Raw genomic sequence first — 72,089 nt, 5'->3', positions numbered from 1 at the left:
CTTTCTACCTATTGTAAAAATAATTTTAAAAAAAAGAAGAAGAAAAAAAAAGGTTATGTTCACACTTAATATCATCCTTGCTTGTGCACGTTATAATTCTGGACTTATAATGGTGTATTTGGTTTGTGTTTTGAGATAAATTTTCAAAAAAAAAAAAAAAAAAAAAATTGGGGAGAGAGTTTAGGGTAGTGTTTGGCTGAGTTTTAAAATTATGATTTGAGAATAGAGTTGTAATTTGAAATCGTGCGTTTTGAAATTATGATTTGAAAAAAGAAAATTTGTTTGGTTATGAATTTTGAAAAGAGTTTTGGAATTTAGTTTTGCATTGAGTTTTAAATTTTTGATATGACATATGAAATGAGAAAAGTTGTTTGGTTATGAGTTTTGAAAAGAGTTTTTAAAATTTAATTTAAAAATTTATAACTCATAACCAAACACACAACTCAAAACTCTATTGACAATTCTATTCAAAACTCATAACCAAAATCTTTTTAAAATTTAATTCAAAAAAATAATGTCATTTTGGTCTAAAAAAATAATTTGCATATTTAAAAATATCAAAAACAAATATAATTTTTTTTTTCTCCAAATAACAGGCGGCAATTGACAATTGCAAAAAAAAAAAAAATGTACTGTTCCGGTCAACCGGCTGAACATCCGAGAGGATGTCCGGGTGGATGACCGGGTAAACAAAAAATTCAAAAATTGTCTAGTTTACCAAAATGTTTTCAAAATGTGTTTTGAAATTGATTTGGAATCATAATTTGATAACTCTTACCAAACATAGCATTCAAATATAAAGGTGGAAATTTGATTTCAAAATCACACCAAACACTGTTGGGATCTGGGATCCCGCCCAAGACCTTATAGAAATCATTGCAAGCAGAAAAACACACCCACACATAAGGAGACACAATATTTTACGTGGTTCGGCCCAATGCCTACGTCCACGGGAGAGTAACCGGTTATCACTATACCAATGAGGAGATTACAGAAAGATTACAATAGAGGAGGAGCTCACACTCTCCTCACTCAGCCACTCACCCGTCTCCCTCGCTCACACCGAGGGTGACGGTCTCTCCGCCTCACATCTCTCGCACTCTTTGTTGTCTCACGGTTTGCTCACACTTTGCTCTCTCCTCTCAACCTCCATTTATAGGTGAGGGAGTAGGTGGGAGAGCCTTTGGGCAGCCTCCATGCTTGACTTCGGCAGCCTCCTTCTTTGACATGGTTGGTAGCCTCCTTCCTTGACCTTTGTGTGTGTTCCCATGGAAGAGAGACACCTCCTTTACATGGGGTGAATTCAACAAATCACCCCCTCAACCCATGTGAGGTGATCCACTGCACATACTGCTGCTAATCTTGTCACGCCCAAATTCAACATAGTTTGCATCTCCTCACTGAGACGCTGCATCCCCTGAAGCTAGAGATAAAACACCAGAGATACAAGAGGAGGAGGGAATCCGACATCCTCAACTCAACTCACACCACTCTCTGATTTGGAGAGAACCGCTGCTCCTATCTCCTACAGATCTCTTCCACACTTTCTGTCTCGGATGTCTTCAGCATAGTCTGCATCTCCTCACTGAGATGCTTGCACCCCCTGAAGCTAGAGATAATACACCAGAGATATAAGAGGAGGAGGGAATCCTACATCCTCAACTCAACTCACACCACTCTCTGATTTGGAGAGAGCCACTGCTCCTATCTCTCACAGATCTCTTCCATGCTTCTGTCTCGGATGTCTATACCTGCTATGCTTGAACTTGCGCAACCAAGATATCCGACACCCCCTGATTGGATGTCCTGCACCCCCTGCTTGGATGCCCTTGACTATCATGCAACTCCTTGCATGATGAACACTGGAGCAACTAGAAAACTTCAGAGTTTGACACATCAACATCCTCAAGTTTCCTTGCTCGGAGCTTATTTCTGAACAACCAGCCTTTGCCCTTCTGCACTTCTGAACAACCTCCTGGCGTTTCCACATACGCTTGTTGTCTGTGCCTTTGCAATCCCTGATTTGCTGTCCAGTAGATTGATGGTTGACAGTAGCTCCATCTGTCAAAGCATCGTCAGCTATGCAATTCCTTGCATAGTGCCCGTACCCATGGCTTCTGGTCTCCTTGCGTCGAGCTCGCCTGAGAGATCCGCATCAACTCTATCCTCCGCTGCCATGGAACTAAAGAAACCACCATAGAGAAATAAGACTTGCCACTCCTTGGCACGCACTCTTGCGTTTTACCTGTCTCAATTTCTCTGTCTGGAAATTCCTGTGAACTGTCAACAACCCGCTGCTGCACACTCTTCTCGCGCCTCTGTACGACACTCTAGCGTACCCTTGCACTGTTGCACGTCTGCAATTGTACTTCTGCGCTTAGTATGCTCCTCTGCAACTATTGTTCTACATGTCCACATACCATTAGTACCTTCTCGTATACAGTAGCTCCAACAGCCACAGTATTTCCCTGAGCCTGTACTGGTTGCCAAATCATCTATCCGTCGATGAATGGTCTTCTCTTTTGATTGAACCAGATCCTCCGATCACCTCAACAACCAGGAAAGTTCCCAGGAAAGACTGGTGGGGTCACAACCGGTCCCACTTAAGAACCAGTCTCCTTAGACAGTGTCTTTTTGACAGAACTTTCCTAGACCTTTGAGATAATCATGTCTGCAATCCTCTGATCGCCCCTGACCAATCCTGATCTCCCTCGATCTGCCATTTGATCAAGCCTGATCTCCTCTGGTCTTCAATGATCTATCTCAATCTGTATCTGGTTGTCCAATCTGGTCAGAATCTGCCCATTCTAACCTCTTCAGTGAATCCGCAGCGTTCCACAATATCCGGCAACCTTCCTTCGAGTATTGAAGATGGCAAACACCCATGTTTTGACAATCTTTCCAAACCGTTCAGAATTTCACTATTCTGTCCTCGCGGTTGCGTCCGGAGCGGTCCGTTTAGCTAGGACCAACCTTCGCTGCATTTCCAGGGACCTCACTGAAAAACTTTCCCCGAAAACTGGGCCACACCACAATTTTCTGAAAATTCTGGGCCAAATTGCAATTTTCAGAAGTTCAGGGAATATTCCGTGTACCAACAGAATATTCCGTCCACTGCCCTGACGCCGTCTGCCACTTTTAAAAAAAAAAACTTCTTTTTACAGAAACTCCATTTCCAAAATCTGACCGTACAGATGTGTCCGGAATACTCCAAATAGTCGGAAACGACTATTGGATCACCAAAAACGGACTCCAAATGGCTTCGATCTAGCCAAAACATTTTGTACGCCTCAGATCTGCGGCTGCACCGTAGCCGCGAAACACAGGATTCTTCCTCCTGCGGATGACGTGGCAGCTGACGTGGCTGCTGACGTGGCACGCGCGTGCCACACACGCGCCTCCCCCACTCGTCTTCTTCCTTCATCCGCGCGTGGGGCGCGTGCCTGAGACTGGGACGACGCGCCGGCTGCCTTCACGGCGCGTGGCGGCGCGTGGAGAGACTGGGCCTCACGCGCCTTCTTCAGGCGGCGCGTGGGGGCGCGTGCCAACTCCTCTGGGTGTCTGCTTTATATGGTTGGACTCCTCTTCTCGAGCCCTTGCTCCTGGTATGCTAAAAACCTGATTTCGAGCAACTTGATTTCTGGGCAGTTTCGGACAACACGCTGTTTTTGTTCCGAAACGCCACCGACGAGGCTCTGATACCACTTGTTGGGATCTGGGATCCCGCCCAAGACCTTATAGAAATCATTGCAAGCAGAAAAACACACCCACACATAAGGAGACACAATATTTTACGTGGTTCGGCCCAATGCCTACGTCCACGGGAGAGTAACCGGTTATCACTATACCAATGAGGAGATTACAGAAAGATTACAATAGAGGAGGAGCTCACACTCTCCTCACTCAGCCACTCACCCGTCTCCCTCGCTCACACCGAGGGTGACGGTCTCTCCGCCTCACATCTCTCGCACTCTTTGTTGTCTCACGGTTTGCTCACACTTTGCTCTCTCCTCTCAACCTCCATTTATAGGTGAGGGAGTAGGTGGGAGAGCCTTTGGGCAGCCTCCATGCTTGACTTCGGCAGCCTCCTTCTTTGACATGGTTGGTAGCCTCCTTCCTTGACCTTTGTGTGTGTTCCCATGGAAGAGAGACACCTCCTTTACATGGGGTGAATTCAACAAACACAACTTAGAAATTTTTTTTGTTTGTTTGGGTGTATATTTTGAAAATAGTTTTGAAGTTTGGGATGACTTGATATTTTATTGTAGTTGAGTAGATATGTGTGAGAAAAAAATGATTGAGTAGGAGAGAGGAGAGAGAAAGTGATTTTGAAAAAAAAATTCAAAAAATTTGAACCAAACAAAATTTTGAAATTTTTTCTCAAAAATAATTATATCTTGAGATACAAACCAAACAAATCCAAAGATTTTTGAAATTCTTGTGTTTGTGGCCTTATTTTTTAAAGCTAAAAGTCATTTGAGATGCATGATTGAACAACATTGATTATCAAATGGGTTAAATTTATCCAGTATGCTCTAATTAAGCATATAACATTAATTATCACTTTCTCATCCTTTTTTTTTTTTTTTTTAATAATTATTTTTATAAATTTTTTATTTATCACTTTCATACTTTTTGTTTCTATCAGCCTGTAGATCTGCATATGACATTTTTCGAAGATAAAAATGGCATATGGTAAAATGCAAGAAATTTAAGACAGTTGTAAAAACTTGGGTAAATTACACATGCACCTCTTGAAGTTTGGATTTAATACATGTTAGTTCCTAACATTTGGAAAATTACACTAATCTCCTATCATTGTAAATATTTAGGCGGAATAAAGATATTGATTTCATGCACTCTCTCTTTTCTTGCTTTATTTTATTTTACTTTTTTTTTTTTTTTTTCCTTTGCTTTACTTTTTTTTTTTTTCAATGTAATTTCCGTTGTTTAATAGATGTTGTTGCCTTTATATAAGTAAGGGGTCTTGTGAAATGAGACTATTAACACAGGGATGAGAATGTAATTTTCAGAACGTCAAGGGGTGAATGTAATTGGACCAAATCCCAGGGGTGTTAGTGTAATTTACCCTAAAAACTTCCCATGGATGAGAGAGAAGGAACAGATCAATTCCACAATCAATTTCCCTCCAAAACACATGGAACCTCAGTTTCATAAGCGCACTCACATTGCTCACATGAGAATTTAAATCAACAACTTTTATTAGACAATGTTGCAAACATGTAAAATGCTTAATTGAGTCGAACAGTGATGATGATTTCAGGCATTTCTGTGCCAACAATGGTAGAGAAGTTTATTCTACTCTTTACTAGAAGAAGAACACTCCACTCAACTAAACCTTTGTCCCAATTATTTGAAGTTGGTGACAGGAATCCATTTCTTTAGAACTATAAATGCTCTTTACCTAAGCTTTTATTGATATTTTAATTGTGGTTGGTTGACGCTGAATTTCTAAAACCTTTTCATTCTGTTTCTTTTCTTATCTTTGAATAATTTATGACTTTTGTTTGATAAAGAACTTTCAATCCTCATTTTTACACTCAGCATACTGTTTACTTTTAAGATTCCATCCTTGGACCTTGCAGGCAAAAATCAAATAGATGGAAGCTCATTGTAGGTATACCCTCATTCTTGTGGAAACCTGGCAAAGTAAGAAATTCAACTTAACCCAAAGCATCTCATAATGCTACAATGTTGTTTCACGCCAATTTCTCTGGCAATGCAGCAAGAATTCACCATCTTGTGATGAGCAATGAATAATTCATTTCTGCAACAACAGACCAACATTCTATTGGAAGTAATCAATCATTCTTGACAAACCCAAGCTCCCATTACTAACCTAGGCAACTGAATTTCAATTAGGCATTATATCAACATTGAACTTGATTTACGAGATTGAGGCACATCATGTCAAAAATTGATTTTGGGGCTATTTGGTGCAGCTTATTGCAGTTTCTTATAGCTTTTGCTATTTTAGGAATTTGCTAGTATTTGACAAAGTTTTTGTTTACAACTTTACAAAGCGAAAATAACTTAAATAAGCTGGGAAAAAAAACTGATTATTGAGAAATTAGTGGGAATATAATTTTGGCTTCTACTTTTTGATTATCGGGTTTTTAGCTTACAATAAATTGCACCAAATGGGCGATTAATTCATTATTTATTCTTTGCACTTTTTGTAGGTATTGCAACTGGAAGCATTTGTGCTCTGCTTGCTGTAGTCTTATTGCTCATGTTCAAGTACAAAAGGAGAATCGCTAGAATCTTCAAGCCATCATATTTTGGAAAGAATCAAACGACAGGAGATGAAAGAAAAGCAAAGGAATTCATTAAGAATTACCAATCAACTTTACTGACAAACTACTCATACAATGATATAAAGAAGATGACCAACAACTTCAAAGAAAAATTAGGGGAAGGTGGATATGGAAATGTCTTCAAGGGAAAGTTGCCACCAGATGGCCGGTTCATTGCTGTCAAAATGCTCATGGATTATAGAGACAACAGCCAAAATTTCCTTAGCGAAATCACCTCCATTGGTAGGATTCATCATGTTAATGTTATCCTTTAGTAGGCTTCTGTTGGGATGGCTCAAGACAGGCTCTTGTTTACGAGTACATGCCTAACAAATCGCTAGGGGATTTGTTACATAAAGGGGAGGTAAGTGTTTCATTGGAACTTACACGATTACATGAAATTTCCATAGGAGTTGCACATGGACTAGAGTATTTGCACAATGGTTGCGACTCACGAATCTTGCACCTTGATATAAAGCCTCAGAATGTGTTGTTGGACCAGAATTTTGATCCCAAAATTTCTGACTTTGGATTGGCAAAAGTATACTCTCGAAATCAAAGTGCAGTCACGATGACAAAAGCAGGAGGAACCATTGGTTATATTGCTCCCGAGATCTTGTTCAGAAATCTTGGCAAACCTTCTCATAAATCAGATCACTACAGCAAAAAGCAGTTTTGGCGACCAAAAATGTAAATTTCGTCGCTGAAAGAAGGACAATTGGCAACTAAAATTGAATTAGTAGCCAAAAGTCTTCACTTTTGGCGACTAAAAATCAGATTAGTCGCTGATTACATGGGTTTTAGAGACTAAAACAATTTTAGTAGCCAAAGGTGAAGGTTTTTGGCGACTAAAAAAGATTAGTAGCCAAAAGTATAGGCTTTGGTGACTAAAAAATAGTTTGGTCGCCGATTGTAGGTGTTTTACCGACAAAAAAAAATGTTGTAGCCAAATGTGAAGGTTTTTGGCTACTAAAAAGTTTTTAGTAGCTAAAAGTGGACAATTGGCGACTAAAATTGAGTTTAGTCGGCAAAAGTGGTGGTTTTGGCGACTAAAAATTAGTTTAGTCGCCGAAAGTGATTATTTTTAGACGGAAATTAATTTTTTTAGCGACTAAATTATTGGTAGTAGCCAAAACTAAGGTTTTTGGCGACTAAAAAAAACTTTAGTCGCCAAAAGTGGCTCCCTTTTTTTTTTAATAATTAATTTATTTTTTACATAAATTAATATTGAATAAAAATAATTATATTTATATACATAGTTTTAAATTAATACGGGTCAATATACTATATAAATAATATATATTGCATATATATTCATGTGGTCTTATGGTGGCATAGTGGAGGGAGTGTGTTGGTAAAGGTGTACAAAGTAGAAGGTCCGTGGTTCGAATCTCAGAAAAAGCAAAAAAGTTGGTCATTTTTAGTCGCCAAAGGTGCTTCTTCTTGTAGTGGATGTTTATAGCTTTGGAATGTTGTTACTAGAAATGGTTGGTGCAAAGACGCATGCCCAGCCAGAGGCGAACACTTCAAGTGAAGCACAGTTTTCGGGTTGGATTTATGACAAGCTCATGATTGGTGAAGAAAGGGACAATATGGAGCTTGAAGATTTTGCTGTTGGAGAGGAAGTTTATATAGCGAGGAAGATGCTCAAGGTTGGGCTATGGTGCATCCAAATAAATCCGAAAGATCGTCCCTCCATGACAAGAGTGGTGGAAATGTTGTGTGGCAATGCGGAAGCCATTGAAATGCCTCCAAAGCCCATCTTCTTCTCACCTCCTCGCAAGCAACTTGAGCAGGAGACTATTATTAGCTCCAATGAAAGCGAAAGTAGTGTCTTAGCTCTCACTAGCTCTCGCAAGTGGGAGCCCTGAAATGTAAAAAAATAGAACCCAAATGACCAAAAAAAGAAAGAAGAGTTGCCTAGGGTTGTTTTGAGGATGATGAGAATCATCTTCATGTGGTGGTGAAGATGATTGGAAGATGATGAGCCATGGTCTTCTTTCAAATCATTCAGTTACTCAACTCAGTTGAACAAGCATTGATGTTTCCCACTTCATCTTCTCATTCAGTGACAATATCTCGCAAAATTTGACAAGGGGGTAATTTTATTTCCATATATTAATTATTTTCAGTTCTCAATCAAATTTATCTTAATATAATTTTGTCTTAGAATAAAAATATTATAATACTCTTATCTTTTTTGATCCAAACTCTAATTCTAAAATACTATAACCATTCTCTATCGCCAGTGCCACCTCTCTCCTCCGCCATCCCCTCCCATCATCTCTTTCTCCCTCCGCTTGTGACCATCTTCTGTCATGAATTATACACTCTCACAAGCCGTGAACCATCCACTTTCTAGGTTACTGTGGAGATCTAGGATGGAACTTGGAAGGGGATAAGTTAGGAGTAGTGGTGATGATGGAGAGCTAAAAGTGGCGGCAAGGAAGAGTAGGTGGATGGAAGAAAAATTAAGGTTTTGAAATTGAAAATGATATTATTATTGAAATAAAGAGATGTGCACTGAGAAATTTTAGTTTTTTGATGTGTACTGAGAAAGTGTTCATTAAGTATGTGTATGGAGATGAGAGAAATTTGGGTGTGTTTGATTGGACGGACTGGATAAGTGGGGATTAGAATCCATCGGACTTGAATCCTGGGATTGTGAATCCCCCGAACTATTTTGTTGGATTGGATATGTATTTTGTGTTTATTTTCTCATGGGATTAGATGTCTAGAAATGACTATTTTTAGTAAACCCAATGTTTGGTTAGACCGATTGGATATGATAAATGAACAAAAAACTATTTTACCCCTTTTCAATTATTTACTAAGTAATTGTAATATTAAACATATCTTTAATGTTTTAATTATTTTTAGCTAGATTAAATAAAAATTTATTTTATGTTATTTTTTACACAGTTTAATAAATTTATTTTTTAAAAATTAAATAAATAAAATATCAATAAAAATATATGCTATTTTTTAATTAAAATTTTAAATAAATTTGTTTTTAAAAATAATAATAATTAAACAATGAAATTAAATAAAACATATACTAAAATTTAAATAATAAAATTAAATAAAATATAAACAAAATTTTAAAATAAAACATCAATAAAAAGTTAAAAAAAATTATTTTATTTTTAAATTGAGGCATTTAAATTTTATTGAATTTTACTAAATATAATGTATAATTAAATAGTAGAGGGTCAAAATGGTCATTTTACCACCTAATCCCAACAGTAAATAATCCTTCCAAAATTGTCCCATACCCCCCAAGATAGTATAATCTCCCATATGGAGGATAAAGAGTCCGGCCGGACTCCATGTCCGTCGAATTAAAAAAAAAACGTCGAATAAAGAGTTTCCTCCGGATTACAATCACAATAGTGAATAATCCTCCCCTTATCCCTCAATCAAACACACCCTTTGTGTAGTTATAAAATTACTCTTGACAAAGGCAGAAGCAGTTGAATGAAGTTACAAATCAGCCCATGATTAAAGAGAAAAGAGGGACCACCATGATTGGCTAATGTAAGTAGTCAAAAGAAAGGGGACTATAAAAGGAGTAAAAAAAGTTTAGAGATCTTTTGGCCAAATTAAAAAATGTTTTAGATGATAGAGTAGGAGTCATCTTTAATTTACAAATGTATCTTACAAATAGAATAGGAAGTCGCTATTCTCACTCAATTTTTCTCTAAATACACTTTTTTCTTTGTCATTATAATACATAGTTGCGTAATACCTTTTTACACAAAATACACTCTTGAAAAAATCAAAATTTCAAATATATTAATATAACTATGTATAATAAAGATAAAGAATGAAATGTTTGGAATAAAGTGTAATGAGAATAAAGGCTTCCATAAAATAAGATGTAAATTAGAAGTATTGCAACAAAGTTAAATTTTTAGTCTAATTGCTTGAAGTTCGCTTGAATTTCTTTCACTTGGTTCTTATTTATTTGTTTAAAAAAAAGTCTTTAAATCTGTCAAAGCATTAGAACCTTAACATATAACCTGATTCTTGCTTAGAGAATTTGTGGTAAGGAGGCACTGTCAATTCACAATCTAACAATAAATCTACTAATCGTTATATAAGGAGTATGCCCCATTTTTGAGCTCTATATACGTATATTTATTTGAGAAATATTATACAAATTAAATTTTTATGTGACACATGCATATTATATTATTTAAGTTATCTTACATATTTCAGAAGTTTGATTCATTATTTTTTTACATGACAAATAATTAGTAAAAAAATTATAAAATTTGTTACTGTTTATATCATTTTTTTCTCAATTACACTACAAACACATGACAAATCACACACTAAACCACGAGTAATTATCATGTTCTCTCATAACATTATGTGGTGTATTCATTCAATAACATAGAGCTATGGCTAACATGGCTTGAAAAACAAAAATAATGTGACTAAATGAGGAAACATCACTGGTCGGATACACGATCAAGGTCATGTGACAATTGCTTTTTTATTTTTATTTTTTTTATGTTATTTTTTAGTTTGAGTTATTGATTACTGTCAGTTAGGGGTGTCCGCGGTTCGGTTTGGGGCGGCTTGCGGTTCGATTTGGACTCGTCCGCATCTATGCAGTTTGGAAAAAAAGTCAACCCGCAACCGTCCGCAATGCGGTTTGCGGTTTGTGAGGATAGGGTTCGTGGATATGCGGGCGGTTGCGGACGGTTTGCGGATTGAACTTTTTTTCAAAAATTTATTTTTAAACCTTTTTTTTCCTCCCATTTTGTCAATCTTTATTTTAGACCTTTTTCCTCATATTTTTTAAAATGCTCCAACATTAATAATTAATGAATTAAAACTTATAAAATAAAAAACGCAACAAATTCAATTCGTAACCTAAACAAATCATTCAAAATCTACATTCATCATTAACTTGCATTCATCTTACATTTATCATTCATAACCCAAATAAAAAAATCCTACATTGAAAATTCTACATTCATCATTCCTAACCCAAATACAAAAAAAGAAAAAAGAAAAAAGAAAGAAAGAAGTAATTCTTCATTAACTTACATTCATCCAAAATGCAAAAAAATAAAAATAAAATTTCATTAACTTACATTCATCCAAAACCAAAATGCAATTAAAAAAAAAAATTATTGTCAAACTTCATTCAATACAAACCCATGAAATAAAATAAAAACATTTCTAAGATATCAAATTTCATCATGAATCACATCCAATCCAACTTTCACAAATTCCAATTCCAATTCCATGCATTTGGTTGATGAACCCTACACAAAAACAAATTGAAAAAATATATAATTTAATCTTCAATTATAGTAAGAAATGAAAAGATAAACAAATGTCTATATATTGCATCTCAATATAGTAAGAAAATGTGTTAAGTATATGAAAAAATTACTAATGAGCAAATGGATATTAGAGATCAATTATAGCATCAACATTATAGGTTGAACTTGAAGATGAGTTTGACTCCAAAGTACCCAATTAGGAGTCAACAAGAGAAGATTAATAAAACTTACATTAAAAAATAAACAATACAAATAAAAGTGAAGATAAATAAATTCTCATTTACCCGAGTCATATTGCTCAAATTCCTCCACATCATCTATCGCCTTTCGAAGAGAAATTGGAAGGTTGCTTCGAAGCCAATTTTCAGTACATATAAGAGCTTCAACCATAGAAGGCGAGAGTGAACTACGAAATGGGTCAAGAATACGCCCTTCCGTACTAAAGCCGACTCCGATGCAACAGTAGAAATAGGCATGGCCAACACATCCCTTGCAAGTTGTGATAACACCCTATATTTGGTTGCATTCACCTTCCAATAATCCAAAATCTCAAATGTTTGATTCTTTGCAAAATGTTCAACCTTGGATAAATATTGTTCCAATTCCGACTTAGATCCACTAGTGCATCGCCCCTCCAAATAGGAATTAAATTGGGAGTCAACTAAAGAATAAGGATCATCATTATCATCATCTTCCACCATATTCACAACTTCACTCACACTTGGAAGTTTCTCATTTAAAGGATAAAGTGTGACATAATGGCTATATAAACGACTCAAACAACTCTTAACCTTGTCTACCATATCTTTCACCTTCCTATTATCTCTAAGAAATAAATTGGAAAAACAAAACTCTAAGTATGTCATTTTTTTGGTAGGATGAAGAACTACCGCAACATACAACAACAAATTGATCTTACTTCCATCCGCCCAATACTTGCTAAACTTTAGTTTCATAGTCTTTGCCATTGTGCTCAAAGTATCATCCTCCTCCAAAATTAATTGGTTAATTTTGCTTTCAATAACAAATATTTCTTTGTAAAAAGCATTGGAAGTAACAAATAGAGACCCCGAAAATTTCTTAGTTGCAACATAAAATAATTTTAGAAACGTCAAAAAAATTCTATATTTTTTCCAATCTAACTCATTCGGACTTCTTCTTATGCCACCATCAACATCCTTGAAATAAGGTTCAAAGTTGGAATCCACAAACTTCAATCGGTTAAAAGCCTTCTCATACTTTTCGGCGGCCTCTAACATCAAATAGGTAGAGTTCCACCTAGTTGGTACATCTAGGCATACAGGAGCTTTTGAATCAAGTTTGAGTGTGGCCGCACACTTCTTAAAAACATCATGCCTATGAAGAGAAGACCTCACATATCTCACCGCAAGTCTAATGTTGGCAATAGAATCATCCATTTCTTTCAACCCATCACTCACAACGAGATTAAGAATATGTGCACAACAACGCATATGAATAAACTCATGTTGCAAAATAGTCCCCTTCCAATCTTTGGTTATCGTTTTCAAATATTGAATGGTAAAATTATTAGAACTAGCATTATCAACTGTTAAGGTGAATATGCTATCAATGTTCCACTCAATCAAACACGACTCAATTTTTCGACCCAATGTTTCTCCTTTGTGATCCTCAACTTGTTGAAAATTTATGATTCTTTTTTTAAGTTTTCAGTTATCATCAATGAAATGAGCAGTCAAACACATGTAACACAAATTCTGAATAGATGTCCAAGTATCCGTAGTAAAGCAAATTCTACGACCCTTCATGGCCTTTTTTAACTTATCCCTTTCATTCTTGAATATGTTGAGCACTTCTCTAAATATGGTTTGACGAGAGGGAATTGGTGTGAATTTGGGTTGCATGACATTACAAAATCTTCTAGACCCAACACCCTCCACAAATCTAAATGGCAACTCATCGATGACCACCATCTCTGCAAGAGCTCTTTTACAAGTATCAAAATTAAAAATTATTGCTACAACCTCAACACCCTCTTCATTTTGTTTCGGTTTAAAATTTAATGTTTGTTGACCATCTGTATCCCTATTTGGATATTCTTTACAATTGGGTATATAACTCCTCAAATTGCTAGTCCCATGAAGTCTAGAGTCAACCATATACTCTTTCTTGCAATATTTACATACAGCTCAACGCTTCCCATCGGTCCCTACATCCTTGTCAAAATGATCCCAAACTGTGAATGGTGCTCTCCCTCCTCCACCCTCACTCTTTCTCTTTGGAGGTCTAGGAGGCTTAGGTTCAGGTTCGGATTCGAGTAAGTGGGGATTCATTTGAGAATTAGAGGATTTCGAAGGTATAAGATTGATTGCAAAAGATTGAATACTATCCTCCATTTAAACTGGATTACAAAATTTACAAATTCAATTTCAATAACAGATTCAATAGTATTATAACAGATTTAATAGTGTTATATGAATTATAATGGTTCAATAACAGATTCTATACAGATTCAATAGTATTTCAATAACAGATTCAATACAGATTCAATAATATGATTCAATACAGATCCAATTTCAATATAGATCCAATTATATGAATTCTATACAGATCCAATTTCAATACAGATTTAAAAAAAAAACAGATTTAATTCCAAAAATTAAATAAAAAATTTCAAAAATTATACAGACACAGACAGATTTATGAACTGATACTCCATTTAATTCAACAGATTTAATTCCAAAAATTATACAGACACAGACAGATTTATGGACTGATACTCCATTTAATTCAATAGATTTAATTCCAAAAATTAACACATACATTAAATCAAAAATTAAATAAAAAAAGCACATACATTCCAAACAAACATAGACAGATCTGTTGCTACCAAAAAAAATTAACAGATATGATATGTTGCAAAATAAATCAAAGATCAGGGCGAGAGAGAGAGAGAGAGAGAGAGAGAGAGAGAGAGAGAGAGAGAGAGAGAGGCTTACCTGTGAGGTCGATCGGTGCGATGAGAGAGTTGGTTGATTGGTCGATTTTGCAATGAGAAAGAGTTGATCGGTGTAGATGCAAAACTAGAGAGTGAGAGACTATGAGATGAGAGAGTGAAGGAGATGTAGACACCCCATTTTTGACCATCTTTAAGACTTGGGCGCCACTAATTGATCATTTGATGGTGCAGGCTATGCTATGCAAATGTCTGATTTCTTTGGCAAGGAGAGCGTCAAATCCCAACCTCACACCCCATTTTTTGATCAAAATAATTTTGACCAAAATGATTTTAAACCTTAAAACCCTCTCTTTCAAAATATTTTTGAAACAAAGTTCCTACGATGCTCCGAGGCTTGTATTTTGTTAAATGTTACGCTTTTCGGTAAACTGAGCAAGGACAAAGTGGAAATGAATGAAAGAGAGGTGGAGTCTTTGAAAAAAATATTTAAAACATCTTATTTACGGGTTTGGAGTTGAAGAAAAGAGGAGATGAGAGAAGAAACCAGGTTAGGGAAGAAGTTGGGCATGAACCGTAAAGAGAGAGTCGAGCAACCCTCGCTAAAATAGGCCTATCCATTTGTACAATTGGATTTCAGCTATGAGGCCACCACCATTGGAAATTGGACTTCCGGGGCTTCATTTTTCACTCAAGAATCTCCTAAAGCCGAGTCCGGATGAGGGAGATATGGTTGGTTGAAGTTGGGCATGAATCCGTGAGGACCAAAACTGAGCAGTCTTCACTAAAAGAGGCATATCTCTTAGAACACTTGTAATTTTGATGTAAAGCTTCCACCATTGGAAAGACGACTTCCGGGGCTTCAATTTAGGCACAATAATGACCTGCAAAGGAGTCTAGATAAAGGAGATATGCCCGTTTAAAGTTGGACCTAGAGAGTAGAATTTGTTGTCGGCCACTGGTAGTGGCTAGTCAGCCACGGGAGTGGCTGGTTGGCCACAGATGTGTACGATCGGCCACCAATGATGGCCGGTCGGCCACTAATGTTCAAAACTTAGATTTTTTACAGATATTTCTCCTCCAGCTGTCCTACACTACTCCAGCTGTCTCCAAATCAGATATTTCGACCAAGGCTCTTCTTTTTGCTATATATGGCCATGTCTCTCATTTTGGAAGGTTAGCAAATGTTGGGAGCCTCTCTCTCTTAAAATCTCTCTCTCTAGATTTCTCTCTCTCTAGACTTCTTTCTCTCTTGCCCTTTTATGCATAGATGTAGAGATACACCTTTCCTTTGCCTAGACATCCTTAACCAAAGTTGCATATCTTTGGGCTGAGGTCCCTTAGAACTTATTTTGGGCTGTTGCAAGGTCATTTGAGCCTAGAAAGTGGCTGTTTAAGTGTTGTGCTTCAAAGGTATAAATCTTACCTCTTTTAAGCTCTTTGTACATAGTTGTTTTGTCATCTTTTTGTGTTGTTTTGAGCCTAGTTTTCAACTACAAAAAGTTCTGAATTTTGGGCCTAAACATGTTGGTTTGAAGCCATTTTGGTGCTAAGGGGTTGTATCCACCTTTTTGTTGCCTATTTGTATATGCCTTTGCATCATCTCTTAGCATGTAAAAATCAAAATTTTTGGGCTTTTAAACCACTAAAATTCAGAGTTATTTCAGTGGTAAAAAGTATGTTTTGAAGTCCAAAAATGGAGGGGTTAGCCTCCCCCCTTGTATCTCTCTTCCATGCCTAGTTAGCCTTACAAAGTGGCATGTTTTTGTGGCTTGTGTTAGCTTATTTCAAGCATGTTTTAGGCCTTATTTTGACATGTCTCAACTTTGTTTTTGGTTGGTTGCAGCACTTGTTGCTTGCTTCTTGCACTTGTAGTGCAATCATGCTTACTGGTCTAGCATGCCTAATGATTTAGTCTATTATTCTAACTTGTGTTAGCTTGATTCCGGCACATTTTAGCTACTGTTTTGACATGCTTTAAATCTTTTTTGGGTCGGTTAAGTCCTTCGAGGCTTGGTTTGCATGGCTATAGTGTAACGGTCTTCACTAGTCCATTGCTTTGAGGCCTTGAGCATGAAGTGTTTGAGTTATTTGCATGTTATAGCCTCATTTTGCATGTAATTCCAGCATCATAACCTCTGTCATGTGCGCATGTATTTCACTCTTTCATTGCTTTTGAGAGTTGTGCTTTGAGCCTTGCTTGCGAGCTAACAAATGAGCATGTTTTTCTTGCCTTCTACGCTTCGATCTCAGCATGTTTTAGCCACTGTTTTGGCAAGTTTTAGCTCTATCCAGAGCTGGTTTGGTCAATTGAGCTTGATTTTTCATGCCTCTAGTGTAGTGCTCTTCACTAGCTTTGATGTTTTTGGCTTTTAACATGTTGTGCATGTGTTACTTGCATGTTGTTGCACTATTTTTCATGCCATTTCAGTATTGAAAAATCTGCAACCTCCCACCATTCTTCACTTTTTAATTTGTTTTGAAAGTGGCCTTGAGCCCCTTGTTGGCTTGAGTGTGGAATTGAGGCTCTCATGCCTAATGGTTTTAATCCTCTCTTGAGGGTTTCTACGAACCAACAGCATGAGGCCTCTTTCATGCTCAAGGTACTAGTGGCTTAGGCCATATTTCCAATTAGAGGACTTCCACATTGGACTTAATCAGTTAAAGAATGGCTTGGTAATGTAAAATGTGTAAACAAAATGAACCAAGTAAAGCATGACCAAGATAAGCATGTTGTGTTTGCATTGCATTGTGTTCAATCGGACGTTATATTGAACACAAGGTAGATTGGTCCATTTCATACTCAAAGTGATGAAATGAGCCAATCTCCTTTGTCTCCATCACCCTTGATCATGCATGATAGGGTGGAGGTCCTTTGAGTCTTATTTGTGCATTCATTGACTTTGTACAAACTTGACTCTTTGGCCATCATACATTGAAAATGCTTGATTGATGGCTTGAGAGCCAAGAATTACACTCCTTTGAGCTTGAGAAATGATAAGGAGGGTAATGGTACATATATTGTGTGAGAATACACTGCTTTGCCTCTGTTTGCTCTCCATTGCAGCAAAAAAAAGAATTCCAGGGAAAGGGCGGCCGACCGGCCACTAATGGTGGTCGACAGCCACAAACAGTGGCCGACCGACCAGTAGTAGTGGCCGACAGCCACCTATGGTAGCCGACCGGCCATCAGTGGAAAAGTTGCTCAAAGTGTTCCTAAAGTGAAGCAGAAACAGTCTGTTATTTGGTGTATTGTTTAGAGATCAAAGCAAAGTGCAAACAGAGGCATCCAAAGGCAAGGTGGTGGATTTTCAGAACGAAACCAACCGAGCATGCATGCGTCCCTCGCCCGCGAGGCCATTTAATTGTTTAGAATTGTAGCTAATTCATACATGTGTTGTAAATTATTTAGCTTAATTCATTTTGTATCTTAATTAGCTTAGCATAGCTAGTTATTCAATTGTGTTGTAATAATTAATTAGTTAGAATAGTTAATTAGTTTCAATTGTGTTGTAATAATTAGCTTTGCTTAGTATAACTTAGCTTATTCATTCGGACCCTCCTTCGAGAGGGCGCAATATTGTAATAAGCGTGCGTGTGTGTGTGCATGTCTTCCAACTCCACTTCTTTTTCCCTTTTATTTAACTGCTTTCGATGGTTAGTTTTAGGACACGTTTTGATTAGCATACCTTGTGCTTTGCATGTTTGCATCATTCATTTGTCTTACATGCACGGGGCTCGGCGCATCATTCAAACTGCATCGTATTTCAATACCTATTTGAATACATGTATCAAATTGTTGCATTCATATGCCATCTTAGATAGCCAAGCTTATTTAGTTGCATTATTGCATGTGTTGCATTAGGCATTTTTGCATAGTTAGGAATCATACATATTTCTAACTAGCTTTTGTTTTGGCTCGGAGTACACTGTAAGTGTTATGCTTTAGCATACTTGCATGAGTGTGAGTGATGCCATGATCGCATGCTTTCCATGAGGCTATTTGCTTAAATGCTAAACCGCATGAATGCCTGTGGATGAAGGCTTTGTTGCTTGAATTGGGACAATTCGCTGATTGTGAGTTTTTTTAAGCCCACTTTGTGAAGTGGCAAATCATGTTTTAAAGCCCACTTGAGGGTAGCAAATCCGCGTTTTAGCCCACTTGAGAGTGACACTTTCAAACAATTTTTGAAAACAAACATGAATTGATTTGTTCCAAGTCTTGCGACTTAGTCTATACTTATTTGTGTGCGTCACATAGTAAAGTTAGATTAATAACCGGATAAAAACACATGAGGTTTATAAAATAACATATCATGGTAGTAGAGGCCGATCCTTTGATCGGGCGAGCGAAGGTGCTCATGTCATGACCTTCCCTTCTCGTACCTAAGTTCCCGAGTTGAGGCAACTTTGGTGATAACGGACATGTGGCCTTTGGCACGAGTCAGGGTTTCCTAAATTTTCCAAAAATAAAACATTTAGGTGGCGACTCTGTAATCTGGCAAAGTAGTCCAATTTTGGCATTATTTGATTCAAAATCGATTTTCTAAAATGATTTGTCGGATTGGACTCTTTGGTGTTTATCAGTCTCACATTGCATTTTGTGAGATTAGATTCAGAACCGTGACAAGAGTCCGACCTGTAGGAGACCAATTCACGCCTCTCCGAAAGGGGGGCGCGCGAAGAAAGTCGAGTCTACAAGAGACAGATCAAAGACAGAGAGATTTGATATGTTGGAAAAAAAACCAAAGATCGGGGAGAGAGAGACATAATAAGAGACTGAGATTCAGAAAGGGGCTTTACCTGTGAGGTGTGCGATGAGGTCGATCGGTCGATCAGTCAATCTTGCGACAAGAGAGAGAGTCGATTAGTGGATGTATGTAGTGCAGATGAAAATCGCGAGAGTGAGAGTGAGAGACAGACTGAGATAGAGTGAGTGAGTTTGATTAGGGTTTTTGTTTTTTGAACGGTCAGATTTGAAGGGAAAAAAAAGGATCGTTTTTTTTTGAACAGTCAGATTTAAAAAAAAGAAAAAGAAAAAAATTTATGAGGACGGGTTGGGCGGGTACGGGTTGAACCCGCAACCCGCCCATAACCTGAAAATTAGATAAAATCCAAACCGCACCCTACTCTAATGTGTTTACGAAACCGCCCATACGTGCGTGGTTCGGATCGGGTAGGGCGGTTTGGGTGGATCGGATAACCCTACGCCCAGCCCTACTGTCAGTTGACCATTTTGTTGGGCTAAACTCAATTCACTGGAGGGGAAAATAACTGGGCTTTTTATTAATACAAGCGAGGGACTAACATGAGCCAGGGATAAATAGGGGAATTCTATTTACACTAAAAAATTATTTAAATGAACCCAATTTTTCAGTATATCTTATTAAATTATTTAGGATTACAATTTATTCTTAGTACACTTCATTTTTTTTTTCTAAATTATCCATTTGAGGTACACCTAAATAAAATAAATTAAAAAATTCAAATTACTTTTAAAAAATCCTTTGGAAAACATTTCTTTTGAACATAGAATAAACAAACAGTATCTGTTTAGTGACTTGTTTTGTTATTAATCACATTGTTTTTTTCAAATAATCAAGAATATTGTTCTTGTTATATAATGGTTTCCTAAATAAAAGTGGTGGTTGTCAGATTTAATTCAAAACTGCTCGATGTGGCTGAGTTGTTCTTGTTTTCGGAAAAACGGTGGTCCTACATGTACTAATTAGTGTACCAACATTAATTATGATATTATTATTGACCCCACTCATTATACAAATTACAAATATCAAAAATCTCATAAATTATGTCACATCATCAATTGATACATTAGTTAGTACACTAATTGATACATATAACATTATTCATGAAAACATGCTATGCAATAAAGACAATAAATCAGATTATTTCAACCATTGGTTGTAATGTGCCTTCCATGTTTTTTTTTTCTTCTTTGAACTGATAAACTAAGAACACCAAACAAAGCAATTACAAAGACATAGCCCTCACTAAACCAGAAAGAGGAGAAGACACCCACAAAACTGGTAAATCACCCATCAAAAAGGATTGGGCTATCCAATGAGCTGCCTTGTTTGTCGATAAAGGACCCTATCTGAAGATAAAATTCACTCTCCCAGCCATGCTTCTGATATCTAGGAAGCTAGCATTGCATTCCCAAGGGGGAACTATCTCAAACACACAAAAGTGGATGATTGACTTCTTATCGCCCTCAATCTCAATGTTCAAAAGGTTATGCACTTGTGCCAAATGACAAGCCATTCAAATAGCAAAAGCTTCACCTTGTAGAATAAATGAAATAGTCACAAAATTGGCTATTCCATCAATGAGATTTCCATGAGAATTTCCCAATAGAACAACGATTGCACCATGTAGAATTTTTCCTGACAGTCACATCACAACTGATTTTCAAACCAAACCCCAGAGGAGGAACCCAGGTAAACAGATTCCACGGCCCAGCAGCAACACCAACAGGGCTATCCGAAACTGACTTTAATTCCTCTATTGCTTGATTGGCTCGAAGAAAAATAGACATAGGGTCAACTGGGTTCGCATTGAAAATAAAATCATTTCGCCCCCTCCAATAAACCATCCCATCTAAGCTACAGAGCTAATGAAGTCCTCCTACATTGATTTGTTGCTGAACTGATCTAGAAGATAATGTAGCCATTGAACCACAGATGAAATAGAGATTGGGTCAACCTTGAGGCTCAAGTTGCTACCAAACCAAACGGCTCTCACCCAGCTACACCCAAAAAGTAAATGTTCCACTGTTTCAGCAGCTACTTGACAAATTGGGCAAATAGGATGGAGGGCACACCGCATTCGATGATGATTCTCTTTAGTTGCAAATGCATTTTTACACACTTTCCATAAGAAGTGACGTATCGTAGAGGGAACCTTGACATCCAAATGAGCTTCCAAAACTATTTTGAAAGTTAAAAAGAGAAGGATGGTTGTTATGGACCCTTGTTTGACTGGGGTTAACGAAACCCATTTGTTATCCCAAAACCTTACAGAAATCCCATTATGAACTTACCATCAGACCCTCTCTTCAAGCAACTTCTTGCCTTGAATAACACTAGCCCATGCTGGAGAAACTCTATGCCCTTGAGTAGCCTGTATGAATTCAGTATGTGGAAAGTAAATAACTTTCATTATTTGAGTACAAAAAGATCCTGGGTTTTTCAACAAAAGCCAACCTTGACACGCTAGAAAGGCCATATTGAAAGCATGAAAATCATGAAAGCCCAGCCCTCCTTCTGATTTGGGTAAATGTGATACCCATGTCCCGTAGTATGCTAATTGGTCTATAGTTTGAGTATGATTATGTGTTTAATATAATTTTATGTGCCATTGTGTGAAAATATGTGATTTTGAATTTCTATCTGTTCACCGTAGGAATATCTGTTTGACTATTTGCTTTGGAAATTAAATTGAAGGCCTCGTCGGCCACAGAACCCGAAATTGATTGCGCCATTGTGATTGGCATAATTTTTAGAGCTTACTGTGAAATTTAATTGAAAAGTTGATTCGGACCAGATTAAGTTGATTAAATTGGTGAATTAGTGCCCAATTATTCTTATTATTAAATTATGGCTAATGGGAATTTATGGAAAAAAGCACTACACACTCAAATCCCTCTTTCATTTTCATTTTGGCTGGTTTTGACTCCAAGAGATAGAGAGAACCAAACTAGAGAGAGGGAGAGTGTAGAAGAATCAAAGTTTGCTCTTGAGGCTTGGGAGCTTTGAAGTCTAACTCAAGAATTAACCTTAATTTGGGAGGACTAAGGCTCCTATGTGAGTGAATTTGCGCATCTTAGTTTGTAATCTTTGTGAATTCAAGTTGAATGTTGATAAGGAACATAAAATAAATTGTTCATGATGAAATCAAGTTGGTTTTGTTGATTTGGTAGTCTATATGCACATGCATGTGAGGAAGTACTTTGAAATTGCATGTTTGAGCATAAAAATGTATAATCCATGTGCAATTTTAAATGAAACTCATGTTTTGATCACCTCTTCACCAATTAAGTTGTGAATGATGAGCATCTCCCACATGCATGTACAAATAATGGGGGTGTAAGGCTTGATTGTTTGAATTTGAGCATGTTGGTGTTGAGTTTTAGTTAGTTTGAGCCATGTATGTGATTAATTTGTGAAATTGAGCTCCATTGTGATGTAATTTGGTGTTTGTACCATGTTAGTACATAAATATATGAAGTTTGAGCCAAAAATCATGAATTGAGACCTTTGAACATCGAATTTGAACTCCAAGAACAGTTCTGGAATTTCCAGAAAGTTTGATTACCGCTTGAGCGGGGAAACCGCTGCTCGAGCGTGAATTTCGTGCTCCCAGCACTTTTTGCTGACATGGTGTCCGCTCGAGCGGAGGAGTTCACGCTCGAGCGTGGAGCCATGTAGAGAGGCCTTCCGCTCAAGCGCCAGAGTTTGCGATCGAGCGTAATTTTGATGCATCCAATACTTTTGCAGGCCTTAAGGGTCCGCTCGAGCGGGGAAGTCCACGCTCGAGCGGGGACCCTGTTTTCTGAAATTTTGAAAATGCATTCTGTGTTCTGTGTTATGTTTTCCGTTCCCTTTCACTTCTAAACACTCTTAGGCATACATTGAGCATTGCAATTGAATTAAAGAGATAAGAATGAAGCCTAAAGAGGAAAATGTGAATTTTGAATGGATTGAATTGTTAGTGACCCTTTTATGTTCATGGCATGTGTAGGGTCGAGTTCCAGGGCGAATTAATCAACCGATCACTGTGAGTAATATCTGACATATGTTATTGTCCAATTGCTACTTCTATGTAAGTTTTGTAAAGTTCATTATTTGAATGGTGGACATAGTTTGATATAAAGGTTTGAAAGGCCTATAAGCCAGTTTGATCTGAACGTCTGAAAGGCCTATGTGCCAGTTTGATATGAAAGTTTGAAAGACCTATGAGCCAGTTTGATCTGAACGTCTGAAAGGCCTATGTGCCAGTTTGATATGAAAGTTTGAAAGGCCTAAGAGCCAGTCTGATATACAGGCCTAAGAGCCAGTTTGATATGAAAGTTTGAAAAGGCCAAAGGCCAGTTGACATGAATGAAATGGGGCCTAAGGCCGTCTGTGGTATAATGTATCAATGCAATTGCCTTACTTGGTATTATTCACTGGGCTTTCGCTCACGCTCATTCATGTGTTTGTAGGTGAGCCAAGAGAGGTCCAGACCCAGCCCCAGTAAAGCCTAAGCGGATCAACATAGGTTTTGGAAAGTCAGCCCTCGTGTCTCACGCACGAGATCCATCTTCGCCCTTTTGTTATGTACTTATATTTTGTCATGTTGGCGAAGTTTTGTATATGTCTGTATATAGTTCCATGGGTTGACTTAGTTTTGGATGATCTTGTCTGAACAAAATTTTACAGCACTGTATTTCAGTTGTGAGTTATTAATATATATATATATATATATATATGTATGGTTTGTTTTGATGTGCCATGTAAGTACAACTCTATGGACAAAGTTTTGAATTGCTTCTGTTTGGCCCCCATTAACTCTGTTAAAATACGTTTGGTTTGGTTTGAGGCCGTAGGTAATCTCATGATTACTGGCCGGTTATGTCCTTAACCTACGGGGGCAGGTTCGGGCCATGACAGTAAAGATAACTTAGTCCAATCTACCCAATGGATCCCTTTCCTTCCTAGGTCTTCGGCCCACTAAAATTTTCTAATACAAGAGTTGAGTTTATTACAAAACTTTTGCAGGAAAGCAAATGTAACAACCCCGACCTGAGATTAATTATTAATCCATGATTAAGGATGCCTAATAAGTAATTATTATGAAATCCTGAATTAATTGTATGTGTGTTGCATTATTTGTGTTTTTATCTGTTTATCGTATAAATATTTGTTTGTGTTTCCATTTCGTTCTGTGAATTGAAGGCCTTATCGGTGTTCAATCAAGAAATTGACTTTGGTTATGTGTTATTTATGGATTTTAGAAATTTATGGTAGGTTCGATTTAAATTTGATTCAGAACTGAATAATTAGATTAAAGTAGCTTAAAGAAGTTGGCATGGCTTAACTTAATCCAACTTTATTAACTTAAATTAAGTGGGCCTATATAAGGCCAATTTAGCCTCTAGAATACATGGGATCATCTTGTCTTCATCAAAGACATGTGAGAGAAGAGGGAGTGTGGAACACATTGAACCTGAGAGAGGATAGGAAGTATTTGGGAGGAACCTTGGACATTTGGCCTCCTAGCTCAAAGAATTTAGCATTCTAGAGCATAATTGAACAACTAAGGTAAGAATTCAACCCTTAAGCTTGAGTGTACGTTATTCAATACATGAATTAAAGGGAATTAAGATGATTATAACATGAATTAAGCTAGAATGTATAGAAGAAGAACAAGTCACGCATGCATGCATAATTCTCATAATTTTGAAGTTAGATTCAAAGAATTACCTCTTGCATGTCCTTATTTTGGCTTAGTTCTAAGAATTCAACAAGTTTTTGAGTTAAACATCTCATTTGATCATGATTTGGAAGTTTTGAACTCAATCCATTATTTGCATGTTGTGCTTTCAAAGTTTCTAGTTTGATTGTAAACAATTGGCATGCTTTTGGGCCTTGGTTTTGTGAAATGGTTTTGAATTCATGATGTTTTGCAAGTTTCCAAGTGATGTCTTAAGTTTTTGGTCCAAAAGAACTTGATTTGTAGCTTTGAATTCGAGTTTTGAAGCTTGGAAGCAAATCTGGAAATCCCAAAATTCTATTTCTCCACTCGAGCGACAAAATCAGCACTCGAGCAACCACCTTTTGTTTTGCACTTCCGCTCGAGCGACTAAAAGTTGGCTCGAGCGTAAAATGCATGCTCCCAAAAGTTTTCATGTTTGTAGACCGCTCGAGCGACCAGAGTTGTGCTCGAGCAAATACCTCAGTCTCACGCTCGAGCGACCGTCGAGCGGAGAAATCAAGCAACCAGTATTTTTGCAAAGTTTACAAAGCGCTTGTGTGAAGGAGTTGTGCTCGAGCGAAGGCCCTGTTTTCAACAAATTTTGTTAAGTGTTTCAAAGTGCTTTGGCATCCTCGTTGCATCCTAGACATTCCTAGACTACAGTTAAGACATAATAATGGGGATAAAGGTTAGAAACACACCAAGATAAGAAAGAACGAAGTTAATGATTCCGGGTGTGTGATTCAATACGTATTCGTTCTATGTTTGTGTAGGTTACGTGCCATAGACGGTTTGGTTTATTTGCTTAATCTGTTTTGCAAGTGGAGCCCTCTATGACTATTAACTTAGTAAAGCTATGTTCAACTTTATTTATTTTTTGTATGATGAAATAAGATATGTTTTATGAAATGATATATTATGTATAATGAATGTTTGTCTAATTTCTGACAAGTACTTATAGCATCCTTAGCACAAGGCCCTAGTCTGGGGGTAACAATACCGTGGTCTAAGAGCATAAGGCCCTTGCCTAGGGGTAATAATATCGTGGTCTCATGGCCCTCACCCAGGGGTAACAATACCGTGGCCTAAGCATGTTATCTATTCTTGGTACCGGAGGTTCCTTTATGGAACTAGTCAAGTATGACCCGTAATACTCTGTATCTGATCTGTTAGCGCTAATGGATGTACCATGTATGACTAAGCATGAATTTTGATTTCTGTATATGATTTTGGAGAAGAATAAGAATTATGACTTTGTTTCTGCTTTCTAAATCTGTTATGAGACATCATTCATTTAACCCTTTACTTTGTTATTATTCACTAGGCTTTTGCTTACTACTTATATTATGTATGTAGGTAAGCATGAGCGTGACCAGGCCTAAGCTGCTGTCTAGAGAGTTTTGGTTTTGTCAGCCAGCCACCGTGCCTATCGAGGAGGTTCCCATTTGAAGAAGTCAAGTTTTGTGGCTTGTGTTAAGGATGTTTTAGATTTTATTCTGTTTTTGGGTATATACACACTGGGCTAAGCCCCTTTTGTTAGTATCTGTGTGACGAAACTTTGACGTCATTTGTGTATATTCAAGTTTAAATTTTTTGTCCCATGTACGTCAGCACAGCTTTATGGACAATGTATTTTATATATTTCCTTTCGCAGCCCCTTACATTTTATGATATTCAGGTCAGAGGCCTTTGGTACTTTGAAGATTACTGACCGGTTACGATGTTAAACCTATAGGGGCAAGTTTAGGTCGTGGCAGCAAAACAGGCCATGGTGTAAGTGGAGATAGCTTGGGCCATCGCTTTGATTAAAATTTCGCGGCCAACCTGTGAAAGCAATTTTTGTTTCCACCCTGGGAGTATAGAGAGGACTTTTCCAATGATGAAGCCATATGCATCAACCTTTGACCTTCCCCAAAATGAAGGCAGTCCCAAATATTTGGCATCATTCTACATTAACCAAAATCCAGAGGTAGAACAAATCTGGTGCTGTGTAAACAATGGTACATTAGCCAAAAAGACAATGCTAGATTTGTCGAAGTTAACAAGTTGGCCTGAGGCTACACAATATACCCTAATCACCTTGATCATCTTTTGAGATTTAGAAGGATTGGTTTTAATTAAGGAAGAAGAGGACGCCATCTACGAACAAAAGATGAGAGAGTATAGGGCAATGTCTTGTAATCTTGATGCCTGATGTCTGATGAGAGAGTATAGAACAAAAGATGAGAGACTATAGGGCAATGTCCTGTAATCTCTATGCCTGATGTCTGATGGTTCCTCACACTTCTAGAAATCAGCCTAGAGAGCATATCTGAAACTAGAAGAAAGAGATAAGGAGAAAGGGGATCTCCTTGTCTTAACCCCATGGTTGGGATTAAGGCAGCCTTACGTTCCCTATTAACAAAAACTAAGAATAAAATCGTTGTCACGCACTCCATCACCCATTGAATCTAGGTAGGATGGAAACCCATCTTCCTTAACACTGCCCCCAAGAAATCACATTGCACATGATAATAGGCTTTATTGATGTCCATCTTAATTGCCATGTTTCCAGATTTTCCTTTACGCTTCAACTTCAGGGAGTGAAAAGCCTCAAGAGCTAACAAAATGTTGTCTTCAATTAGTTTAGCTGGCACAAAGGCGGACTGGCAGACTGGTGTGGAGAAATCAACTTGTTCATAATCACTTTTAGTCGATTGGCTAAAATCTTGGTGATAACCTTAACGCTAAAATTGCAAAGACTGATTGGGCAGAATTGTGACAGTTTCACTGGGTTGGGAACTTTTGCGATTAGCACCAGATTCGTGTGATTGATTTCTTTCAGAAGATATTGAAGAAATCCTTCACTACTTGACACACTTTTGGGCCTACCTCAGCTCATTAAGTTTGATAAAAAAATCTCGGGAAGCATCGGGACCGGGGGCTTTGGTCGTACCAAGGCTAAAAATTGCTTCCTTAATTTCCTCATCACAAGCTGGTTTTACCAACATGCGGTTCATATCTGCCGAGATTGAGTGCTCAACCACTTCTAGAGCTTCATCCATATGGCTATTACCACCGTAAGTAAACAAATTGGAATAGAAGTTCAGTAAGGTAATGATTAATATCATTGTTAGAACAGAGCCACCTCCACTATTCTGTCTGAAGCTTTAAAATCTGATTCCTTTGCCTCCTTTGAATCATTGAAGCATGAAAAAACCCTGTGTTACGATCCCCGTACTTAAGCCACCTAATACATTTCTTCTCGGGATAAGACTTCTTCCATCTCATTTTGAACTCTGAGTTGATCAAACAAATTGTCCTTAGTGGGAGGGAGGGCCTAAATTTGAATTAGTTGGTCCTTTAGAGACCAACTAATCTAATTTTGTTATTCCCAAAAACTGCTTTGCTCTATGGTTAAAGACCTCCACTACAAGCCTTCTGTTTGTGCACCAGTTGAAATATAGAGGAGCCATTAATAATTGATTACAATTTGGATTTAATAACCTCTATGCATTCAGGGCTAGAGGACCACATGGTCTCGAATTTGAAAATTCGAGGAACCTTTTTCAGCGATGTACCTTCCATGTTTATAACTCTGAGGAATGTTGATTTGTGGTCATTGAAAGCTGTAGGTTTTCCAAGTGCAAGTAATAATATAATAAAAATAATGATATTGATAATAATGGTGAGTTTTGGTAGGGTGAAGTGAAATTTTGGAGTAAGAAAAGAAGAATAACAGAAAATAATTCAAATACACCATTACATAGTGTTCTAAATTCATGTGATAATTTATGACATGTCATTCCTTAGGTGTGAAATTATTGTGAGATTTTACACTATGCCAACATGACATAAAATCCAATAAAATTTTACACCTCAGCAAGGTGTGATTTGGAATGTGAGAGACTATATTGTTGTTTATTAATTTTGAATTGTTGATTACTCTGAATTGACCACTTTGTTGGGCTAAACTCAGTCTGGGGTAAGCTAAAATAGCTGGGCTATATTACTCATACGAGCCGACGGATAAACAACCCATATAATGAGTCAAGAAGGCCCAATAATGGGCCTACACCCACAAAATAATTAACCGGGTCTTCACCCTTGGGCTGTTACAATTATAGGCTTGGGTTCGTTCTTGACCAAACCACCCACCTCATGGGTCAAAGTCAACCCACCCTAGAACAAAAAAATTGACTCGGTCCATTTTGTAGCAACCACACCCAGACTAGTTCCCCTTTACAAGTTTGATGGTTCATTTCATTTATTTTTTATAATCAAGTTTCGGGTTAATTTATATCCATCTCGATTAATTTTTAGATCTTAAAATTACTAATCAAACAAACATCTAGTAACTCATTTGGATGATTCGAACTTGAGACAACTAAAGTTTAAAAGCTCTACCATTACCAAACTCAGTAATCCCCACTAGCTCAAAATTAAGAAATAAATAAACACCATAAATGATATCATACTCGTTTTTATAGAAATTGAACTCTTAATCTCAGCTTACAAAATGGTACTACATACTATTAGGTCAAAGGAAGCTTGGTTCACATTTTCAAAACTTACCACCTTAAAAAAATAAAAATGTTCATTGAAGCTAAATTGGATAAATTACACTGACCTCCGTTGAGATTTAAAATAAATATACAAATTTCATAATTTAATTATAATTAGACAGACCTCTTTTTTAGTAAGATTAAAGAGATCAAAATTAATACAGATGGTATAAAGGCACAATATAAAATGTACATTTCAATGTAAATAAGATGACAATATCATTTTTTTTATTCATATTATTAACGAATTCTGATAAAAATGAGGCTAAGTATTCTATAAATTAAAACTTTAAGAGAGTTTAATATAATTATATCAAATTTGTGAGACTTACTTCATTTTTACTTCAGAAGAGTTTTTACCCAACTAATTTTAGCTATATTTATAATATTAGACTACTTTCACGTATTTATATATAGGAAAATGATATACAAACTCACTTTCTACGCCCATTTTGTAAATTCAATGATAGCCCCGTTTGGTAGAGCTGTGAAAAAGTGATTATAGATTATAATTTAACAGATTATAGCTTATAGGTGTGAACGTAAGTTGTTACCTGTTTGGTGTAGCTGTGCGACTATGGATTTAAGCAGCTAAATAGTGTTTGGTTAATAAACTATAAAATAACTCTTTATTGTGTAATTGTCCTTTTTGCCCTTATATGATATAAAATGATTATTTTTTCATTTTTTAAAGTTTTAATTTAAAAAAATTATTTCATTAATAAAAGTTAATATAATTAGTATTACAAAAATTATCATTTCATTAATAGTATCAATTAGTATAAAATTGTTTCACTTTTTCATTATAAATTAATTAGTATTAATTAAGGGCTTAATTAGCATCAATTAATACTAAAATTATTAATAGTATCAATTAATATAAATTTTTTTCATTTTTTCATTATAAATTAATTAGTGTCAATTAATGACTTAATAAGTATCAATTAATACTAAAATTATTAATAGTACCAATTAGTATAAATTGTTTTCTTTTTTTCATTATAAATTAATTAGTGTTAATTAATGGTTTAATTAGCATCAATTAATACTAAAATTATTAATAGTATCAATTAGTATAATTTTTTTTTTTCATTTTTTCATTATAAATTAATTACTGTCAATTAATGGCTTAATAAGCATTAATTAATACTAAAATTATTAATAGTACCAATTAGTATAAAATTATTTCATTTTTTCATTATAAATTAATTAGTGTCAATTAATGGCTTAATTAGCATCAATTAATACTAAAATTATTAATAGTATCAATTAGTATAATTTGTTTTTCATTTTTTCATTATAGATTAAGAATAATGCTATATGTACTAATTAATGTACACATTAGTGTACTAACAGATGATGCGGCATCATTTGTATGGTTTTGAGTATTTATAACTTGTATAATAAATGTAGTCAATAATAATATTATAACACTAGTTGGTACACTAATGTGTACACTAATTGGTGCATGTAGCACCACAGATAAATTAATTAGTGTCAATTAATAGCTTAATTAACATCAATTAATACTAAAATTATTAATAGTATCAATTAGTATAAATTTTTTTCACTTTTCATGATAAATTAATTAGTATCAATGAATGGCTTAATAAGCATCAATTAATACTAAAATTATTAATAGTACCAATTAGTATAAATTTTTGAATAATGCTATATGTACCAATAAGTGTATTAACTAATGTATCAATTGATGATGTGACATAATTTAAAAGGTTTTTGGTACTTGTAATGTGATTAATGAGTGGGGTCAATAATAATGTCATAACTAGTGTACCAACACTAGTTAAATTAGTACAAATCACATTACAAGTGTTGGTACACTAATCATGACATTATTATTGACCACACTCATTAATCACATTACAAGTACCAAAAACCTTTTAAATTATGTCACATCATCAATTGGTATACTAGTTAATACACTAGTTGGTACATATAGCATTATTCAATGTCATAACTAGTGTTGGTACACTAGTTGGTGCATGTAGCACCACCGTAATTTTTTTTCATTTTTTCATTATAAATTAATTAGTGTCAATTAATGACTTAATTAGCATCAATTAATATTAAAATTATTAATAGTATCAATTAGCATAATTTTTTTTTTCATTTTTCATTATAAATTAATTAGTGTGAATTAAAGGCTTAATAAGCATCAATTAATACTAAAATTATTAATAGTACCAATTAGTATAAAATTATTTCATTTTTTCATTATAAATTAATTAGTGTCAATTAATGGCTTAATTAGCATTAATTAATACTAAAATTATTAATAGTATCAATTAGTGTAATTTTTTTTCATTTTTTCATTATAAATTAAGAATAATGCTATATGTATTAATTGATATACTAACTAATGTACCAATTAATGATGTGGCATAATTTAAGAGGTTTTTGAAATTTGTAATGTGATTAATGAGTGAGGTCAATAATAATGTCATAACTAGTATTGGTACACTAGTTATTTTACTAATTAGTGCATGTAGTGTCACCAATAAATTAATTAATATCAATTAATGGCTTAATTAGCATCAATTAATACTAAAATTATTAATAGTATCAATTAGTATAAATTTTTTTTCATTTTTTCATTATAAATTAATTAGTGTCAAATATTGGCTTAATAAGCATCAATTAATACTAAAATCATTAATAGTGCCAATTAGTATAATTTTTTTTCCTTTTTTTCATTATAAATTAATGACTTAATTAGCATCAATTAATACTAAAATTATTAATAGTATCAATTAGTATAAAATTTTTTTTCATTTTTTCATTATAAATTAATTACTGTCAATTAATGGCTTAATAAGCATCAATTAATACTAAAATTATTAATAGTACCAATTAGTATAAAAAATTTTCATTATAAAATAATTGGTGTCAAGTAATGGCTAGTATCAATTAATACTAAAATTATTAATAGTACCAACTAGTATTTTTTTTTTCATTTTTTCATTATAAATTAATTAGTGTTAATTAATGGCTTAATTAGTATCAATTAATACTAAAATTATTAATAGTATGAATTAGTATAATTTTGTTTTCATTTTTTTATTATAAATTAATTAGTGTCAATTAATGGCTTAATTAGCAGCAATTATTATTTTTTATTCATTAATTATTATTATTATTTATTAAAAAAAAACTGAAAACCTCTACACCAAAAAACAAAAAAAAAAACTGTAAACCCTATCTCCGGCGGGCATAGCAGCGACAAACCGGCGTTAGGGTTTGAGATTGATCCACAGAAAGAGAAAGAGAGCCGTTGAGAGAGCGTAGAGAGAGAGCCATTGAGAGAGCAACACCGAAGAGAGAGAGCTAGGGTTTTGTCACGCCGGTAGCCCATTCTTCTTCTCCTTCTCCTTCTCATCTCACCGTCTACATCGATCGCGAAGAGGGAGAGAGAGCTAGGGTTTGTCACGTTGCCGATTGCGATGATTCAAATCGTGTTGGTTCAGATCGCGATGGTTCAAATCGAGATAGAGAGTGATCGGAGAACACTGGAAAGAGAGAGAGAGAAGAGACAGAGCTTTGGTCGCCGAAAATCGCCCTGGTTCGCTAGAAATCACCTCTCCTATTTGTATGAGAGAGAAAGAATGAGTGTTCTTGGTTTATATACGGCACACTTGTAATAACTAAAAATTGTAAAGGGCATTTAAGTTATTTTACGCCCCCCATTTCAGCTTGCCGCATAAGCTTAAATCAAGAAGCACACTCGGAGCTGCTTACAAATTTAAGTTGAAAGTAACTTAATTAAAGCTATAATCTATCCCTTTAAATTTTACCAAACACACCAAAATAATTTAATTTAAGCTAAAAGTTGATTTAAACTGTTTTTAAATGCTACCAAACAGGCACGATGTGTAAGTATGATTAATGGATAATTAGGAAAAATATGAGAAAGAATGATATCCTAATTGATTGCAATATCATTAGATTTAAAAAGTGGATCTAATTTTTGAACTTGAATAGCAATGTATCTTAACACTAATTTTATTTTATAACATTAAATTAGATTAGTAACAACAATTTTAATAAAAATAATATGGTTGTTTATTGTAGGTAGGAATCCCATAATATATTATATGATATACCATTACGTTTTATTGTAGAATTAATCATTATATTGTGATAATTAAGAACATCATCTAATCTCTCTCTCTCTCTCTCTTTCTCTAAACAATGAAGAAGAATCAACACCAAAAACCACCAGCCTCAGCTGCTAATCTCCTTTCTTATTTCATCTTCTTTGCCTGTGGCATAACCTCTGGGATTTTACTAACCTGCTATCTCAAGGACTTGTCACTGAATCTACTAATCTCTCATTCACCATTAATTCTTCCACCACCACCAGCTACCCAACCACCACCACCTACTCCTCCCCCATCAGCCACCAAAACTTCCAAAACCAATATTAGATCATCAGAATATCAAAAGCCCACACATGTCACGCACGATATGAGCGACGAAGAATTGCTATGGAGGGCCTCAATGACTCCCAAAATTCATAAATTCCCATTCAAAAGGGTTCCAAAGGTTGCCTTCATGTTCTTGACAAGAGGGCCAGTTTTGTTAGCACCTCTTTGGGAGTTGTTCTTCAAAGGCCATGAAGGATTCTACTCAATTTACGTGCACTCCGATCCATCTTTCAACCAATCCGAGCCTGAAAATTCAGTTTTCCATGGCCGAAGAATTCCCAGTAAGGTCAGTTTTTTTAAGTCTAATTTTTCATATTAAACTTGTGCGTTTTTTTTTTTTTTTTTTTTTCTCTTTTACTTTAATTTTATATAGGTGGATTATTAAAAAAAATTATTTGCTTGTTTATTCATTATTTGGGGCTTTCATTGATGTTTTAATTTAAAAAATATAGATGGTGAAAGCTAGGTTGAAGCTAGGGAAGACTATCCGCGGGGGGGGGGGGGGGGGGGAATATTTCGTTGCTCTTGAATATAATTTTCTTTCAAAACAAACACAGTATAACATGTACGGGAGTATGATTTCACCTACACCTTTTACTCTATGAACTTGATATACAATGCATCTAAATAGGGTTAAACTGCCCTAATGGCACTTCTTCTTTTTTTATTAACGAGAATGGAAATTTTATTGATAAAAATCAATGTACAAAGAATACTGAAATAAATTATCAATCATCTAGTAATACTACACCAAAAATTGACGAGAAATAAGTACAAACAAAAATGCAAAATCACAACAACCTAAATAAAGATTAACCAACGCAAACAAAAACAAAATCACAACAACCCAAATAACTACAAAACAACACTTAAGGCATTATGAAATTCCAAACATGCGCTAGTTAATTGAGATTAAATTTATAAATTTAGGTAAAAATTCTTAACATATAACATGTTGCTTTTATAATTTTTGTAAAATGATAATTTTATCTCCAATTTTATGGGATTAGATTGTGAATCCCCATGTTATTTGAGATTAGCAGTCCACTTGGATAAAAAAACAGGGGGAGGGGGGGAATAAATATAATTTTGAGAATAAATCATTCATTGGTAATTTTTTTTACCAATAATCTTCTGAAATGTAAGAATTTATGTATTATTGATTGATTGATATATTGTTGTGTTTACATTGATTCCTATATATAGGAGATGTGAAGTGGAGATGGAGTGGTGGAGTAGGTGAAGTGGAGGTGGTAGTGGTGTAGTGGGTTAGGTTTAGTGGAGTAGGTGAGGTGGTAGTGGTGGTAGGTGATGGTAAATTTTAACAGCCCCCCGCAAACTCAAGGAGGATAGAAACTAACCAACTTGAGTTTGGAGAGAGGAACAAAACAAGAAAATACATAAAAATAAAAAAAAAAGATAGGAGACACTGTATGGTCGTGTCAGACCGTTGGTGAAGACACTGAATGGTGGTGTCATAACGTTGTAGAGGACACTGGATGGTGGTGTCATAACGTTGTAGAGGACACTGTATGGTGGTGTCATAACGGTGTAGAGGACACTGTATGGTGGTGTCATAACGGTGTAGAGGACACTGTATGGTGGTGTCATAACGTTGTAGAGGACACTGTATGGTGACCGGAATTAATGTCGGGACAGTTTATGGGGTCTTGTCGGACCGTTGAAAAAGCTAACCGGAATCAAATGTCGGGACAGTTTATAGGGTCATGTCGGACCGTTGGAGATGCTAACCGGAATCAAATGTCGGGACAGTTTATAGGGTCATGTCGGACCGTTGAAAAAGCTAACCGGAATCAAATGTCGGGACAGTTTATGGGGTCATGTCGGACCGTTGTAAAAGTGGCACCCTCAAAAGGTGTGCCCAATTTTGTCAAAAGGCGTGCCATCAAAAGGCGTGCCCAAATTATCAAAAGGTGTGCCGGACATGATGGCAAGGCACGTGAGCGCCTTGGCTGGCGCGCCCGTTTTGTCGTCTGGCGTCAAGAGGCGCGCGATGCTCGTGTCTGCCTCGGCTATTTAACCAAGACGGAGGCTGAGGCTGAGGCTGAGGCTGAGACAAAAAAACTGCTAAAATCCTCTGAAAAAAACCCTTCCTTGTCTGAGAGAGATACCTTGTAACATTCTGTAGCCCAGAAAATGGCTTCGTCTTCCCGTGGTCTGCTCACTCTCTTTCCCGATCTCAATGAGTCAACAAGAGAGAGAACTGGTGCGGTGGCCAGTGAAACGCAACCAAACACCTCTGTGTTTGCTCCGTTGAACTTTCCGATGCGGTCGGTGGAGCAAAAAATGGCGGTGCAAACTGATATTGAGGCCAATCAGTATACTTTAAAGTCATGTGTGGAGACCATGACGGCGGTCACTAACTTGTCGCACCGGCTGCAGAGTAGGACAAATGAGGTGCAGCATTTAAACGCCCAACTGGCTCTGCTCCAGCGCATGTATAAGGATGCGCGAGCAGAGATAAGTGTGCTAAAGGCGGAAAACAAGGAGCTGAAGCGGAAGGCTACCGTGATGTTCCGATTTGGAGGGCCGCCATATGCTGCAGTGGAGGAGCAGGGGGGAGTGAATGTGCTTGGTGGATTAGGAAGCACAGAGGCAGCACCGTCAAGGACCGCCCAGGACGGAGGCAAGAAGAAGAGACCGGCGGCAGAGTAGAGAAGAAAAATCCCACTGTGCCAATTTGTGTTGGTTTGGTTTTGTTTTGGTTGCTGTTGTTGTTTTTTTTTTTTTTTTTTTTTGGTGTAAAATGGTGATCGGGGTGAGACTCGACATGAATAAAATAAGTTGGTGTGCAGTTCGTCTTCTTCCTCTGTTTGTTTGTTTGTTTGTTTGTTTGTTTTTTTTTTTTTTTTTGGTGCAAAGAAATAACAATGAAAAAAAGATGAAAAATAAAGTGAAAGAGAAATAAAAAAAGAAAAAAAGAATTAGAAGAGATGTGAAATCAAAACGAGAGAGTGAGGGAAAAAAGAGAGGGGTTCACGTGGGTGCTTGGCCCACAGTTGTGTGAAAATCTGTAATGATTTGTTTTTTTTTTTTTGTTTTTTTTTAATAAAAAAAATAAATAAATAAAATAAAAGAAAGAAAGTGGAGTGCAAAAGGGGGACACTGCCAGTGAAAAACAGGAGGGGATTGATTAAAGGGACCAGTCGGTGGCTCACATGCCGTGTGTAATGTGTGGATGTATTGAGTGGTGTCTGCCATGTGCATACGTGTGATGAGTGTTTGGGAATATAGTATAATAAAGAGATATAGATATATATATATATATAAAAGATAAAGAGGGTTTGAAAGTGGCAGAGAGAGAGAAAAGAAATATACATGGGCAAATCAATGTGTGTGTCGGTGAGTGGTCTGGAAAGTAAAAGAAGAAAAAAAAAAATAATAAAGAAATGGAGTGGGCTTTGCATACGGCATGGTGGAGGGAAAAAAGTGTAAGGTCGAAGGCTGCACTCGTAGTGCTGAGGGGCAGATTGGCTTGTGCATCTCTCATGGAGGTGGGCGTCGTTGCCAGTGCATAGGTTAGGCCAAGGGTGCTCAAGGAAGCACCATGTATTGCAAGGCTCATGGCGGTGGAAAACGTTGCAGATTTGCTGGGTGCACGAAAGGGGCCGAAGGAAGCACACCGCTGTGCAAAGGGCACGGTGGTGGGAAGCGATGTCTCCATGATGGCGGTGGGATTTGCCCAAAGAGTGTACACGGAGGCACGAATTTTTTGCGTTGCTCATGGCGGTGGAAAGAAGTGTGTAGTTTCAGGGTGCACGAAGAGTGCTCGTGGCCGTACCGATTGTTGTGTCAAGCGTGAGAGTCTGGGATGGGACGAGAACAGAGGAAGCTTCAAAGAAGAAAATTGGTGGTGATGGATTGACTGGGTGAGTCAAGGACAGCAACGGTGGACTCGAAGAAATTTCAAGGTATGTGTAGAAAATTCTAGCGGACTAGGTTGAGATCCGGCGGGCAGCTAAGGTGAGGTTGCCGCCCGCCGGGGAAACGAAAATATTAGGTTCTAAACCTGCTCTGATACCATGTAAGAATTTATGTATTATTGATTGATTGATATATTGTTGTGTTTACATTGATTCCTATATATAGGAGATGTGAAGTGGAGATGGAGTGGTGGAGTAGGTGAAGTGGAGGTGGTAGTGGTGTAGTGGGTTAGGTTTAGTGGAGTAGGTGACGTGGTAGTGGTGATAGGTGATGGTAAATTTTAACATGAAAAGACTTTGCAAAATAAATGTTCTAACTCGATCCCTGATAATTACACAGTATTCAATTGAACCACTAGAGACAATCTTGATTTTATAAGATTTTAACTCTTTGAACAGATCTACCATGTTTACCGATACATCACATGCTTCTATTAACTACATGACAATTACCATTTGTAAAATTTTTTGACCTTTCATTATATAATTATATGGTTTAAATAACATGAAAAATTTATCTAAAATTTTATGCTAAAAGTAAATATGTAATATAGATTTGTTTTTTCTAAATTATTTTCTGAATAATTTTTTTCTAAATTTATAATATTGTTGTATAGTTTACCAGAAGAGATTATAAAATGGAATAATTGAAAATGTATACAATTGGAACACCATCTATCTAACAACGAAAAGTCCACGCGAAGGGCATTGGCTTCTTAATAACCACCACGTCGCTCATAAAATATTCAACTCAAGCCTATCCTTTTTCTTTTTTTTTTTTTGGAAATAGGAGTTACATTGGGCAAATTACAATTTTATTTCTCATTTTGAGTCATTTTAATTCTAAATATTTTTATTTGTTCAATTTAGTAATTTTTTATATTTTTTTCGCGAACTTTTTTTTATTTTTTAAAGTTCTACTCGATTAGACCAACCACAAAAGTCAAAAAATAAAAAATAAAAAAATTTGAAAAAAAGTCCACTACAGATAAAAAGTGCCAAGCAGTTGGTTTTTTGGCCCTTTTTTTTCTTTATTTTTTTGTCTTGGATAAAAAAAATTTGATTTTGATTTTTTTTTTTTTCATATTCATCTACACCAACCAGAAAATAAAAATAAAAAAAATTGACACAAAATTTTTAAAAATATTAAAGAACAAATTAAAAAAAAAAATATGAAACTTTTTTATCTGTATGCGAAACGACTCCTTACAATGGTCTCCCTGTTTGACACCATCAACATTCATTGTCAAAGTTAGGAGTATTTTTGAAAAAAATACACCTAGATTCTGTTAAAAAAATTATCTTTTCATAAATTGACACAATTGAAATATTACTTACAAAAATGATCCAAGGTTCCTACGCTGAGTAAAGTGTAATTAAACTTTATTTTATTTTATTTTTAAGATGCAATTTTTAATTATAAAATACTCAAGATTCGAACAATGAATAATGATAGGCCGAGGCATGATGACCACTTTAACATACATTTAATACTTTGTAGATAAAATTAACATGATTAATATGTTGGAGATCAAAATGACGAAAAGTGCCAATAAAGCATGGAGACAAGTACTGATATTGGTACAAGTGTTAGAAATCCGTAACATCTAATTAAGATTGGTGAAACACGAAATATAAAAAAGAACAAACACACAAGAAAAATAAATTACACACATGACAAACACAAAATTTACGTAATTTATCCAAAATTATAATTATGTCTACAACTGCTATGGTTTTTACTATGATAAAAAATGTTACAAAAGATTACAGAGATAGCTGTCTCCCTTCAATTATAAATACATAAAAATTATGACAACTTGTTACAAGTATGAAAATACTAGAATGCCTTCACTCCAAATCCGCATTTATTAGGATGTACACTATCCTCCTAATAACGAATTTACTATGGTACAATAATATGACAACACTTCAAATAAGATAAGGATAAAAAAAAATATTTTTATAATTCGTTAAAGTAAGGTACAAATTTAATACTAACAATTATGTCTATACAGATGGTGTAATGCTATTATAGAGAACCCTAAGTTTTTTGAGGCTTAAAAATTTCTAGAAATGCCTTTCATTTGTTTTATTTGATAATAGACACAACCTAAATTTATTTTGGTGTCTTACATTTTTAAAAGGGTCATGCTAATAATCTGTTAATGGATATTCATTAAAGATCAAATAATGTTAAAAAAAATAACAGTGATATATTTTCTCTTTATTTATATTTATATAGGCAGGAGGGTGTGTAGGTAATAACGTTGACATATAAATTCATCACTCATGTGCTTGACTGTGTTTGGGAAGAAAAAAAAATAGCCAAATTTAGGCTAACAATCACAAAAAGACAAAATAGGCTAAAATAGCTAATAAGACAAAATATCACATCAAACCCATAATCATTTCACTTTTTCTCTCACAAACATCATATCCAACCACAAAAAAATCCAATCATTTTCCCAAACACAAAAATTTTAGCCTACTTAAAATAGTCAAAAACTAAAATAACCTACTAAAATAGCCACTTCCCAAACGAGGCCTATATAGTTTATATATATCACATCTTATAGAATTCTCGTGTATAATGCAGAAAGTGCAATGGGGAAGTGTTAGCATGGTGGAAGCAGAGCGTCGCTTACTAGCCAATGCTCTTCTTGACTTCTCCAACCAACGATTTGTTCTCTTCTCTGAATCATGCATCCCTCTCTTCAACTTCTCTACTATTTACTCTTATCTAATAAACTCTTCCAAAAACTTTGTAGAATCCTTTGATTTACCCGGCCCGACTGGCTGTGGCCGGTATCGCCATCAAATGAGTCCCACCATCACAATCCAACAATGGAAAAAAGGATCTCAATGGTTCGAAATGGACCGAGATATAGCTATGGAGGTTGTCTCAGACACAAAATATTTTCCACTATTTCAAAAGCATTGCAAAAGTTCATGTTGTGCCGATGAGCATTACTTGCCAACGTTTGTGAGTATAAGATTTTCGGAGAGGAATTCAAATAGAAGTTTGACTTGGGTTGACTGGTCAAAGGGAGGTATACACCCAGCTAAGTTTGTGAGAACAGATGTGACTATTGAGGTTTTGGAGAAAATGAGGAGTGGGAGGAAATGTGAGTACAATGGGAATATCACCAATGTTTGTTTCTTATTTGCAAGGAAAGTCACACCTACTGCTTTGGGTAGGTTGATGAGGTTTGCACCAAAGGTTATGCAATTCAACCCATAAGATTAGAAATGTCATGACGTTAGAGACTAAAGAATATAAAAAGATTAAAAAAGTAATGAGTGGTTTAAATGAACTTTTGTATAGTATAGAGCCCATACTCACAGACTACTTTCTTTTAGTATTTTTTTATGTCTGATTTCTTAGTCGGTATCATTTATTTGTAATGATCATAGGGTGAAACAAAAAATGGTTGCAAATAATTTCATTTTGTTTTTTTAAATTTGACAGATAAAATGACCTAGTATATGCATGTAAAGAAAAACAACAAAAAGAATTTTTTATTTGTTTGGTTTTGGTTGGTTCTTGACTATGCATGTTTCCTACAATAAATTAAAATCAATAGCCATTGAAATATTTTGCTCATTCTCCTCTCAGGAAAAAAAAAAAAAAAAAAAAAAAGATATGTTCAAGGGGAATTGTGCTCTCAGATTAATGGGTGTTGTGGGGAATATTTTTTTATTAATTTTTTCCCCATAATCAGCTTTAGCTGTTTTGATGAGAAATTGTTCTCTTCGCCAAATGCCACCTCTACATAAGATTAATAGCTATCAAAGTTTACAATGATTGTATAATACTTGAGAAAATCAGGCATTAATCCCCTCACCTTTTATGTAGAAGCTTCAAGATTATGATAAGAAATGTATTAGGTAACATCTCTCAATGTTTGGAATGTAGTTGTTTAAATCCTTTTTGCTTCCCTTTTTTTTGGGTTCTATTTTTTCCCTTCATTCAAAATTGCTCAAAGAAATTTTAAATTGCTTATTTTCTCCCAGAAAAATTTCAAAATTGCTTAGAGAAATTTTAGAATTGTTTATTTTCTCTCACATAAATTTTACAATTGCTTATTTTCTTTTAGATAAATTTTAAAATTGCTTATTTTCTCTTAGAGAAATTTCAAAAAATTTACTAACTGAAGATAGCTAACTCAATGAAATTTTGTCAAATTTTTTTCCCCTAAAATTTCATATTCATCATGAATCTTATTTGATAGATCTTGAAGGAACAATCTAAAAATAAAAATTTTATTGAAAATGGATATCTAAATCAAAAGTTCCTGAATTTTTAAATTTTTAAATTTTTTAAAAAGTGAAAGACGTTGAGCAGTATTGCTTATGAGCAACTTTAAAATAAAAAACCCATAATACTTATGTCACATATTTTTATAAAGAATGCAGTAGTGAAAATGGGTGCCCATTACAAATTGTATAAAATTAAATTTATTTGTGAGATTTGAAATCACTGAATGGTTTTGTAGGGTTTTTTTTTAAAAAAAAAAAAGAAAAAAAGAGAAGAAAAAATTGACTACAAGGAGCCAAAGAAAACAAAAAACCATAAAAAAAAAATACATGTTGGTACATATTCAACTTTTGTTAGATTATTATTTTTTAATTTATATTTACATGGTCTTTTAAACTTCAAAATTTAGGAATAGAAAGTATCAGCTACGACTTTTTCTTTTTCTTTTTTTTTTTTTAAAAAAAAAACCTATTCAAATGGTTGATTTTTCAAAATCGAAGGTGATACAACTCAATTAAAAAAATTATCTTACCTATTAAAACTCTATTTGAAATCTAAAGTTTAACTTAAATTTTTTCAATTTAAAGAAAAATCAACTGTTTATCTCTTTTGATTCTTTATTCATATGCCATAATACAAATTAAAAATGGTTATGATATTATTTAACCGCAATATAAATTTACAACTGCTAAGTTAATATTTGAAGATTTATCTGGATTATTATTAAAACAAACACATAATTTGGTGGCATAATTTATTTGTACTATTATTAAAAATAAACCGTTGTGAACCTTCAACTAAGGCCTCGTTTGGCAAGCGGTGATTTTAGCTAAAAAGTCAAAAAGTCACTAAAAAAATCAAAAAGCCAACAACTTATATTAAAAAATCAAAAATTCTCTTTTCTCTTTACTTTTTGCACATCTTTTCATAAAAAACTAAAAAATCATCTCAAACATATTAGTTTTTCTTACATTATATTTTAGCTAAAAAGTCAAAAAGTTGCTAAAAAGTTTGTTTCTAAACGAGACCTAAGCCTAATTCAAGTTTAATGTTGAACAATATCAATAAATTATCCTTTTGGTCATCTCCAACGGTGCATTAGATTAAGCATCAAATTCAAATTTGATGAAAAAAGTCTCTTTTTTCCTCTCCAATGATTTCACCAAATTGATATCAAACTAAGAACGGAACAAAACTTTCATCAAACTGAGGACAAGCGAAAGATTTCACCATTTCACTATGCTGTAACGTTGGGGGTGGGCCAACTGGTCAACCAACCGGATGTCCGGCTGGTTGACCCATCGGTTGACCGGCTCCCTCATTCTGCGAACTGGTTTATTTTCTAGAACAGGTGCGAACTGGTTTATTTTCTAGAACAAGTTCAAATAGGTAGGTTATTTTGTGGACTAGGAATAAATTGATGGGTGATATAAATTTAAATTCTCATAAAAATGCAAATGAAAAAGTCACATCCTATATACATATTTTGAGTTGAGAACTAGTCGTTCTGTATTAGCAATTCCAATAATTTACCGTTGGGTTGACAAATTATTTTGAAAACTTACCGTTGTTGATGTGCTCTATAAAATATATCTGTTTAATAATAGCATGCTATGAATTTCAGTTAGGTTGGCAGAGTATTTCAGTTTGATAATAACATTACATTTTGTTACAGACATGCTGTGAATTTTTTTAGTTCTGTTACTATAAATTTTTTTTTTCCAGTGAGCTTTAGTTTATATGTCAGCTTGATAAATTTTTTTTAGTTTTGTGTCATTTTGTTGTAGACATGCTGTGAATTTTGATAAGTTTACTGGTCGACCGGCCAGTCGACCCACCGGACATCCCCTTCTCTTTTGATGCACACCGTTTGAGCTACCCATATCAAATTGAGAAAATCAACTATTTTTTACTCAGATTTAGTGAAAATTATAATAAACCGTTGGAGATGCTCTTAAAGCTTATTTTAAAAATAACTCTTAATGTCGAACAATTTGGACTATAGTTTTAGGTTACTAAACTTTGAATTTAAGGGACAATAATATAAATGGACAAAATTCATTTCACCTCTTGTGATTTGAGGCCATATCATTTTGTCCCTTATTGTTCAAATATAACTAAACAGTTTTCATGTGATTTTAGACCAAAGTGCAACTGTTAATTCCATTAACTACAGATGTGAAATCACTGTATTACCTTCAAACCCTAATAATTTTATTTTATTTTTTTGTTATTTTTTCTTTCTTATATATATAATTTATAATTTCTAACAGTTAACTTAATTCATCATAGTTAATCATAAGGTTCGGGTCTTTGACAAATTTTTTTTTTTTGTTAAGTTCCTTGAGAGCCTCAAACAACAGTCTAAGTAGCTTAATAGTCGAATCACAGTAGCAACCCAAGGTTTTTGGAAGCCTTAAACTAAATATCAAAATGAGACCATATCTAATTAAGCCTTTGAAAAGTTGGGCCTTCGACAATAATTTCTTTTAAAAGAAATATCCTTGTGGGCTTAGGCAACCATTTAAGTTCTAATAGTTTAGTCACATCTACAAACCATTAAGAATTTAGTTAAAAGACAAAATAACAATTCTAATTATCGTGCTAAATGCTTCTTGTGCATCAACTCTATTATCTACAACAAATGTTAAATCAGGAGTGTGTATCTGCAGCTCAAAATAAGCCTTAAATGCATTGCTTGGTAAGGGAAAGTATGCCCCTATGAAAAATAAATAAATAAATAAATAAAATAAAAAATCACTAGCAGCAGCTATGTAAATGTAAATAAATATGTTGGAGATGTTTATATATGTTGGAGATAAAATTCCCTCTCCTAGCCATGCTTCTGATATCTAGGAAGATAGCATTGCATTCCCAAGGGGGAACTATCTCAAACACACAAAGGTGGTGATTGACTTCTTGTCGCCCTCAATCTCAATGTTCGAAAGGTTATGTACTTGTGCCAAATGACAAGCCATTCTTTTTTTTTTTTTTTTTTGGTTACAACGGAAATAAAACAAGGGACTAAGCCCTTTCCATTGATCGTCATAGCATATTATCAACAAGCAAACTTCTATCTCAACTAGGGGTTCTTTCACCACCGGCATGCCCTCCGGTTGAGCTGCTCCAAGCTTGGCAAGAGCATCAGCACACAGATTTGCTTCCTTCCAAACATGTTGGACAGTGCAATTGCATCCTTTAAGTAAGATTTTTGAATCCTCCACTAGATGCCTGAAAGGGCATTTGTCTTCTACCTCTTCCTGTAGCAGTTGCACCACCTGAGCTGCATCTGTCTCTATGATCACTCCATTTAAACCTTGTTGTAGAACCACTGTCAAACCCTTGTAGACTGCCCACAACTCCGCCTCCAGACTGGTTCCTGGTTGAAGTCTGCCATAATATCCACAAACCCATGCTCCTCTTTCATCTCTAATCAGGCCTCTATCTCCTCTTGATTTTCTGCTGCCATCAGTGTTAAGCTTCAGTTGTCTTGCAGGTGGTAATAACCATGAAACAAATTGATAAGCTAGTCTTGGAACAGGTAAAGAATTAAGGAAAGCAAGATGGATCTCTCTAGCGTAATCCAAAATGTAAATGACACTCTCTTGGTAACTTGTGGGTTTTCTATCAAACACATACAAATTCCTGTTTTTCCAGATTTTTCCCAAGGGTACAGTAAAAACTAGATACCAAGGGAGATCAGTATTAAAGTGATTTTTATTTGAAACATTACTCATGAACCAATCCATTCAGTTTTTCCTTCGCATTTCAAGGAACCAAGGTCTGGGAAAAAGAGCACCAAATTTCTTTGGCCTTATAGCATCCTCTAAAAAGATGTTGGCACTCCTCAATCATATTACAACTGGGGCAGTGGTCATCTTGAGTTAAGCCCCTGTGCAGCCTCATTTGGTTAGTAAGTAATTTGCCATGCCTTATAATCCACAAAAATAGCAAAAGCTTCACCTTGTAGAATAGATGAAATAGTCACAAACTTGGCTATTCCATCAATGAGATTTCCATGAGAATTTCGCAATAGAACAACGATTGCACCATGAGTAGAATTTTTCTTGACAGTCACATCACAATTGATTTTCAAACCAATCCCCAGAGGAGGAACCCAGGTAGACAGATTCCATGGCCCAGCAACAACATCGACAGGGCTATCTGAAGCTGACTTTAATTCCTCTATTGCTTGATTGGCTCGAAGAAAAATGGACATAGGGTCAACTGGGTTCGCATTGAAAATAAAATCATTTCGCCCCTTTCAAAAAAACCATCCCATCCAAGCTATAGAGCTAATGAAGTCCTCCTACATTGATTTGTTGCTGAACTAATCCAGAAGACGATGTAGCCATTGAACCATAGATGAAATAGACATTGGGTCAACCTTGAAACTCAAGTTGCTAACAAACCAAACGGCTCTCACCCAACTACACCCAAAAAGTAAATGTTCCACTGTTTCAGCAGCTACTTGACAAATTGGGCAAATAGGATGGAGGGCACACCGCCTTCGATGGATATTCTCTTTAGTTGCCAATGCATTTTTACACACTCTCCATAAGAAGTGGCGTATCGTAGAGGGAACCTTGAGACCTAAATGAGCTTCCAAAACTATTTTGAAGGTTGAAAAGAGAAGGATGGTTGTTATGGACCCTTGTTTGATTGTCCCAAAATGGCTGTACGATACCCCAATTTAACAGAATAAACCCCCTTTTATCAAAATGCCAAATAAGAGAATCCTCCATATTCTCTGTAGATATCGGAATATACAAGATTGGTTGTGCTTCTTCCACCGAAACTAGCTTCTTAATCTCGTTCTCTTTCCACACTCCATGCGCTTGATCAATAACTTCCTTCACTTTTTGAATTTGGCAGTTCGAAGGTTTAGGAGCAGTCACTCTGAAGCCAGGGTTTAACAAAACCCACTTGTCATTCCAAAACCTTACAGAAATCCCATTATGAACTTGTCATCGGACCCCCTCTTCAAGCAACTTCTTGCCTTGAATAATACTAGCCCATGCCCAAGAAACTCTATGCCCTTGAGTAGCTTGCATGAATTCGGTATGTGGAAAGTAAATACCTTTCATTATTTGAGCACAAAAAGATACTGCGTTTTTCAACAAGCGCCAACCTTGACACACTAGAAAGGCTATAAAGAACGCATGAAAATTACGAAAGCCCGGCCCTCCTTCTGATTTGGGTAAAAATAATTTAGTCCAATTTACCCAATGGATCCCTTTCCTTCCTCGGCCTTTGGCCCACCAAAATTTTCTGATACAAGAGTTGAGTTTATTACAAAACTTTTGCAGGAAAGCAAAGCACGCCATGGCGTAAGTGAGGATAGCATGGGCCATAGCTTTGATTAAAATTTCACGGCCAACCTGTGAAAGCGACTTTAGTTTCCATCCTTAGAGTATAAAGAGGACTTTTCCAATGATGAAGCCATATGCATCAACCTTTGACCTTCCCCAAAACGAAGGCAGTCCCAAATATTTGGCATCATTCTACATTAACCGCAATCCAGAGGTAGAACAAATCTGGTGCTGGGTAAGTGTAATAACCCTCACCCCCGTTTACCGATAAACTACTGATTACTGCTAAAACGAGACCGATTACGATAAGTAATTGAATCAACTGAAATACTGAACAGACAGACTGAAATTTGAAACTGATTGATTGACTGTATCTGTTTAAATGCATTATCTATCTGTTGCCTGTTTGATTATCTGTTCACATTCTATGTTTTAAACTACTAATTGAAGACTTTATCGGCGGCCGAATCTGAAATTGATTAGTGTCTTAAGATCAGTAGAATTAATGTGATTTTATGGTATATTTATCTAAAATTTGATTTAGTATAATTAAAATAGATTAAAATAAGCTAATTACATAATTTCACTTAATTACCTTAGTGCCATCTAGTGGGCCACTTATTTGACACTTTAGAGACTCATTCTTAGGCATTACAAAACATTTGTTCAGCTCTTTTGATGTTGATAACCGATCAAGAGAGGAGAGTGAGAGGTTTGGAGTGAATTCAACTTGACTTTGTGCCTTGGCTTGAAGAATTGGAATATAGGTTGCAAATTAAGCTTCCTCACCTTGTATTTGAGGACCTAGGTAAGGAATTTACCCTCTTAATTGTGTCTTTAAATTGATTCTTGCATGGTTCTTGCCAAATTGAAGAGCTAAGGCCCCGTTTGGAGACTTACTTTTTTAGCCAATTAGCTAAAAAGTTACTAAATTAGCCAAAAAGCCAACAACTCATACCAAAAAGTCAAAGATTCTCTTTTCTCTCTACTTTTTGCACATCTTTTCATAATTAGCCAAAAAGTCATCCCAAACATACAAGTTTTTTTTACCTACCTTTTTAGTCAAATAGCTAAAAAATTACTAAATTAGCCTGTTCCTAAACGAGGCCTAAGTCATGAATTAGTTCTAGCATGTTGAGTTGTAGCTCTAATCTTGCATGCATGTTTGTATTGTTGAATTTTAAGTTGTTTTCATAGCAAAATATTACATGCATGCTCATAATTATGTTTAAGTCCATGATTTCATCTTGTTTTGAAGAGAATCGACTCATTAGAGCATGTATTGAAGTTTTGAATTGATTTAAACTCATGCATGTTTGCATGTTCATCATGTTCATGAAAATTGATTTGAAATTGAGTGTTTGAAACACCCTTGGGCTTTGATTTTATAATTGAGCTTTGGAATCATGTTAAATTATGAGTTTTGGAATGTTTTTTGAAAAATTGGCCCAAGAGGATCGAAATTTGTGCATTTGAACTTGGTTTTGAGCTTGGAAGTTCAAATCTAGAAATTCCAGATTTTGAACTCCCGCTCGAGCGGGGAAAGTGGCGCTTAAGCGGGAAATTCGTGCTCCCAGTACTTCGTACTGTTTTGACGTCCGCTCGAGCGGAATAATTGACGCTCGAGCGGGACCTTGTGTATTACGCTCGAGCGACTATCGAGCGCCCATCGAGCGTGATTTTCACCTATCCAGTACTTTTGCCTTGTTTTGCAGAACGCTCGAGCGGGAAAGTATACGCTCGAGTGGATACCTTTGTCTGCATGTACGCTCGAGTGGGGAAACATACGCTCGAGCGGGACCTCTGTTTTCTGAAAAATGTTTTAAAGTGCATCTTTGCATCTTTGCATCCTCATTTCATCCTACGCATTCTTAGGCCTAGTTTAAGGCATCTTAATGAGGATATAGATGTAGAACACACTGAGGCAAATTAGGGATTAAGTTATTATCTTTCCCAACTGTGTAACTTAGTGTGTGTTCATCTTGTAAACTGTGTAAGGTTGGTGACTGGAGACGCGCTCTAGCTTAACTGTAGCCCAGAACTCTGTGAGTAACAATTGTGTAAAGATATGTTCAAAGATGAATATTTTCTGACTGTTAACTGAACTGCTTTCTGAACTGTTACTATCAACTGAATGAATGTATGACCTATATTTTGAACTGTATTGTGGCATCCTTAGCAACTACTGTTTACTGTTACTGCTACTGTTACAGAGATCTCTGTCGGTTCCCATGTGGAACCACTACTGTTTACTATTATGATGGCCATCATTGACTGCTCGGTCTTTTAAGACCTACTGTTTACTGTACTGCTATGCTAATAGATGTACCACATATGACTGTTACGACTGAACGATTGAAATACTGATTTAATGAACTGTTTTCATTACTGTAAGGACATTTATTCTTAACTTCTTTATGCATTATGTTATTCACTGGGTTTTAGCTCACTGTTTATATATATATGTAGGTGTACAGGCACCAGATCGGAGCTAGGAGTGTGGGTTAGACTCCCTTTTTGTCAAGCCAACCACTGTGCCTCACTGCGAGGTTCCGAGCCTACCAAGCTATGGCTTAGGGGTGTTTTTATTTCCCCAATCTGTCTCTGTATCTGCTTTATATTATTGTATAGACTGATAACACTGTACTGTACCGTCTAACAGGGATTAGGTCCCTGTTCTGATCGACTGTAAATGTTGTACATACTGTTCTGTATTGTTCATGTATATACGTATGAAAAATCTTTTTGCATACAGACTCACAGCTCATTGGATATTGTTTATTTACTGTTTTGGCTTCCGCCATGCCCCTGTACTCTGTATTATTGTCTGACTGTTAAGCAGGCCTTTGGTAATCTCGGATTACTGGCCGGTTACGGTGCTAAACCCATAGGGGTGGGTTTGGGTCGTGACAGTAGGCAATGGTACATTAGCCGAAAAGACAATGCTAAATTTGTCGAAGTTAACAAGTTGGCCTGAGGCTCCACAATATACCCTAATCACCTCGATCATCTTTTGACATTTAGAAGAATTGGCTTTAATTAAGGAAGAAGTGGACGTCATCTGCAAACAAAAGATAAGAGAGTATAGGGCAATGTCTTGTAATCTTGATGCCTGATGTCTGGTGGTTCCTCACACTTCTAGAAATCAGCCTAGAGAGCACATTTGAAACTAGAAGAAAGAGATAAGGAGAAAGGGGATCTCCTTGTCTCAACCCCCTAGTTGGGATAGAGGCAGTCTTATTTTCCCCATTAACAAAAACTAAGAATGAAATCGTTGTCACGCACTCCATCACCCATTGAATCTAGGTAGGATGGAAACCCATCTTCCTTAACACTGCCCCCAAGAAATCACATTGCACATGATCGTAGGCTTTATTGAAGTCCAGCTTAATCGCCATGTTTCTAGATTTTCCTTTACGCTTTAGCTTCAGGGAGTGAAAAGCGTCATGAGCTAACAAAATGTTGTCTTCAATTTGTTTTGCTGGCACAAAGGCAGACTGGTGTGGAGAAATTGACTTGTTCAGAATCACTTTTAGTCGATTGGCTAAAATTTTGGTGATAACCTTAAAGATGACATTGCAAAGACTGATTGGGTAGAATTGTGACAGTTTCACTAGGTTGGGATCTTTTGGGATTAGCACCAGATTCGTGTGATTAATTTCTTTCAGAAGACATTGAAGAAATCCTTCACTACTTGACACACTTGTCTACCTACATCAGCCCAATAAGTTTGATAAAAAAATCTCGGGAAGCCATCGGGACCGGGGGCTTTGTCTGTACCAAGGCTAAAAACTGCTTCCTTAATTTCCTCATCATAAATTGGTTTTACCAACACGCGGTTCATATCTGCCGAGATTGAGTGCTCAACCACTTCTAGAGCTTCATCCGTATTGTTATTACCACCGTAAGTAAACAAATTGGAATAGAAGTTCAGTAAGGTAATGATTAATATCGTTGTTTGAACAGAGCCACCTCTATTCTTCTGTCTGAAGCTTTAAAATCTGATTCCTTTGCCTCCTTTGAATCATTGAAGCATGAAAAAACCCTGAGTTACGATCCCCGTACTTAAGCCACCTAATTCATTTCTTCTGGGATAAGACTTCTTCCATCTCATTTTGAACTCTGAGTTGATCAAACAAATTATCCTTAGTTAGAGGGAGGGCCTGATTTCGAATTAGTTAGTCCTTCAGAGACCAGCTAATCTAATTTTGTTATTCCCAAAAACCGCTTTGCTCCATGGTTAAAGACCTCCACTACAAGCCTTCTGTGTGTGCACTAGTTGAAATATAGAGGAGCCATTAATAGTAGATTACAATTTGGATTTAATAACCTCTACGCATTCAGGGCTAGAGGACCACATGGTCTCGAATTTGAAAATTCGAGGAACCTTTTTCAGCGATGTACCTTCCATGTTTACAACTCTCAGGAATGTTGATTTGTGGTCATTAAAAGCTATTTAGGTTTTCCAAGTGCAACTAATAATATGATAAAAATAATGATATTGATAATAATGATAAATTTTGGTAGAGTAAATTGAAGTTTTGGAGTAAGAAAAGAAGAATAAGAAAAAATAATTCAAATACACCATTACATAGGTGCTGTTGGTAACACTTACGTTTTTAGTTTTCTGTTTATATTTACAAAAATTTTAAAAACTCAAATAAAACCTTGTTTGGTAAAATTTTTGATTTATAAATCAATGGTTTCAGTTTATAAATTTGGCCAAAAAATGAAAACACAAAAAATGTGTTTTCGTTTTGAGTTTTCAATTTTTATTTTTTTTTACCACCCAACACTAGCCACCACCCGTCACCATTTTCCACCACCGTCTTCTGCCACCACCACCCACCACCCACACCCCACCACCACCTGCTGCCACCATCACTCACCACCCACCACCCGCATGCCACCTACTCCTCACCACCACCACCCACCCCTCGCCGTCGCCACTATCACCACCACCACCACCACCACCCACCACCCACCACCCACCACCACCACCACCACCACCACCCACTCGCTACCACCTACCACCCGCCACCGTCACCCACCCATCGACCACCACCACCACCCGCCATCCGCCACCCACCCGCCACCACCACCTACCACCCGCCACCACCACCACCCACTCGCTACCAACCACCACCCGCCGCTGTCACCCATCCACCCACTACCCATCCGCCACCACCCACCACCACCCGCCATCCACCACCCGCGCACCCACCTGCCACCATCACCCATCACCCACCACCAAAACCACCACCACCACCCACTCGCTACCACCCACCACCTGCCACCGCCACCGTCACCATTACCCACCTACCCACCACCACTACCACCCGCCATCCACCACCCACCTGCCACCACCACCACCACCCACTCGCTACCAACCACCACCCGCCACCGTCACCCACCCACCCACCACCACCACCACCACCACCACCCACCACCTACCCGCCACCACCACCCACCCACCACCATCCGCTATCCGCCACCCACCTGCCACCACCACTCACTACTCACCACCACCACCCATTCGCTACTACCCAGCACCCACCACCGTCACCCACCCACCCACCACCACCACCCGCCACCTACCTGCCACCACCACCCGCCACCCACCTGCCACCGCTGCCCACCTGCCACCACCACCCATTCGCTACCACCCACCACCCGCCACCGTCACCTACCTACCTACCACTACCACCCACCCGCCAGCACCCATCACCCACCGTCACCACTTTCCACCAAGCCACTTGCCACCACTTGCCATTTCTCACTCTTTTTTATATTTTTAAATTTTTAAAAATATTTTGTCAACTATCAAACGCGTTGTAGTTTATGTTTTTCTAAAAATAAACAAAAAATATACAAAAATCAGTTTATAAAATTTTTGTAAATATAAACTGAAAACGTAAACGTTACCAAACACAATAGTGTTCTAAATTCATGTGATAATTTATGACATGTCATTCCTTAGGTGTGAAATTATTGTGAGATTTTACACAATGCCAACATGACATAAAATCCAATAAAATTTCACACCTCAGCAAGGTGTGATTTGGAATTTGAGAGACTATTATATTGTTGTTTATTAATTTTGAATTGTTGATTGCTTTGAATTGACCACTTTGTTGGGCTAAACTCAGTCTGGGGTAAGGTAAAATAGCTGGGCTATATTACTAACACGAGCCGACGGAAAAACAACCCATATAATGAGTCAAGAAGGCCCAATAATGGGCCTACACCCATAAAATAATTAACCGGGTTCTTCACCCTTGGGCTGTTACAATTATAGGCCTGGGTTCGTTCTTGACCAAACCACCCACCTCATGGGTCAAAGTCAACCCACCCTAGAACAAAAAAATTGCCTCGGTCCATTTTGTAGCAACCACACCCAGACTCAGTCCCCCTTACGAGTTTGATGGATCATTTCATTTATTTTTTATAATCATGTTTCAGGTTAATTTATATTCATCTCGGTTAATTTTAAGATCTTAAAATTATTGATCAAACAAACATCCAATAACTCATTTGGATGACTCGAACTTAAGACAACTAAAGTTTGAAAGCTCCACCGTCACCAAACTCAGTAATCGCCACTAACTCAAAATTAGGAAATAAATAAATATCACAAATGATATCAAACTTGTTTTTATAGAAATTGAACCCTTAATCTCAACTTACAAAATGGTACTACATACTATTAGGTCAAAGGGAGCTTGGTTCACATTTTCAAAACTTACCACCTCAAAAAAAATAAAAATGTTGACTGAAACTAAATTGGATAAATTACACTGACCTCCATTGAGATTTAAAATAAATATACAAATTTCATAATTTAAATATAATTAGACAGACCTCTTTTTTAGTAAGGTTAAAGAGATCAAAATTAATACAGATGGTATAAGACACAATACAAAATATACATTTCAATGTAAATAAGATGACAATATCATTTTTTTTATTCATATTATTAAGGAATTCTGATAAAAATGAGACTAAGTATTATATAAATTAAAACTTTAAGGGAGTTTAATATAGTTATGTCAAATTTGTGAGATTTACTTCATTATCTCAGGATAGTTTTTACCCAACTAATTTTAGCTATATTTATAATATTAGATTCCTTTCACCTATTTATATGTAGGAAAATGATATACAAACTCACTTTCTAGGCCCATTTTGTAAATTCAATGATGTGTAAGTATGATTAATGGATAATTAGGAAAGATATGAGAAAGAATGATATCCTTAATAAGGTCCTGTTTAGTGTAGCTGTTAAAACAGATTATAGATTATAGTTTAACAGATTATAAATTATGACTTTAATCAGAAGCTGTTAATCTGTTTGGTATAACTGTTGGATTATAAATTTAAGTTGCTGAGTAGTGTTTGTTAAATAAGCTGTGAAGTAGCTTTTTCAATTAACTTTTATTTTTTATTATTCACTATTTGTCAACATTTTTCGTAAAAAATAATAATAATATTTTATAGTCCATTTGTGTCTTTTTCTATTTTAAAAAAAATAAAAAAAAAATCTAAGAGTATAACCGTGAATTAATATGTCCACAGCAGAAGCTGATAATCAGAAGTAAGGGGTGAGCAGGTTCTCAGAATCAGCTTTTTTTACTTAAAATAAGTTGTTAGAATCAGAAGCTGTTTGAAATAAGTTTAACCAAACAGTCTAAAATAACTTTTTAAAAGCCAGAAGCCATAAGTTGGCTCAAAAAAGCCCTACCAAACACCCCTTAAATCTGGTACTTAATTAATGGTACTTGATTTGCTTTTATTTGATAAATCTGGGCAGCTAATATACCCCAAATAAATCTGGTACTTAATTTATCCTAATAAATTTCCTTATCATATATTTGATAACCATAATGACAAATTAATTTACATAGCACATATAACTTATTTATTTTATTACTGCCATTATTATAATTCTTATTCCATATATTTATTTTATCATTATTGTTATTATTTATTTATTTAACCTATTTATTTATTTACTATCTTTAACTCTAATTTGACCCAACTAGTATTATAAATTCACATTTCTGTTAATTTGACCCCAAATAATAATCCCTAATTAATCCCATAGTTGGTAACCCAATGCCAAATTAGATTCTGTATTTATTATTATTTATCACATGCACCCACGATTATATATATAACTATAAATATTTATGTGGTATTTAATTAAACGTTCAGGGTGTCACATTTCTCCCTTCCTAAATAGAAGTTTGTCCCCAAACTTGACGTATCTTAATTTTCGAAGAAGTGTGGGTATTTGGCTCGCATTTGACTTTCCATTTCCCACGTAGCTACTTCGATAAGATGATTTCACCATAAAACCTTTACCAGCGGTATGGTCTTGTTTTGGAAAATTTGATCACGACGATCGAGAATCTGCATTGGTTGCTCTTTATAAGAGAAATCTTCTTGATCTTCCAGGTCCTCGTAATCAACAACGTGTTCTGGATCTCGAAGGTACCACCGAAGCATTAAAACGTGAAACACATTGTGGACATTGGATAGTTCAAGAGGTAGTGCAAGGCGATAGACTACAGAACCAATCCTTTCCAGTATCTCAAATGGCCCAATGTAATGTGGGTTTAACTTTCCTCGCTTTCCAAATCAGATCACTCCTTTTGTTGGTGAGATCTTGAGGAACACATGATCCCCTACTTGAAATTCCAAGTCCCGTCTCCAAGTATCTGCATAACTTTTTTGGTGGCTCTGAGCAGTGCGAATTCGTTGTTGGATGAGTTGGATTTTCTCACTTGTGACTTGCACGATCTCGGGGCCTAACAATTTCTTGTCCTCGACTTCCGTCCAGCATAGAGGTGATCGACATCTTCTTCCATACAGAGCTTCGTACGGTGCCATTCCAATGCTTATCTGATAGTTGTTGTTATATGCGAATTCCACTAAAGGTAGGTGCTCATCCCAGTTACCTTTGAGGTCCAATACGCACACACGTAACATGTCTTCCAATGTCTGGATTGTTCTTTCGGATTGCCCAACCATTTGTGAATGATAAACCGTGCTAAACTTTAATGTAGTCTCCAGAGCTTCTTGCAATTTGTTCCAGAAGTGAGACACGAAGCGGGGGTCTCGGTCGGACATGATTGAAACTGGGATACCATGCAAACGAATAATCTCCTTGATGTATAAAATGGCAAACTTATTTAGGGAGTAAATGATTTTGATTGGTAGAAAATGCTCTGACTTTGTCCATCGGTCTATTATAACCCATATTGCATCATTCTTCGAAAATGACTGTGGTAGCCCAACCATGAAGTCCATAATAATGTGTTCCCATTTCCGTTCAGGAATAGGGAATGGTTGCAGTAGTCCTACAGGTCTATGATGTTCTGCTTTAACGCGCTGACAATGCAGACCTTTGGAGACATGGCTTGCTATGTCTCTTTTCATTCCTGTCCACCAGTAGTGTTCCTTCAGATCGTGGTACATCTTTGTGATGCTAGGGTGGACTACAAATCTCGAGTTATGAGCTTCCTCCAGTATCTTCTTCTTGAGTTTCGGGATGTCGGGTATGCAAATTCGATTATGAAATTTTAGTATCCCATTGCTTATAGTGAAATCAGGATCAGGCGTACTCTTTTGCTCCTCGTACTTTTTTTTCAAAAGTTTATCTTCCCATTGGCGCGCTTTAATTTCTTCAATCAATGTAGGCTCCACGGTTACATTGGCGAGCAACCCATTGATCTTACGAGAAATGAGAGTACATGCCAAACTTCTAGTCGTCTTTCGGCTCAGTGCGTCTGCCACCACGTTAGCTTTGCCTGGATGGTGATGGATCTTTACATTATAGTCTTTCATAAATTTTAGCCACTGTCGTTGCCTCATACTCAGTTCTTTCTGTGTGAACAGATATTTAAGGCTCTTATGGTCAGTGTAAATCTCGCAGGTTACACCATAGAGATAATGACGCCAGATTTTGAGGGCAAAGATTACCGCAGCCAATTCCAAATCATAAGTCAGGTAGTTCTTCTCGTGAGTCTTTAATTGTTGCGACGCATAAGCAATGACTTTTTTGTTTTGCATGAGAACGCAACCCAAACCATTGTATAAGGTATCATTATAGATTACGAACCCAACTGCTCCTTTAGGGAGTGCTAGTATAGGGGCTGACACAAGTCGACTTTTTAATTCTTGAAAGCAATGCTCTTGTTTATCAGTCCATTCGAAAGGTGTATTCTTCTGAGTTAGCTGGGTCAAGGGTGATGCTAAATTTGAGAAATCTTGCACGAATAAACCCAAGAAACTTCGAATTTCTAACACATTAGTAGGTCGTGGCCAGTCCACGATTACTGTGACTTTTTGGGGGTCAACTGAGATGCCATCTTTGTTAATGACATGACCGAGAAAGTGTACACTAGTGATTCAGAATTTGCATTTCTTCAACTTGGCATAAAGTTTGTGATCACGTAGTGTTTGTAGAACCGTTCGCAAGTGCTGCTCATGGGCCTCTGGCGACTTGGAGTATATGAGGATGTCGTCACTGAAGACGATGACGAACTCATTAAGATAAGGTTTGAACAATCGATTCATGAGGTCCATGAAGGCTACTGGGGCATTTGTGACACCAAAAGGCATGACAAGAAACTCATAGTGCCCGTAACGGGTTCTGAAGGCAGTCTTTTCGATACTTTTCGTTTTAACTTTTAGCTGATGATAGCCAGAACGCAAGTCAATTTTGGAAAATACTTGGGCGCCTTGAAGTTGATCGAACAAGTCATCGATTTGCGACAGAGGGTACTGATTCTTGATGGTGACCTTGTTCAGCTCTCGGTAATCGATGCATAATCTCACCGTGCCATCCTTTTTCTTTACGAACAATACTGGAGCTCCCTAGGGTAAGGTACTAGGTCGAATAAAACCTTTGTCCAGTAGTTCTTGGAGTTGAGTCTTCAGCTCTTTCAATTCTGTCATTGACATGTGATAAGGAGCTTTTGATATTGGTTATGTGCCAGGTTGGGTTTCAATGGTGAATTCGATCTCCCGATCAACTGAAATACTAGGTGGATCTTCAAGAAAAATATCTGGAAATTCTCGAACCATGGGGATTGCATCAACAGTGCGGGCCTCCTTTTGTGTATTGATTACATAACAAATATAACTACCACAATCCTTTCTTAGAAGTCGTTGTGTTGCTATGGAAAATATGATACAGGGAGGGTTAGAAACTCCAGTCCCATCAAAGACAAGTTCGGGTTGGTTTGGTAACCTGAGGAAGACCTTTTTGGCTTTACAATGGATAAAGACGTGGTTGGCAGCCAGCCAATCCATACCTATGATCACATCAAAGTTTCCAATGCGGAGGGGAATCAAGTCTACATATAAGGTTTTGCCTTTTAAGAATATAGCACAAGATCTGTACACATTTGTACTACAAGTAGACTTACCAGAAGGAAAAGACATAGACAATATATATCCTAATGGTTTGGGTGTTGACGCCAACTTGGCAGCAAAGTGTGGTGCAACAAAAGAATGAGTTGACTTAGAGTCAATGAGGACATGAGCTATATGACCATGGATAGAAAGTATACCCGACACAACATTTTCGGTAACTTCTGATTTTTCAGGTACCAAGGCGAAAGCCCGTCCTTGACGTTTTTGGTCCTTCCTCTCTCCTCCAGGTCCTGCAGGTTTCCTGACTGGGCTAGAGGGGCTGGCTATAGGATTAGTCAGCTTTGGACAATCCCTCAGCAAGTGGCCAACTTGACCACATTTAAAGCATGCTCCCGTGTCTCGATAGTATTGTCCCCAATAAGCCTTCCCACAATTGCGACAAATTGGAACAGTGCCATCTCGGGGGTTGGTAGGACCTTGATGGTTTAAACTGGTTGTGCCTGTATTCACCTTTTTAGCAGGCACAACACCGAGTCTTCTGTTATCTCTTTTCCAGAATCGCTTCTTGTGGCTTGGTTCCCCGGAATACAAGGCTTTAATCCCCTTTTCTGCAATGTACGCCCGGTCTACTACTTCTGTATAAGTTGGCAGTTTCAAGACCTCGAGCTTGTCTTTAATTTCAGCATCCAATCCTGCTTCGAATTTTCTTGCTTTTTGAGTTTCGGTGGAGATGACGTATGTTGCAAACCGAGCTAGTTGTGTGAACTTGCTCTCATATTCGGCCATCGTCATCGTTCCTTGCTTTAGATGTATGAATTCTGATGCCTTTTGTTCCCGCAATGAATCTGGGAAGTATTTTTCGTAGAATATTTCCAAGAATCTTGCCCAAGTCGTAATTTCTTCTTTGGCCAGAGTGAGAAGCCACCATTCCTGTGCATTGTCTCTGAAAGTGAAAGTGGTGAAAGTTACCTTTTGTCTTTCAGTGTAGGGTAGGGCGCGAAAAATCTTTTCTATGTCTTTCACCCAAGCATCTACTACCATTGGGTCTGGGCCGCCAGTAAATGTGGTGAGTTTCAGATCCTAGAACTGTTTTATGGTAACCGGCTCTTCTTACCGTTCCGGCATCCCATTGTTGATGTTAGTCTGCAAGGCTTGCAAAAAGCTACTAACTGCTTTTTCCATTATTCTTTCCATCGATTCAGTGCCACTGACTGATGACTCACTTCCGTTACCATTATTGGCCATTCTATAAAGTAGTAAACGAGGCATTACATTTACAACGCAGCATATATATAAGCATGTGTAGCGCAATCTATATTTATATAAAATACCAACTTTATATTTTTTTACAATTCATATTACATTAGTCAGAACATGTTAGTGTCCCATCCCTATGGTAAACAAAAACAAAAAGGCAATAAAAAAGGGATTAGAACACATCATGGTCAGTATACAAAAAGATTTTCTTCTACCCAAAACTAGAGTGGTGGGTCAAATGGGCTGAAAAACCATGGGAAATAGTGCTGCATAAAAAGATCAAATTCCCACCCCAACGAGACTACACAAAAACACATCCACACTACTTGGACTGTGAAAATAGGGATGGACTGTATGTATCCCAAAAATGCTCGGTCGACAATCCAGTCGGGTGTCTCAATATATGACAGGTCATTATTAAAGTCAACATTTTGAATATTAATTATCTCTAGTGGGTTAGAGACTGCGGTGAAAATATAGTCCTCAGGGTACACGTTCCCCCTTCTGGCCACAAAATCTGGGGGTAGCAGGCCTATGACATAGTGCGGGCGGTCATGTCCCGGGGCAACGCCAAAGACACGAGATGGTCTAAGAAAACGTCTGCGTGTATCGACAAGGCTGTGCCTCCATAGTAAATGTGGGATATCGGTAGAGTCAGCCTGGATATAAACTGGTTGACCCATCAACTGGGTAAGGCCTGGGTGCAGTCCTTTGATTATGTCTTCTGAATCTCCCCAACCCTCAAGTGAGGCAAGGGCAGGGTGCTCGGCTAAAATTTCATCTAAATTAATGGCTTGGAGCTCATCCCAAAACACATCATCAAGATTAATCTCTGACATTCCTACAATACCAGAATAAATGTGAGATTTTACACAAAAGGATTAATGTTGCAGGTAAATATTTATTATTATTATTATTATTATTATTATTATTATTATTATTATTATTTTATCTTATGTTATTTTATTATGTTTATTTATAACTTTTCGAACTTCCTGATCAAATTAAAATAGTTTCTTTTTTTTTTTTGAACCGTTACCACCTTTGTCACGACCCAACCCTAGGGGCTTAGAATTGGAATCGCAACTTACTAACTTATTTTATTTGTAGCAAATTAAACCGCGCAAACGGAAATAAAAATAATTAAACAGGAAATCACTCTACTTCACTATTTTAATAAGAGAAAATACATTTATTTCATTATTCAGTGACCGGCCCCGAGTAGAACAAAAGGAAACAAATATATATATATATATATATATATATATAAAAGAGAGAAGAAGGAAAAAAAAAAAAAGTGGTTCAACATCAATCCACGTGTGGGTTCTATTTCGTGAGGTTATGGGTTTTCCCTACATCTTGTCACCTAAAAGGGTAATAACTATAAGCACACAGCAGAGTGAGAAATATTATGCCAAGAGTACAGGGAATAGAAAATAACGATGGTTAGTTAGTTAAGTCAAAATATTTACATAACTCAATTTGGTAAATAAATCATTTAAGTGACAGAAACTGAAATACATAAATTATGAAAATAAATAATCATAACCATGGTACAGAACAGAACAGAACAGAGGTCATAAAAGTGACAATCAGAATAGAGGTTAATGGATCCATGACAAACGGAGGACCACAAAGTGGCCAAACAGAGGCCAATGGTTATTTAAGTTCCCCAAGGCGTGGGACTCCCGTGGTGGTACTTACAAAACATAATTGTTTATAAGGTTATAGTCAAATATTCTTTAAAATTTAAACAAACATATCCATGGGTTTCATTTAAACAAATAAAGTTTAGAAATTAATTCACGTAACTGAAATATTTCTAAAACTTAACTTGAATTAATATAACTTATAAAATATAACTTGCATAAATAAATTATGATAAATCAAAATATATGTAAAATATATTATAATAACTCAAGGTATAATATAACTCACATTAAAATTGAGTCTTACTAATTCTTTTATATTTTTGTTGGTTTTGAGCTCCTCCTTTTCTATTGATATCATTTCTCACTTCTTTTTATTTATTTATTTTTCCTTCTTTATTTCTCCGTTCACTTACAGCACCTCCTTCCCTATTTATACACATACTTCAAGTGATGATTCAACTTTATCCTAAGGCCCCAAGGTGATGATTCACTCCCCCTCCCAAGCCTAGGTGTCCAGCTCCCCCCCCCCCTTCTTTATTTTAGCAAATTTGTAATCTTGATAATTAATAATACTTGATTTGCTTTTATTTGATAAACCTGGGTAGCTAATATACCCCAAACAAATCTAGTACTTAATTTACCCTAATAAATTTTCTTATCATATATTTGATAACCATAATGACAAATTAATTTACATAACATATATAACTTATTTATTTTATAAATGCCATTATTATAATTCTTATTCCATATATTTATTTTATTATTATTGTTATTATTATTTATTTATTTAACCTATTTATTTATTTAATATCTTTAACTCTAATTTGACCCAACTAGTATTATAATTCCATATTTTTGTTAATTTGGCCCCAAATAATAATCCCTAATTAATCACATATTTGGTAGCCCAATGCCAAATTAGATTTTGTATTTATTATTATTTATCACATGCACCCACAATTATATATATAACTATAAATATTTATGTGGTATTTAATTAAACGTTCAGGGTGTCACAATACACTTTTCTTTTTCTGTTTTAATGGAGAAAATTTTCAAATTCTGAACAAGTTGTTTTCAAGTTTTAGTTACAAGCAGTGAAAACTATAAAATTTTGCAGTTTCAATTTTTTTTTGGTGCTGGAATGAATCATGGTTTAAAACTGCAAACTGCAAAATTTTGCAATTTCATAACATATTTTTCAGTTTGATTAATAAGGATAAATACTTGATAAATCTTTGCTTTACAGTTTCAAAACTTGCTTTTCAATTTGATCAATATTGGAGATTATGTGCTTAAATCCTACAAAAATTTAAAAATAACACATGTTTTTTCCCATTGTTGCTGGTTTTTGTCGTTACATTTTTTTCTTTTGGTTTATCAATATTTAGCACATTTTGCTATGATTTTTCGCTCTAATTTCTCTATTTATTTTTTTTCCAAGAATATTCTGGACATTCCAGTGAGTCTCCAATAATTTTCTTAACGTCTAGCGAACATTCTGGACATTCCGGCTACTTCCATTGATGTTTAGAACACTCCGATGAACTTCCGACAATCCTCCGGCAACTTCCCGAAGATGTTGAACATTCCGGTAAGTTTCTGGTGATCGTCTGCTGGAAGTCAAACGCTGGCGGGATAAAACAGCGTCTGTAAATTAAAAAAGGAAAAAAAAGATTTTTTGATAGGAATTAAAAATATATAAAACTAATTGGTACAAATATTTTAATTTGGAATTAGATAAATTTTGAACTTTATATATAAGACTTATTGGTAAGTTTCCCAAAATAATTGAGTGGGTTCTTCACCCTTGGGCTGCTACAATTATAGGCCTGGGTTCGTTCTTGACCAAATCACCCACCTAATGGGTCAAAGTCAACCCACCCTAGAACAAAAAAATTGACTCGGTCCATTTTGTAGCAACCTCGCCCAGACCCCTTGCGAGTTTGATGGATCATTTCATTTATTTTTTATAATCAAGTTTTGGATTAATTTACATACATCTCGATTAACATTAAAATCTTAAAATTACTAATTAGACAAACTTTCAGAACTCCAGACAACTAAAGTTTAAAAGTTCCACCGTCACCAAACCTAGTAATCGCCACTAGCTCAAATTTGGAAATAAATAAACACTATAAATGATATCAAACTCATTTATATAAAAATTGAACCCTTGATCTCACATTACAAAATGGTACGACATGCTATTAGGTCAAAGGAGGCTTGGTTCACATTTTCAAAACTTACCACCACAAAAGAATAAAAATGTTGATTGAAACTAAATTAAGTAAATTACATTGGCCTCCCTTGAAATTTAAAATAAATATATAAATTTCATAATTTTAATATAATTAGATAGACCTCTTTTTTAGTAAGATTAAAGAGATTAAAATTAATATAGATGGTATAAAGACATAATGATACACAATGTAAAATGTACATTTCAATGTAAATAAGATGACAATACCATTTTTTTATTCATATTATTAACGAATTCCGATAAAAATGAGGTTAGGTCTCATTTGAGAATATGCTATTTTAGTAACTTTTTGACTTTTTAATTAAAATATGAGATAAAAAAAGAGTAATGTTAGAGACCCCAAATATTCTACCAAAAGTTTTACCAAATGTCTCACATGGGTGTGGGACCCACACAATGTAGGTCCCATGTGGGTCCCACACCCATGTGAGGCATTTGGTAAAACTTTTGGTAGAATTTTTGGGGCCTCTAGCATTTTTGATAAAAAAAAAAAACTAGTATGTTTAGAGTGACTTTTTGACTTTTTACGAAAAGATGTGCAAAAGAAGTAGAGAGAAAAGAGAATCTTTGACTTTTTGGTATATGTTATAGACTTTTTGACTTTTTTAGTAACTTTTTAGCTTTTTAGCTAAAATGTTAACTAGCCAAACGAGGCCAAGTATTATATAAATTAAGACTTTAAGGGAGTGTAATATAATTATGTCAAATTTGTGAGACTTACTTCATTTTTACTAAATCTCAGGAGACTTTTTGCCCAACTAATTTTAGCTATATATTTACAATATTAGACTCCTTTTACGTATTTATACGTAGGAAAATGATATATAAACTCACTTTCTAGACTTATTTTGTAGATTCAATGATGTGTAAGTATGATTAATTGATGATTAGGAAAGATATGAGAGAGAGTGATATCCTTATTGATAGCAACATCATCAAATTTGAAAAGTGAATTTAATTTTTGAACTTGAATAGCAATATATCTTAACACTAATTTTATTTTGAAATTTTATTTTATAACATTAAATTAGATTAGTAACAACAATTTTAATAAAAATAATGCGGTCGTTTATTGTAGGTAGGAATCCCATAATATTTTATGATATACCATTACATTTTATTGTAGAATTAATCATTATATTGTGATAATTAAGAACATCATCTAATCTCTCTCTCGCTCTCTCTCTCTCTAAACAATGAAGAAGAATCAACACCAAAAACCACCAGCCTCAGCTGCTAATCTCCTTTCTTATTTCATCTTCTTTGCCTGTGGCATAACCTCTGGGATTTTACTAACCTGCTATCTCAAGGACTTGTCACTGAATCTACTAATCACCCACTTCTCTATCTCTCATTCACCATTAATTCTTCCACCACCACCAGCTACCCAACCACCACCACCTACTCCTCCTCCATCAGCCACCAAAACTTCCAAAACGAATATTAGACCATCAGAATATCAAAAGCCCACACATGTCACGCACGATATGAGCGACGAAGAATTGCTATGGAGGGCCTCGATGACTCCCAAAATTCGTAAATTCCCATTCAAAAGGGTTCCAAAGGTTGCCTTCATGTTCTTGACAAGAGGGCCAGTTTTGTTAGCGCCTCTTTGGGAGTTGTTCTTCAAAGGCCATGAAGGATTCTACTCAATTTACGTGCACTCCGATCCATCTTTCAACCAATCCGAGCCTGAAAATTCAGTTTTCCATGGCCGGAGAATTCCCAGTAAGGTCAGTTTTTTTAGTCTAATTTTTCATATTAAACTTGTGCTTTTTTTTTTCTCTCTCTTTTACTTTAATTTTATATAGGTGGATTATTAAAAAAAATTATTTGCTTGTTTATTCATTATTTGGGGCTTTCATTGATGTTTTAATTTCAAAAATATAGATGATGAAAGCTAGGTTGAAACTAGGGAAGATTATCGGGGGGAAAAAATATTTCATTGCTCTTGAATATAATTTTCTTTAAAAACAAACACAGTATAACATGTAAGAAAACATGATTTCACCTTCACCTTTTGCTCCATGAACTTGATATGTAATGCATCTAGATAGGGTTGACCTGCCCTAATGGCACTTCTTTTTTTATTAGCGAAAATGGAAATTTTATTGATAAAACTCAATATACAAAGCCTCCGTTTGGGAAGTGAAGGCTTTTTGATTTTTTTTTTTACTATTTTAGCCTGGGGCTAAAAATTTGGTTTGAGAAGGACTTTTGACTTTTTTGTAAGAAAAAGAATGTAATGATTATGAGTTGAATGTGATGTTTTGTCTTATTAAATTAAAACACCTATTTTATTTTTTGTGACTAAAATTGCTAAAAAAGCCCCAACCAAGGCTTTCCAAACAAAGCCAAAGAATACTAAAATAAATATCATTAAAAGAAAAATAAGTAGAAGTATCAACGCAAAACTAATCTATCGAAAAGCAAGTGCAATCATCTATCAGCACTACACCAAAAATTGATGAGAAATCAGTACAAACAAAAATGCAAAATCCCAACAACCAAAATTAAGATTAACCAACGCAAACAAAAACAATCACAGCCGGTGGGGTTTACAAAAGAACTACAAAACAAACACTGCCCTAATGGCACTTAAGGCATTATGAAATTCCAAACATGCGTTAGTTAATTGAGATTAAATTTATAAATTAGTTAAAAATTCTTAACATATAACATGTTGCTTTTATTATTTTTGTAAAATGATAATTTTATCTCCAATTTTATGGGATTAGATTGTGAATCGCCATGCTATTTGAGAGACACAGTCCACTTGGATAAAAAAACGGGGGGAGGTTGGAAAATAAATATAATTTTAAAAACAAATCATTCATTGTTTTTAAGATAAATGTGATATAGTATGTGATTATAATTATCTGATAATTTTTTGTACCAATAATCTTCTCAAAAGACTTTACAAAATAAATGTTCTGACTTGATCCCTTGATAATTACACGGTATTCGATTGAACCATTAGAGACAATCCTGATTCTATAAGATTCTAACTCTTTGAACAGATCTACCATGTTTACCGATACATCACATGCTTCCATTAAACTACATGACAATTACCATTTGTAAAATTTTACTTGGGAATGCTTCATAACTGGTCACTATTAAGACTGCAATAATGGGAAAATTAAAAAATTGATGGAAAAACAATTAACAAATAAAAATGTCTACTCATAGAAAATTATTTTCAAGACTGCAATAAATAATGAGAAAACTAAACAATTGATGGAACAACAATTAACAGACAAAAAAGTCTACTCACAGAAAATTATTTTCACGACTGCAATAATGGGAAAACTAAAAAATTGAGGGAACAATTAACAAATAAAAAAGCCTACCCACAGAAAATTATTTTCTTAATAACTTGTGTCAAGTGATGAAAGAATAATGTTATCAATTAATGTACTAATTAGTATATTAATAAATAATGTGACATAATTTTAGAAATTTTAAGTATTTATAATTTGTATAATAGATGGGATTAATCATAATAGCATAATACTAGTTGGTATACTAGTGTGTATATTAATTGGTACATGTAGCATTACTGACAATGAAATTGCAACTGGATACCGAAATTCAACACGTCATCGTATTTGAGTGGGTTGGCCCTTTTTGACCTTTCATTATATAATTGCATATATGGTTTACATAACATGAAAAATTTATCTAAAATTTTATGCTAAAAGTAAATATGTAATATAAATTTAAAGTTAATACTAGAATATAGATTTTTTTTTGTGGAGACTTATTTATAAGTCTTATTTCGGACACTTATACTATGTTAAATTTTGTGTAATTTCTTATAGAGTTTCAAGTCCTATTTAGATAGGAATGTATTCCACAAGATCCTATGAGTTATAAATAAATGGTATTAATATACTATTATACAATATAATGGCAAAACCATATATAAGAAATTGAATGTTATCATAAATCATATCTATATAAATGTGAATTTCAAAATAAATGAACAAGTAACATTTTCACATTTAATTTAAAAAATAAAAAACCTAGTAAGTTTGCGAAACGTAACGTATTTATGTAGATGTTACGTTACGTTACGTCTATGTAGGTGTCACGTTACGTTACATTTATGTAGGTGTCACGTTACATTACGTTTATGTAATGTCTCATTTGATATGGCCACATTACGTTATGTTTATGTAGGTGTCACGTTACGTTTTGCAAACTTAATCTATGGTAACATTCAATTTCCTATATATGGTTTTACCATTATTTATGATATTAACAACTAATATTGAGGGTAAATGTGTCAATAAATTTTACTTGGAAACATAAATTTTTTAGTAGGATCATATGTCGCATAAGTCTCCCTAACAAGACTAACAAATAATTTTCCCTTTTTTTTTCCTAAATCATTTTCTGAATAATTTTTTTCTAAATTTATATCGTTTACCAGGAGATTATAAAATGGAATAATTGAAAACGTATACAATTGGAACACGATCCATCTAACAACGAAAGGTCCACGCGCGAAGGGCATTGGCTTCTTAACCACCACGTCGCTCATAAAATATTATTCAACTCAAGCCTATCCTTTTTTGGCCTTTTTCTTGTTTTTTTTTTTTTTGGAAATAGGAGTTACATTGAGCAAATTACAATTTTATTTCTCATTTTGAGTCATTTTAATTCTAAATATTTTTATTTGGTCAATTTAGTAATTTTTTTCGTATTTAGTGAGCTTTTTTATTTTTTAAAATTTTTTTAAGTTGTACTTGATTAGACCAACCACAAAAGTCAAAAAATAAAAAATAAAAAAAATTGAAAAAAATCCACTAAAGGTAAAAAGTCATGAGCAGTTGGTTTTTTGGCCCTTTTTTTTTCTTTTTCTTTTTTTTTGTCTTTGATAAACTTTTTTTGATTTTTTTTTTAAACTTTCAGATTCATCTACACGAACAAGAAAATATAAATAAATAAAAAAATTGACACAAATTTTAAAAAAAATATTAAAGACAACAAATTAAAAAATATATATATGAAACTTTTTTATCTGTATGCGAAATGACTCCTTACAATGGTCTCCATGTTTGACACCATTAGCATTCATTGTCAAAGTTAGGAGTATTTTTCAAAAAATACACTTAGATTCTGTTAAAAAAATTATCTTTTGATAAATTGACACAATTGAAATATTACTTACAAAAATGATCCAAGGTTCCTATGCTGAGTAAAGGTGTAATTAAACTCTCTTTTTTTTTTTTTAAGATGCAATTTTTAATTATAAAATACTCAAGATTCTAACAATGAATAATGATAGGCCGAAGCATGATGACCACTTTAACATACATTTAATACTTTGAGGATAAAATTAACACAAGTGATATGTTGGAGATCAAAATGACGAAAAGTGCCAATGAAGCATGGACACAAGTACTGATACCGGTACAAGTGTTAGAAATCTGTAACATCTAATTAAGATTGGTGAAACACGAAATATAAAAAAAAAAACAAACATACAAGAAAAATAAATTACACTCATATGACAAACACCAAAATTTACGTAATTTATCCAAAATTATAATTATGTCTATGACTATTGTGATTTTTACTATGATAAAAAATGTTACAAAAGATTGCAGAGATAGCGGCCTCCCTTCAATTATAAACATATAAAAATTATGACAACTTGTTACAAGTATGGAAATACTAGAATACCTCCACTCCAAATCCACATTTAGGATGCACACTATCCTCCTGATAACGAATTCACTATGGTACAATAATATGACAACACTTAAAATAAGATACGGATAAAAAAAATATTTTTATAATTCGTTAAGGTAAGGTACAAATTTAATACTAACAATTATGTCTATACAGATGGTGTAATGCTATTTGAGAGAACCCTAAGTTCTTTGATGCTTAAAAATTTCTAGAAATGCCTTTCATTTGTTTTATTTGATAATAGACACAACCTAAATTTATTTTGGTGTCTTACATTTTTAAAAGGGTCATGCTAATAATCTTTTAATGGATATTCATTAAAGATCAAATAATGTTAAAAAAAATAACAATGATATATTTTACTCTTTATTTATATTTATATAGGCAGGAGGGTGTGTTGGTAATAACGTTGGCATATAAATTCATCACTCATGTGCTTTGACTATATAGTCTATATATATTACATCTTATAGAATTCTCGTGTATAATGCAGAAAGTGCAATGGGGAAGTGTTAGCATGGTGGAAGCAGAGCGTCGCTTACTAGCCAATGCTCTTCTTGACTTTTCCAACCAACGATTTGTTCTCCTCTCTGAATCATGTATCCCTCTCTTCAACTTCTCTACCATTTACTCTTATCTAGTATACTCTTCCAAAAACTTTGTAGAATCCTTTGATTTACCCGGCCTGGCTGGCCGTGGCCGGTATCGCCATCAAATGAGTCCCACCATCACAATCCAACAATGGAAAAAAGGAGCTCAATGGTTCGAAATGGATCGAGATATAGCTATTGAGGTTGTATCAGACACAAAATATTTTCCACTATTTCAAAAGCATTGCAAGAGGTCATGTTGTGCCGATGAGCATTACTTGCCAACGTTTGTGAGTATAAGATTTTCGGAGAGGAATTCAAATAGAAGTTTGACTTGGGTTGACTGGTCAAAGGGAGGTATACACCCAGCTAAGTTTGTGAGAACAGATGTGACTATTGAGGTTTTGGAGAAAATGAGGAGTGGAAGGAAATGTGAGTACAATGGGAATATCACCAATGTTTGTTTCTTATTTGCAAGGAAAGTCACACCTACTGCATTGGGTAGGTTGATGAGGTTTGCACCAAAGGTTATGCAATTCAACCCATAAGATTAGAAATGTCATGATGTTAGGGACTAAAGAATATAAAAAGATTAAAAAAAGTAATGAGTGGTTTAAATATGAACTTTTGTATAGTATAGAGCCCACACTCACAGACTACTTTCTTTTAGTATTTTTTTTATGTTTGATTTCTTAGTCGGTTAAAACAACATATACATATCATCATTTATTTGTAATGATCATAGGGTGAAACAAAAAATGGTTGCAAATAATTTCATTTTGTTTTCTCAAATTTGACGGATAAAGTGTGACCTAGTAGATGTAAAGAAAAACAAAAAAAAGAATTTTTTGTTTGTTTGGTTTTGGTTGGTTCTTGACTATGCATGTTTCCTACAATAAATTAAAATCAATAGCCATTGAAATATTTTGCTCATTCTCCTCTCAGAAAAAAAAAAAAAAAAAAAAAGAAGAAGAAGATTTGTTCAAGGGAATTGTGCTCTCAGATTAATGGGTGTTGTGAGGAATATTTTTTTTATTAATTTTTTCCCCATAGTCAGCTTTAGCTCTGTTGATGAGAAATTGTTCTCTTCGCCAAATGCCACCTCTACATAAGATTAATAGCTATCAAAGTTTACAATGATTGTTTAATACTTGAGAAAATCAGGCATTAACCCCTCTCACCTTTTACGTAGAAGCTTAAAGATTATGATAAGAAAGTATTAGGTAAGATCTCTCATTGTTTTGAATGTACTTGTTTAAATCCTTTTTGCTTCCCTTTTTTTTTTTTTTTTTTTGGTTCTATTGTTGCTCCTCATTCAAAATTGTTCAAAGAAATTTTAAATTGCTTATTTTCTCTCAGAAAAATTTCAAAATTGCTTAGAGAAATTTTAGAATTGTTTATTTCCTCTCACATAAATTTCAAAATTGCTTATTTCCTTTTAGATAAATTTTAAAATTGCTTATTTTCTCTTAGAGAAATTTCAAAAATTTTACTAACCGAAGATAGCTAACTCAATGAAATTTTGTCAATTTTTTTGCCCCTAGAATTTTATATTCATCATAGATCTCGAAGAGAAGAATCTAAAATTAAAAATTTTATTTAAAATGGATATCTAAATCAAAAGTTCCTGAATTTTTAAATTTTCAAAAAAGTGAAAGACGTTGAGCAGTGCACTGGAATCTGAAAATTGCCTATGAGCAAC

General features: G+C 35.3%; 5 protein-coding genes and 1 pseudogene across 6 annotated transcripts in view; 4 read left to right on the top strand and 2 right to left on the bottom strand.

Moving 5' to 3' along the window:
* LOC145791077 (rust resistance kinase Lr10 pseudogene) overlaps positions 1 to 9,071 on the top strand; it is a 15,665-nt pseudogene extending 6,594 nt beyond the window's left edge. The window contains exon 2 of the transcript XR_014330726.1: positions 6,204 to 9,071. The product of XR_014330726.1 is annotated as a rust resistance kinase Lr10 pseudogene (transcript). The remainder of the gene's footprint in view (positions 1 to 6,203) is intronic.
* LOC145791961 (LEAF RUST 10 DISEASE-RESISTANCE LOCUS RECEPTOR-LIKE PROTEIN KINASE-like 2.3) lies at positions 7,802 to 8,188 on the top strand. The gene has a single exon (XM_082872419.1). The coding sequence runs from the start codon at positions 7,802 to 7,804 to the stop codon at positions 8,186 to 8,188; it is 387 nt and encodes a 128-aa protein (XP_082728545.1).
* Positions 9,072 to 11,937: 2,866 nt separating the features above from the next.
* LOC145791960 (zinc finger BED domain-containing protein RICESLEEPER 2-like) lies at positions 11,938 to 13,038 on the bottom strand. Its single transcript, XM_082872418.1, has one exon. The coding sequence runs from the start codon at positions 13,036 to 13,038 to the stop codon at positions 11,938 to 11,940; it is 1,101 nt and encodes a 366-aa protein (XP_082728544.1).
* Positions 13,039 to 33,724: 20,686 nt separating this feature from the next.
* Positions 33,725 to 41,441, top strand: LOC145791076 (glycosyltransferase BC10-like). Its single transcript, XM_082870891.1, has 2 exons — positions 33,725 to 34,306; positions 40,564 to 41,441. The coding sequence occupies exons 1-2, from the start codon at positions 33,785 to 33,787 to the stop codon at positions 41,206 to 41,208; spliced, it is 1,167 nt and encodes a 388-aa protein (XP_082727017.1). The 5' UTR covers positions 33,725 to 33,784; the 3' UTR covers positions 41,209 to 41,441.
* A 17,088-nt stretch (positions 41,442 to 58,529) lies between these two features.
* On the bottom strand, positions 58,530 to 59,960 carry LOC145791959 (uncharacterized). The gene has a single exon (XM_082872417.1). It carries the CDS (start codon positions 59,958 to 59,960, stop codon positions 58,530 to 58,532), a length of 1,431 nt encoding a protein of 476 aa, XP_082728543.1.
* A 5,256-nt stretch (positions 59,961 to 65,216) lies between these two features.
* On the top strand, positions 65,217 to 71,179 carry LOC145791075 (glycosyltransferase BC10-like). The gene is made up of 2 exons (XM_082870890.1): positions 65,217 to 65,827; positions 70,291 to 71,179. Exons 1-2 carry the CDS (start codon positions 65,291 to 65,293, stop codon positions 70,933 to 70,935), a joined length of 1,182 nt encoding a protein of 393 aa, XP_082727016.1. The 5' UTR covers positions 65,217 to 65,290; the 3' UTR covers positions 70,936 to 71,179.
* Positions 71,180 to 72,089: the final 910 nt, after the last annotated feature.

Source organism: Camellia sinensis, chromosome 5 (genome assembly GCF_055761805.1).
Source record: "Camellia sinensis isolate YWXY chromosome 5, ASM5576180v1, whole genome shotgun sequence".
Classification (NCBI taxonomy): Eukaryota; Viridiplantae; Streptophyta; class Magnoliopsida; order Ericales; family Theaceae; genus Camellia; species Camellia sinensis.
The sequence above is the reverse complement of the archived record's forward strand: the minus strand, read 5'-3'. Positions and strand labels throughout refer to the sequence as shown.

Bases quoted from the DNA above. Each gene is read 5' to 3' on its own strand.
- LOC145791960 (XM_082872418.1), bottom strand. From the start codon at position 13,038: ATGGATGATTCTATTGCCAACATTAGACTTGCGGTGAGATATGTGAGG.
- LOC145791075 (XM_082870890.1), top strand. From the start codon at position 65,291: ATGAAGAAGAATCAACACCAAAAACCACCAGCCTCAGCTGCTAATCTC. The intron at 65,828-70,290 runs GTCAGTTTTTTT...TGTATAATGCAG, and splicing joins GCCGGAGAATTCCCAGTAAG to AAAGTGCAATGGGGAAGTGT.
- LOC145791076 (XM_082870891.1), top strand. From the start codon at position 33,785: ATGAAGAAGAATCAACACCAAAAACCACCAGCCTCAGCTGCTAATCTC. The intron at 34,307-40,563 runs GTCAGTTTTTTT...TGTATAATGCAG, and splicing joins GCCGAAGAATTCCCAGTAAG to AAAGTGCAATGGGGAAGTGT.
- LOC145791959 (XM_082872417.1), bottom strand. From the start codon at position 59,960: ATGGTAGTAGATGCTTGGGTGAAAGACATAGAAAAGATTTTTCGCGCC.
- LOC145791961 (XM_082872419.1), top strand. From the start codon at position 7,802: ATGGTTGGTGCAAAGACGCATGCCCAGCCAGAGGCGAACACTTCAAGT.